The sequence below is a fragment of the Hydra vulgaris genome, chromosome 06, assembly GCF_038396675.1.
Source record: "Hydra vulgaris chromosome 06, alternate assembly HydraT2T_AEP".
In the NCBI taxonomy this organism is placed as follows: Eukaryota; Metazoa; Cnidaria; class Hydrozoa; order Anthoathecata; family Hydridae; genus Hydra; species Hydra vulgaris.
This window is the reverse complement of record NC_088925.1, coordinates 53,006,043-53,078,131: the sequence shown is the minus strand read 5'-3', so window position 1 is coordinate 53,078,131 and position 72,089 is coordinate 53,006,043. Positions and strand designations below refer to the sequence as shown.

At 28.8% G+C, this 72,089-nt stretch overlaps 2 protein-coding genes and 1 long non-coding RNA gene across 3 annotated transcripts; 2 read left to right on the top strand and 1 right to left on the bottom strand.

Moving 5' to 3' along the window:
- Nucleotides 1-2,618: 2,618 nt before the first annotated feature.
- LOC100203948 (conodipine-P1) lies at nucleotides 2,619-3,473 on the top strand. Its single transcript, XM_065800457.1, has 2 exons — nucleotides 2,619-2,860; nucleotides 2,979-3,473. Exons 1-2 carry the CDS (start codon nucleotides 2,681-2,683, stop codon nucleotides 3,387-3,389), a joined length of 591 nt encoding a protein of 196 aa, XP_065656529.1. The 5' UTR covers nucleotides 2,619-2,680; the 3' UTR covers nucleotides 3,390-3,473.
- Nucleotides 3,474-20,369: 16,896 nt separating this feature from the next.
- Nucleotides 20,370-42,694, bottom strand: LOC136081974 (uncharacterized). Its single transcript, XR_010639309.1, has 4 exons — nucleotides 42,624-42,694; nucleotides 42,436-42,518; nucleotides 34,459-34,572; nucleotides 20,370-20,564 (listed from the first exon to the last, which is right to left on the bottom strand). It is a non-coding gene; the product is annotated as an uncharacterized LOC136081974 (long non-coding RNA).
- LOC100208727 (alpha-(1,6)-fucosyltransferase) lies at nucleotides 25,929-38,360 on the top strand. Its single transcript, XM_065800456.1, has 5 exons — nucleotides 25,929-27,128; nucleotides 27,290-27,466; nucleotides 29,623-29,773; nucleotides 35,110-35,296; nucleotides 37,932-38,360. Exons 1-5 carry the CDS (start codon nucleotides 26,038-26,040, stop codon nucleotides 38,051-38,053), a joined length of 1,728 nt encoding a protein of 575 aa, XP_065656528.1. The 5' UTR covers nucleotides 25,929-26,037; the 3' UTR covers nucleotides 38,054-38,360.
- Nucleotides 42,695-72,089: the final 29,395 nt, after the last annotated feature.

The following is a 72,089-nucleotide window of genomic DNA, read 5'->3' as shown; positions in this document are numbered from 1 at the left end:
AGAAAAACGACTTCTTCCATTTATTCACAAGTATTAGGAGACTTTAACTATTTATTTTGGCCAGATTTAGCAAGTTCTCATTATTCTAAAGATTCTTTAAATTGGATGGACCAATATGTCTATTACGTTAATAAAGAATCCAATCCCCCAAATGTGCCTAAAGCACGACCAATTGAAAATTTTTGGGGACATTTGGCACAGAAGGTTTACGAGGAAGATTGGCAAGCTTTAACAGAGCAAGTTTTGATTGATCGCATTAAACTAAAACTACAAGAAATTGATTTAAGTTTTTACAGTCGCTTATGAAAAGCGTCAGAGCAAAATTGAGATCAATTGCAGATGGTGGTGTTTTTTCATATAAAAAATAATACATTTTTATTAAAAGATAAATGCTTTATTTAAAAAATATATAATAGTAGTTTGTTTTTTTATTTATAAATAAGTTATTAACGTTTTTATTTTGTCCGATAACTTTCGCATCACCCGTTACTACTACCGCTTTCATTATTATTATTAGTAGTACTTTTACTCCTTCAACTTTTAATGTTCGATTTGTTACTGCTGTGGACAATTAATATTACTATTAGCATTAACGATATATTTATTGGCTTTTACTTGCAAGGTTTTTACTTAATATTAGTTCATGCATAATTTTTAAACTTTTGTAAATGTAAAAACTATTTCAGAAATATATTAATTGATTGATTGATTGATTTGGTTACTGCACGGTTAGTATTCACATATGACATGTGAATTCTACTATTCTAAAACTATCAGTGGGGTTCAGCAAGTTTAATTTTTTTAATGAAACTTGCGGAATCCTATTGAAAATTTTGGCATAAATAGACATTATTTACCATTATAGTTTGCGATCTGGTAAAATGATAGCTTTTTAACCAATTAAGTTTAATATAATTAATTCCTTTTACAATCAGTTTATCAAAAAAAATATTATGAGAATATAGGGAATGTATGGGAAGTATGCATGTATGAAAAATTATGGAATGCTTTAGTTAAATTACTACAAAAATCTGCCCCAGCATAATATCTTTAAATTGTTGCTTTCTTATTATCATTGTTTATTTTGCCCAAAGATCAGGTATGACAGCAGCAACTTGTTTATTATGTAAATTAGATGCTGGTTGATTCTGATGATTGATTGGTTCTGCCGTATTAATCAATAGCAAAGGAGAAAGTTTATCTAGATCTGTTAATTTTCTAAATTTTAAAAATTTAAGTTGATTTTTTATGAAAATATTTGAGACATAATCAAAATAAAGTTTATTGGCTGTTCTTAGACTTTGAGTTTTGTTTTTTGTTTGCCTTACTAACTTCTTACTTCCAACAGTTTTTCAGTTTCAAAAAAATAGTTGATATTTATAAATATTTAGCCTGTAGATAGATTATGTTTTTTATTAAGTAGTTTTATGGATGATTTTACCCTTGATTTTTGTGTAGAAATATTCGTTAACCTGTCTTTCAAAAACTGTTTGGTATTAATCTATTTTTGCTCAATTTTTTATTATGACAACTCCCTTATAGTCTCTTTAATATAAAATAAATATTTACAAAGTTGAAAAAGCGTTCATATTTAAATAAGTGATTTAAGAGTTTTGAAAGTCTTTACTTATAACCATCTTAACTTTAATTTTGAGACTTTTTTCAGGAGCTAAACAGATAGTTGGTATATGTTGTTGGAAGTTGTTGTTGAAATTTGTTGTTGGAAATTGATTTATACATATCAAAGTTTAATAGGCTGCGGTATGTTTATACTTCAACCCTTCAATAGTTAATGTCATTAAGTAGATTTTCTTCAACACATTTTAACAATCATTGCAAAAAGATCTCGTCATACGTTTGTAGTCAAAAACGTTCTTGTTAATATTGTTATAAACATCACCTTTTTATTATGCCAGTTATGAACGTCTTATTTCAGAAAAAAGAAATGAATTTAAACACTCTAAAAAAGTGCTTCAATCAGAGATAAAAGTAAAATAATATAAATTGTTATTTGGTTGATTTATTTCGATTAACTAGAATATTGAACCAATCAAATTTTAGTATAGAATAGGAAGTTTTTTTGTTTTTTTTTTGAAAATTACATTGATAGTAAAATACTTACGTCATACGTTTTACTGCACTTTTTTAAATCATAAAAAGTTTTATCATTATGTAAATATTAATGAAAAAACTAATAGAATCTAACGAAAACTGCTAAATTTAAAAAGTTTTAACAGAGCTTTCTGTTCAAATAAGCCCCTCCCTTGACTAAAGTCCTTTTTTTCAAAACAAATTTGCACAGCTTTTAAATCTGTTCGTGAATTCATCACAAAAAAGTTTAGAAAATTAAATCCTTTTTTAATCTGCTTTTAGTGTGATATGTGTAAGATTTATTACACATTAGTGTGATATGTGTAATGCTTATCTGTAAATTACTCTAAATGTTTGACACTGTTAGGATTATTATAATAAAAAAGATTTAAACTATTAGAATTAGTTATTATAAAAAAAACGTAATGTCTTAACGCCTGCGCCTTATTTTAAACAAAAGTGTAATCAGCTTACACAGCTGTGTCATTAAAAAAATGTATAAGTTTTTAACATTTGAACTGTTCTGTCCTTACAATTATTAATTTATTAAAGAATTCGATAAATCAGACCCCAACACTGAATCACGGGAATGATCCTTTTTTATTTATTAGCTTCATCATTAATGATGACTGCAGAAACAACCGATGCAGATAAAAAATGCTTGGTTACCGATTTCCTTAATGGCTGTAGCACTCCTTTTCACTTACCATTACCGTATAAAGCCATGTTTACACCAGCATGCATGACGCATGACGTGTGCTACAGATGCGTAAGTAATTACGTTGAAAAAAGCTGACTAGAAAATTTCTCTATACTTTTAATTTTCTTAAATATTTTTCAAAAAACTTACTTACCTATCACTCTTATATAGAACTGATTAATTGTAGGGTATCAAACATGGCTGGAGTCAGATTGAATGCGATTTACGTTTTAAAACCGGAATGATAAATCTATGCAAAAAGAATGTAAAAAATGCAACTCGTAAAAGGAGAAATCTTGTAGGCTTGTGGGAAAGTATGAAAGATAAATATGAAAGAGTTAAAAATGGGTGGGGACAAACAACAGCTAATCAAACAGTTGCAGAAGAAGCTAAGAGATTATGGAGCGCAACCCAAGAGATTTTTAAAATGGTTGTTAAGTGGTTTTCTCTTAGTGACGAGATGGAGAAATGTGTTTACGCTGCCGATATCTATTATTATGGAGTGGCTTCTTATGGAATATACGCTTACCGTACAAGCATAAAAAGTGACTGTAATGAAGATTGCGTAAAAGAACTAGGATCTAATTTACACAATTAATAGCATAACATTTTTTTTTGTATACAATAAACAACTAAAGTCGAAATTTAATTTAAGAATAAATATAAACTTTATACTGTCATAGTTTTAGAGTTTTAAATGATTTTAAAGATTTATTTCCACTAATAAACCCAAAGTAAACAACAAATAACCGGTGAGGATATAATTAACGTTTTTGAAAAAAAAAGTTATTCCTTTACCTTACTGGTACTTTACTAGTTTTCAATTATGTCACAAACCCTAAGTCGTTGAAAAGCTTGATAAAATATAACATAAAACATTTGCTCAAAAATATTATCTTTTTTGTACTAAACAGTAGAAAATAAACTGTTTAATTTAAATTTAATAGTTCAGGAAACTAAAGATTGACAGGTCTGCGCAAGATTTACATAAGAACATACCTGCCAATCATTAGTTTACTGAACTATTAAATTTAAATTAAAAAGTTTTGTTTTTTACTTTTTAGCACAAAAACGATTTTATTTTTGAGCCGATGTTTTTGCTTTATTTTACATTCTACTTTTTAGTCCTTACAAAGAGTTACGATATATTGATATTAAACAAAAAAAAACTTAAAAAAAAAAAGTATTTTTAAAAGATTTAAAAAAATTTACCAACCCACATCGTAGCCAATTTTATAAATGAAAAGATTATTTCGTCGGTTTACAAGTAAAACTCATTAAGTACAGTTTTATGGAAAATTGACTTTTATACACTATGATGCCCAAATATTAACAATATATTGCAAGAAAAAGTCACTAAGTGCGTAAATCAATCCGTAGTAGTATTTCGGATTGATTTACGCGCTTAGTGAATTTTTCTTGCAATATGTTGTTAATATTTGGGCATCATAGTGTAAAAAAGTCCATTTCCCATAAAACTGTACATAATGAGTTTTACTTGTCAACTGACGATTTATGACAAGGAAAAAAGTATACTGTTAAAAAAAAAAGAATAACAAACCCACAAGCAATATTAGCCGAATTTGAAAAAAATTTAAATAAACATTTCACCCCGGGATATTTGCAACACGGCTTTTAACACAAATTTAAATTTTGCTTTTTTGCAGTAAAATCCAAAAATAAATCAAAATATTATGTTATAAACAAATAAAACTTGTTTAAAACAGTTTAGCAATCACTTAACTTAGTTTATAACGAAAAAAATAAAAGGTTTATCATAAAAACTCTAGAAAAAAGAGAGATTCTAAAAATATGAAACTTTTTAAAAATTTATTTTTTAAGATAAATTTTTTTATTATATTTGTAGCATGAAACAAAAAATTGTTAAAAGATTAAGAATATCTATATAAACAAAACAAACTACAATAAATAATTAAGTTTAGTGTACTAAGCTTCAAAACAAATATCTGGATGAAGCTCTGGTTCAGATAGGCAAAATTGACAAACATATGTAGTTTTCAGTGGTTGACATTTAGGTGATAGTTTTCCTCTTGCATAGCACACTATACATCTTTTGGTTGGTCTTTTATCTAATGTAATTGGAAAAGCTACTTTTAGTGAACGGAAGTGTCTGCCAGTAGATCGAGACATAGTATCATCTAGTATTTGGTTGTTTGGTATAGCTGGGTTGAATAGTACTAAAGATGAAATAGTATCATGCAAGAAAACAAGGAATGTTATTTTAGATTTTACAGTTTCATGTTGGAAAACTTTATGTGCATTTAGTATCATCTGTGAAATCATTCTGAATGCTAATTTTTTGTACCACTTATAAGTTTTACGCAACGTGAGTAAACTATGTAACTGTTGATCAACTCTGTCAACCCCTCCCATGTGACTATTACATGATCGTACAACTGTTGGTTTGTATATTGCAGAGTCATTTGCATAGGTTTTACCAGTGTCAATCAACTTTGTTAAATAGCAAGTTGACAGCATATACACAACCTTCTGCTAATTTCCTGACTTATTTTTGACAGCTCGATATTTACGTGCAATAACACGTGAATCAACTGTAGAGCGATAGAATAAACCTTCCCCTTTTTCTAATGCAAACTCAGCAATTTCTCCACAGTAGTTTTTTCAATTCAATTTAACTGTTCCACGAAGATGTGTATTTCTTTCTAAAAGAAAAGTTGATAATGAAGGGCTTTTGTAGTAGTTATCTGTAAACAGTATATGTCCTTTGTCTAAAAATGGTTCCATCAGTGCAGTTGGTACTCGCTTAGTGTTGGGCATATCCTCATTTCCATCATCATAAAACATACCTTTACCACAATATATCAAAAAATCTTTGTATGAATATATTGCTTAAAACGCAGCCGTTCCTTAAAGCATACAAGTGATTTGTCAACAATTAGATATTGTCCGGGGTAGAATACATTTTTACATCGGTCTCTAATTAGTTCTATTAATGGTCATACTTTGTGTAATTAATTACGGTTTTTATTATTTACATCATAATTTGAATAAGTGTTACCGTTCAAGTGTAAAAACTGCAAAATCAGTTGAAAACGAGTGCATGATAATATTTTGGAAAATATTGGAGTGCTAAAAAACTCAGATGTAGAGCAACACATATGAATATCAAATTTTATACAACTCCCATAAGCAAAACAAGAGCCAAATACTTTTTTATTTCTAAAACAGTGACCGGCTCCTAAATTCCTATATATTCGTTACTAACTTTAACCGGGTTCATATTTAGAAAATACGATAATTAGCTTTAACACTCTCTAATCTATATTACCAACTTGAAAAAACACAAAAAAATAAACAGTTCTATTTATGTTAACAAGTTATCCGTTTTTTAATTTTATATGGTGATTGTTTGTAATGGCTAGTTACGCTGGAGTTGTCTCGAACAAAATTCATCGTATGGAGCGTGTTATTGATATTAATGTGTTTATGAATCCTAACAAAATTTTTAACAAGAAATATCAAGAAAATCAAGCCCGGGTATCATTTCTATCACCCAGTTTCCTCTGGTATTGTATGAACCCATACTATACTAGAGGAAACTGGGTGATAGAAATGAATCAAAAAGAAGATAAGATTCTTGTTAATGAAACAAGTATACAATTGTCTGGTAGTAACCAGAACATAAACTCTAAGATACGGAGTGACATTGGCCTTCTAATAACCGTTAAATGTGACCCTCTAATTGAGGACGATGAAATTTTAGCACAAATGTAGCCCTTTATAGGCGAGTTATACTCAGTAACTCACACAACGTACCGCTTTAACAGAAATATGAAAGACGGTCGAAGGCTGATTCGAAGAAAGCCTTCTTTAAGGCTAGAAGAAATTCCACATACGATCGAAATTGATGGAATAAATATTGCTCTACATTTTGCAGGGAAATCATTTCTCTGCAAAGCATGCTGCAACTCACACCCTCCCCAACAATGATGCATTTCACATAAGGAACCCTCAAAATTTATTAAATACTTAACACAAACCCCCCCCCCCCCAAAAAAAAAAAAAAAACAGCCTCTCGAAATAAATAGCGAAAAATTGGCAGAAAAAGAGAAAACGATTGAAAATATTACGCTTGCTAAAAAGCAAACTTACAGTAAAATACCTGACAGTGGTTCTACAGAACCAAGCTTTCAAGTCGTTAATAGCCGCTACCAAAAACGAGAAGAATACTAAAACTAAAAAAAAACAGCGAAAGTCAAAGCGACGTTGAAGAAGGCGAGTTGATCGAAATAAAAAACGACAAAAATATTTGTAGCAGAAATGCACCATCACCGACTCCTCAAAAGTAAGGCTCGAAAAGAGTTGCACGACAAAGGGCGGTATGGATAAATATTTAGTTTATAAAGTTTATATATACAAGTACTTTTTATTTTTTTCGTTTTTTATATTTTTATATTCTAAAACCATCTTAATATATACGGCCTTGGTGACGCAAATAAGCAAAAAATTATCATTAAAGAACTAAAAAAAATGAATTATGATTTTTATCTTCTGCAAGAAACCCATTTAAATACGCAAGACGTAGGAAACTTTATTCGACAACGGAATAATCCAGGTTTTTTCTCGTGTGGTACGTCACACACAGGTGATACTTTAATCTTAACTAACCAAACTAGTTATAACTTCAAAATAATTGAACATTTTGAAGACCTTGATGGTCATTATAATTATATTATAGTGCAAAACGAATACCAAATTATTCTAATAATAAACGTTTACGCAAAATCTGGTTCAAGCTACACTGATCAAATCAAAAGAAAAAAGTTATTCAAAAACATATCTAAAAAAATTAAAAATTAAAAACTCAATTTATCAGTTTAACAATAATCGGGGGTGATTTTAACATGGTTTTAGACGATAAAGATCGCTACCTTCAAATCAACAGGAGAAAATGCCTGTCAACTTGTAATTTAAAAACTTTATTAACTAAACTTGATATTGAAGATACCTGGCGCATTTTTAACCCAAATACCCGAGAATACACATACAAATCAACAAACAATATATTTTTTCTCGCCTTGATAGACTTTATATAAGCAAACACGTGCGCCAACTCATATCAGTCGAACATGAACAAATGATTTTTTCAGACCATTAAAATGCTATATGTGCCACCATTTTGATGCACAACATAGATTTTGAAAAAGAAGACTGAGTTCTAAATAATAAAAACTTAAGCAAATATAATTACACTGACAACGTTTCAAAAATTATTAAAACAAGATGCCAAAAAATATATCATTCTGAAAACAAAATATCTGACTGGGATCTTCTTAAACAAGAAATAAAAAACTTTTCACAAAAATTCAGTAAACCTGAAGCAAAAAAAAACGATTTGAGGAATATAGAATCAGAAAGCAACTGAAAAATTCTCTTAAAAAGTCCCACTTTAACCCCAGAATGAAACACCTCAGCGAAATTCTAAAAGTAAAACTTCAAAGCTTTGAAATAAATAAAATAAACGGCGCAGAAGTTAGAGCAAAAGTAAAATGGCGAACGGATGGTGAAAAATCCAGCAAATTCTTTTTCCAGCTTGATAAAGCAAAAAATCTAAACAAATCATCGCGCTAATAAAAGGCAAAAACGGAAATGAAAACAAAACACCCAAGATATTACTAAAAGTTTGAACAATTTTATAAAAAACTGTAAAAAAACACTAATAATGACGTCACACTGCAAAAGTTTTTACTCGATAACACAGACATAAAAAAAATCACCAAGCAATAACAACACTCATTAGACAAACCGATTATGCTTTGTGAGGTCGAAAAAGCAATGAAAACTATGAAAAATAATAAATCACCCGGAAATGATGGCTTAACCGCCGAATTCTACAAATCCAACTTTGACATTTAAGGTGAAAGTTTACAGTTCTAAATAAAAAAATAAAAAAAACGAAATGTCTATTACACAAAAACAAGCCATTATAACTTGCCTTTTTAAAAAAGGAGATAAAACTGACATTTCAAACTGGCGACCAATATCTCTCTTAAACACGGACTACAAAATTCTTACCAAAATATTATCAAACCGACTCACAAAAATTCTCCCAACCATCATTAGCGAAAACCAAACAGCGAGTATCCCTCATAGAATAATTTACAAAAATCTGGCATAAACAAGAGACATAATATATAGCGCAAATAAAAACAATTTAGATGCCTCCATTATATCGATCAACCAAATCAAAGCCATCGATCGTGTCGATAGAAATTTTTTATATGACTGTTTATCTAAATTTGATTTTAGTGTTTACTTTATTAATCGTATTAAAACTCAATACTATGACATTAGTTCCAATCTTATAATAAGCTTTCTATCTGATAAGATAAATGTATACAAAGGAGTACGGCAAGGATGCCCTCTCTCAATGACACTGTACATAATTCAAGCTGAAGTCTTTGCAGGGTATATTAGAAAAAATCCCGAAATAAAAGGAATTACCCTAGACAACAAAGAAACTTAACTATAACAATACGCAGGTGACACACATTTTTATCTATCATCGGACAACTCCATAAAAGCTCTAGGCAATGCCATAAAAATTTATAAATTAACAACAGGTACTAAATTGAACACTGCCAAATGCCAAGGGTTGTGGTTTTGAAAAAACAGATCAATAATAAAATAAAAAACTTCTTAAATTTTTCGAGGCAAGACACCACACTTCGGAGTTTAGGTATTATTTTCTCAAGTTGTAGTCGATATACCAACCACCAATAGGATGAAGGTATCCCTAAAATCAGCAAAAAAATAGAAAGCTGGAAAAGAATTCAATTATAGATAAAAGGAAAAGCGACTATTATTACCCAAATACTCTTAAACAGCTTATGGCATCTTGCCTTTACGCTTCCTATTCCAGGAGACCGAAAAATTAAACTAATAGAACAAAAAATCGAAAGTTTTCTTTGGAACAATTGCACCATAAAAACTCCAAAACAAATATCTAAACTCCCTGTTGATAAGGGAGGCTTAAATATTATAAACGTTAAGGAAAAACTTCAGTCTATACAACTAAGTTGGATTTCAAAATATTTTAATGAAAATGAAAAAGGAGCTTGGAAAGATTCAGCTTTTTACATATTCCACAATTACAGAAACGCCAATCAGGGAAACCTTATATTTTTTACCACACACTCAACAGAATCGTTAAAAACTCTCCCTCCTTACTATCACCAAACTATAAAAAAATGGAGTTGCTTATACAGAAAAACAAATAACCACACAAATCTTACAATCGAAGAAATACTAAGCAACCTATATTCTATAACCCATACATACTCCGCAAAAATAAAACTCTCAAACCAACTCAAGAATCTACAAAAAACGACGTAATAAGGCTAAGCGATATCGCAAAAGTATTTATCCCTGGATTTCTGGTAAATCAACTAATTGGTATAAAACAACTCCTCCTAACAAAAATTATAAACTCCTTACCTCAATGGAAACAGCTCATAAATACTCAAAATCAAATGTACGATCACAACAAGTCACTGACATCTATTCACCTAAAAAATAGACCTCCCCTTCGTATTATTGACCTCAATCCAAAAACTTTATACATCATCTCAAAGAACTATAAAAACACAAATTTACCTTAAAAATATTTCAGGTGGCAAGATCATTTCAAAAATAGCATGAAAAACACCGCAGCACAAGAATGGTCGCAATTATTCTGCTCAATCCACAAAAACAACACCAACAACAAAACAGATGAAATAAGGTATAAACTCATACACTTTGTTTTACCTACCAACTCAGTATTAAAAAGAGAGGATACATAAAAAATGATCTCTGCCCCCAATGTAAGAATAAAAAAGAAGATCTACCCCACATGATGTATAAATGCGAGAAAGTACCGCCACTAATAAAATATACATTTGCTCTCATCCGAAAAATTTATCCACATCATCCACCTCTAAAAAATACATTTAAATCTTTTCTTTTTGCTTTATCACCTTCTGTAAATAGTTTTTATATTGGTAAAATAATATTTAATGATCTTTTATATAAATTATATTCATATAAAAAAGGTTATTCCACGAAAAGTCCATATTTACGAGAGTGACGCTCTTAGTAGAATTCCAAAACAAAATCAAAAAGATTTTGTTACAAGGATTCGAAATTTCGAAGCTAACAAATAAAAAGGATTTTTTATTTTAGAACTTGCACAAATCTTGAGCAACGAAAATAAAATTAATATAAAAATGAACAACAATCGTTTTTTAAACTGAGGTGCCCAGATTATTTTTCGGATTTTTTTTTTTTTTTTTTTTTGCTTTTTCCTTTTTTTTTGTTTTTGATTCTTTTTTTCTTCTTCGTTTTTTTGATGTAGCCTCTAGAGACTATATCTATATTTTACCTAGTAGTGGAACAGTAGACCAAATTGTAAATATAACTACTGTATTCATTATTAAAACTCTGCACGGCAAATGCCTGAGGAGAATAAGCTTCAATATAATATCTAGAAAATCGGTCTGATAATCGTTTTAATTAAGCTAGGGGACATATCAAAAGTATTTGTCCAGGGCTTTCTGGAAAGCCAAGTTATTGGTATAAAATAAAAGAATGGGCCCACTTGTTTATATCCATACACAAAAACGAAAGCAACACAAAGCCGATAAAATAAAGTATAAGCTAATACATTTTGCACTACCCACCAATACACTTTTTAAAAAAAGAGGCTATATAGCTGACGATCTCTGCCCACAATGTATGAAGAAATCAGAAAACATACAACATATGATATTTAAATGTGAAAAAGTTCAACCTTTAGTAAAATACACTTTAGCCCTCATTCATAAAATATACCTATCCTATATACCTTTTAAAAACTCTTTCAAATCACTTCTTTTCTTTTCATTAACTTTTTTAAATAAATTTTATATTGGAAGACTAATAACTAACGAACTATTATATATAATATATTGCAATAGAATGAGGTCGTTCCACGACAAGAAAATTTATCCCAGAAGGGCGCTCATGCTGGAATTCCAAGGCAAAATTAAAGGAATTTTGTCAGCAGAATTCCAAATTTCTATAACTAATAATAAAAAGATTTCTTTTATACAAGAATGCAGAAATATCTGGAGCGGAGAAAATGATATTAATCTATAAATTAATAACCAAGTTCTTATAAATTGAAATGCCCATATATATTTTATGAAAAGTTCTTTTTTGAAGTTTTCTTTTTCGCTTTTTCGTTTTAAATTCTTCGATTTTTAATTTTTTCGCTTTTTCGTTTTCGTTTTTGATTTTTATATAGTGGCTTTTTTTATTTTTTAAACATGAGCCCCTGGGAGTCTGTCTTTATGTATTTTAATAGTGGAACAGTAGTTTGTAATTTTATTTATTTACTACTGTAACATTATTAATACCTCTGCAGGGCAAACCCCCGAGGAGAATACAATACGATATCTAGAGAATTTTGAGCATGGCGATATGTTTCAACGACTATGAGTTTAATAATATTAGGTGTCAGATATAGTTTAACAAAATCTAAAGGAGAAGGATTTTCTTGCATTATTCTTACTTTAAGTCTTTCTACTTCAAAGAAAGGTATAATTGGATCAGCAGCATAATCAATTTGAACATGTTTCCATATTGATTTTAAATCAATTCCTTGTTGATTAATTTTTGCAACTCCAACATTGGGTTGTCCTTTTTTGCCACGTGGCGTTCCTCTTCAACCTCGATCGTTCTTACATTCTTTTTACTTATTTATATTAGTAACTCGAAATATTTGATTTTTATTATTGACACTGTTTTTTCGAATTCCACCGCGAACTTTTACTCTTTTTCGTTCTGCTACACCGTTATTTCTGGTGGAATCAAATAATTGATCAGGAAAAAGGTTTCCGTTGTTCTCTTTAGGGTCTATTTCATCACTACTATTTTCTTCAATTTCTTTTTTCTCCTCTTTATCGATATCCATTTTGTAAATCTGCGTAATTTGACAAAAAATCTGGTAAGGAAGGACAGTTTTTGTTCTGAAAATCATCAGGTGAAGGTAAATTAAGAGCTACAACAAATTCTATATCTTCCTCTTCATATTCCCAATCTGTTTCGGTTTGCTTTCATCGGCTAATAACTGAACAAGGTCTATATTATCGCTACTATCATCCATAACTATTTTTAAAATTTCTTCCATATTTGAATAAGTTTTTATTCCTATGATGTAATAATTGTTCTATTTTCCATATCTGTAAATAACATTACAGAATATTTATAACATCGTATTTAAATCTCTGACGTAGTCTTGACCCGCACAGTGGATCACAGGGAAAATAGCAAGGTTAGTTATGACCTGCTGTGTGGGTCTCAGGGAGTGAAAGGGTAAATGAATGAAGATTACTTTTAAATAAAAAACAAACCCGCAAGTTATATAGGAGCTAATTCCTATATATAAGATTAGTTTAAGTTTGGAAGATGTTTTCATAAAAACTTAAAAAAAAGTTCACATTAAGGAACGGACGAAAGATCGTATAAAGTATAAGTGATATATACGGAAAAAAACACATACTGAAACTTTTTAGTCCCTGTGTTTTTTCTTTCCGTTTTCCTGCAACGGGTTGCCTGTAAGGCAACTTTAGATTGTAGGGTTTTTTTAAAGTTGCCTGTAAGACAATCGTTGAGTAGTATAGGTTTATGTGTCTTGAGTGTTTAACTATTCCCTTACATCGGGTTGCTGTAAGGCAACTTTAGTTTGTAAGGGTATTAAGTTGTTTCAAAACAACTTTTAAGTAGAGAAGATTGTGTATGTGTGAAATACGAGCGTTGAAGGAAAATTCTTAATCGTCAAGCCCTGACCACGCTATAAATTAATCTTAATATGGAAACATCGAATATTAAATTAGACTTAAACGTCTCTAATAAAAGCTATGCCCAAGCTATAGCAACTAATTTTAACTCAAAATTGTCTAATGAATTTAGCACATTGAAAAGAACCCTTTTGTGTGAAATTACAGAACATATAACTGAACCTAATATTTTAATCGCTCTTGAAAACGCCAATTTAGATCACGATCTGGAAGGCCTACAAATTATTCGTAAAGGGACAATGATTAAACTCGTCATGAAAACTGATAAGTCGAAATCGCTGATCCTTGAAAATGGACTCTTAATTAATGGTGTAACCCACTATTTTTATAATTCTACTCCTACTTGAAACTTATGCAAACGAGTTGCAGTATCGGTAATGAGTTTGCCTTTCGAAAAAAAATATTTTCCTGTCGGTGTGGCTCTTGAGCAACTCGGATATGGGAAACATACACACAAGTATATCGCAAAAAGCTTAAAAACGGAATATTCTACTATACAGGAATTCTAGTTGTAACGATGAATCAATTAATTAAACCAATACCAAGATCTTTAAAACTATGCGGATATAACGTCAGGATAATCTATACCGGACAAAACAAAGAAGATAACCTAAAACCAAAAGAAAATTTTATAGAAGCGACCGAAGAGCCTAGAAAAAAAGTAACAGAAACTAATGAACCAGAAACATCGGAAGAAATACCTGAACCAACAATTAAATTTTCTAAAACACAAGAATCAGAAGCCCCAATGGTGATATGCCAAAACTCTCTCGAAAACCAAATTATAAACAACGATACCAATAACTTGAATAAAACAAAACCAAAGACACCCGAACAAATACCACAACCGCCTGAAATAAATTCTCAAACACAAGAAACAGAAGCTCACACGGAAGAAAGCCAAAGTTTTAACAATAATGATATTGAAAACAAAATCGAACCTCACAACGACAACATCGTAAATGAAGCAAACATAACGCTAAAAGAAAAAGTAGAAGAACTAGAAAAAAAAATCGAACTTCCCTCAGAATATCTTTGCTTAGATTATACTGGGAGGCATATTTACAACTTAAATTTATTCTACGGCTTCGATAAAACAAAATGATCGGAAGATGAACTATTAATATTTAAGGCATACAAAAAAGCAGAATATGATCAGAGAAAATTCGAAATACAAATAAAAAGAAACAAAGCAAATAAGACACCCGTCGGACAATCAAGGGATTATAAGCAATACACAAATCCAAAAAAATTCTTCATACAATCATGATGACTGGACTTTAAACTAATACAAAAAACAAAAGTAATACTTCAGAAATTAAAACTATAAAAATTATATTAGAAAATAAAAAATATTGAAAAAATTAAAAAAAAAAAAAATTTTTAAAATTAATAAAAAATAAATAAATAAAAAAAATACAGTATCCATAACCTTTAAACTAAGATAAAAAAACAAAGGTATAACAAAAAGTAAAACTACAAAAATTAACAAAAAAATTTTTATAAAATTTAAAAAAAACAAAATAATAGGTGAAATAAACCTTTCTTTTACCTTATAAATCTTTCTTTAACCTATTTATAAAATTCTCTTTTTTTTTAACCTAATCTAAACTCTCGATTTCTTTCCGCACAACGGCAAAAAAAAAAAAAAAAATACAAAAAAATATAAAACCAAAAAACACAAAATAATATAAAATCAAAAAAACAAAAAAATAAAAATACAAAAATTATATAATAAAATATACAAAACAGAAAATGTATATATTAACGAACACTTGTAAAAACCATATATTGTAAAAATATAAAACCTTAGTTAATGTTATTATAAAAATTGTAAATATTAATTATTTTGTAATAAAAGATAAAATAAAAAAATAAAAAAAGTATCGGGACAAAACGGATAAGAATATCTGGACAAAACTCACGATTCTAACTACTTTTCAAAGTATTGGGTGGCAAGTTCACTAGTAAAATATACTAAACAAAACCAAAGCTGGAATTTTAAAGACAAAACAATTTTCCAAAACTGTTTTAAGACAAAACAATTTTCCAAAACTGTGTATCTCAGAACCTTTGATATATTTATTCGAAGCAAGTTTAACAAACTTTTCAAAAGACGTTTTTATAAAAAAGAAAAACACTAATTTAAACTTTACAAAAAATGTTATACCCAAAAATCTTTTAACAGAAACAACTTGTGCGCAACGTTTTTTCACAGTGTTGGAAAGAGTATAATTGTGGTAGGATTACTACCTCCTACTTTTATGAAGCACGTTAAAAAATGATAAAAGTTTAATGAACAAAATCCTGCAGTTTAAATCTTTTGGTGGAACAATAGCTAATATAAAGTATGGAACTGAAAATGAAGGTAAAAATATTTTCAAATTATGTCAGAGCAGCATAAACATTTAAAAATAACTTTGACAGGATTATATGTCAATGAAAAATTTCCTGAGATCGATGCAAGTTTTGGTGCATTAGTAGAATGCTATTGTCATGGGAAAGGCCTTGTGGAGATTAAATACCATTACTAATGTGTAAATGGTTTTATGTATATAAAAAGTGATAACAAATTTCCATTAGATTCTGATCATGTAATCAAAATAGAACACCCCTACTCCTACCACATACAAGGTCAAATGTTAATATGTGATTTACCTTAATGTGATTTATTTATAAGGTCCCCTAATGAATTTTACTCCCACTGCTTGTCAAAGAATGAGCCGTTTTGTGAAGACATGCCTGTTTAGTTAAGTAATGTGTTTTTAAAATTATAACCAAGTTATTAATTAGAAATTGTTTGCCATTTTCAGAGTATTTAAGTAAAGTTTACTGTTTATGTCAAAAAGCACAACTTGGTCAAATGGTTCCATGTGTCAATGGTACAAAGTACAAGTAGGGGGAAAGGGGGCTAAATAGTACCCCCTAAGGAAAAAAATTAATAAAAATAAAACTAAATGTAGGTAAAAGTTTATTTTTAGATAGAAACAAGAATTGATGAAACTAAAACAATCATGATTTCAAGATGTAAATATTAAAATAAAGAGCACACTAATAAAAACTAAAAATAAACAAGGTGGTACTAATTACCCACAAGAAGGTTCAAATAGTAGTTCACTAGTGAGGCTAATAAGTACGAAAGGGTATGAAGAAAAAAAAAGCTCAGCACTAATAATAAGTAATAAATAAAACAATAACTGGTTCATTCTACACTTGTAAAATATATTTATTGACATAATTAGAAATTGGCCGAGTCGGGAAAGTACCTAGGGCGAACCTTCCCTAAGTCCGCCTTTGACTAAGGGGCAAAAAATATTGGGGCGGTATTTAGTTACCTATAATTTTTGTTGAGCTTATTGATTTTTCTGCTGATTGGACATGATCCATTCACAAGCACCTGAAACCAATGTGTGATTTTTTTGAATGGTAATTTAGATAATTCTAAGTTCAGTAAAAAACCAACCAAATATGATTTTCACAAAGCTGATTATAACGTAATTTACACAGCTTTACTTGTTCTAAATTTGTATGTGCAGGCAAAACAAAATCAAAATTCTAGGAAATTATTTTTAATTATTCGAACATCTATTTCATATAAAATGTACTTTCATATAAAATGTAATATTACTTGTTCCAGTACTCGGAGGCGATTCTACGAATAAAATGAAGGGGGGGGGGGATGAATCCTCTAAAGGCACCGACAGGCTTCTTTAAAAAAAAAGAAAAGGTCCTAAAATCGAATATTTTACCGACTGAATTGTGTCAAACACCCGACTAGCCAACTAAATTCGTGAAAAAACTGACTATAACTTGAAAATCACTTTCTTCGGGAGGGAGGGGGTGTAAACTTCCCCTTCCGCCACCCCACCCCACCCCCACCCCCACCCCCGTAAAATTGCCACTGCCAGTACTTTGCAATAAAAAAAACAATATACAACCTTAAAAAAAACTCTAAAGCATCTATTGATGTCAAATACAAGACTTGTTCTCGTTTATACAATGCAGAAATAAAGCTTTTATTCTCAATGATTATAATGATTTAGTTGATAAAAGTAACTTTGCTTAGTTTTAATCTTTCGTCAAAGCAAAATCCAAATACTATAGTTCCGTTTTAAAGCGTAGATCCGCATATACACAGATGCTGACAACCTCAAAAAAGTAGACCATTGCTGCCAATAACAATTTTAAAGCGTAAAAATCCCTACCATTTTAAAGATATACGCCGAATAGAAAAGATTCATAAATATTTTACGAAAATTACCTGTAAAAAATGACGTACTCTGTATAAAGATTATTTCTCAAGACTCAACACCTCGTTGAATATTAAATCCTTCGAATACCGTAGAATAAAATTTAATTTTATTATGACATACAAAGTTATACACAACCTTGTCAATCTACCTTTAAGATTTTACATTTACACCTTCTCACTAATATACAAGATGTTATGCCCAAAAACATATTCCACTTACCAAATGTTATAACGACACACAGAAAATTTTCTTTTTTCATGGAAAAGCTATGGTATTCTCCTCTTTATTAGATTGTTTACTCAGCCTACTTGTCTTCGTTCAAATCAAATTTAAAAAAGTGCAATGTTCATTGCCACTGCGAACTGCATTACCTTGTTCTTTTTTAGTGTGTTACATAAAAATAATTTTGATATTACCATCACTCTTCTGTATTTTTTTTTTTTTCTTAAATTCTATAAAATATTTGCACATGGAAGAAAAAATTTTTAATAATATTATTTTTTTGTTGGTTATTTAGGTGCTCCAAGAAGTCCTTACGGTCTTATCACAAAGTACCGCGGAACAGCATTTAACCAGGATGTTTACGCCTTCTTCCTTACCCTTGATACATATATGGCCAAGTCCAGCTTAGGGCCACGGACCTATTGTTCTGAAGCCAGAACTCTAACCACAACACAACTGCTGCGTTTCAAATTATTTTAGAGTCTCCAGTTCCCGTATGAGCTTTAGATGAAGAAGCTCAATAATATTGCAACAAAATCATTAAAAAATATTGTTTACAAAATTAATAATCTAACCATAATGTAAACATGATGTTTGCATTATAGTTAGATTATTAATTTGGTAGATATTTAATGCACTAAAGTTTTCAAGTAAGGGGGTCGGCATGAGTGAATTAATTTTTATTGTAAATCAATCCCAATGCGTGTTTCTGTTGTATATATAGAGAATTTAGTTTAGATTTATTTGTACTTCCCTAGGCAATATTAGCATACTGAGCAGCCGCGGCGCAGTGGTAGCGCATTTGCCTGAAACAAAGGATCTGTGGTTCAAATCCTACCTCTGGGCAAGTTTTGCGACATCGGTTAGGAAAGAGGCGTGAACTTCTAATTAAATACTCATTCGCGGTGCCCTGTGATAAGATTGTAAGGACTTCTCAGGGCGCCTAAAATGAATTTGAATATATATATATATATATATATATATATATATATATATATATATATATATATATATATATATATATATATATATATATATATATATACATATGTTAGATAATTTTGTATATAAGAAAAGAAGAGAACTTTTAGATTTTCTTGAGAAAGTGTAAGTTTGACTTTGTAGAGCATGCCGATACTTTCTGATATTTTTTGTACTTATTGTTTTTATATGGGGTTTCCAAGAAATCAATGGTAAAATCTATATAAAAAATTTTATTTTAATAAAAATGTAAAGTGCAAAATGTAAAGTTATGCACCTTGGTTATAGAAATAGTAATCATGAATATGTAATGAATGATGGAAATACTTAACTTACTCTTGAGGCAACGGATATTAAGAGGGACCTGGGTATCTTCATATCTAATGATCTAAAATGGAATCAACACATACAGGTTGCAACACGTAAAGCGAATATGATACTTGGCCTATTAAAAAAAACATTTAGATCAAGAGATATGAAAGTTTGGAGTAAGTTATACACTACGTATGTTAAGCCGCACCTGGAATTCGCTATTCCGGTATGGTGTCCTTACTTAAAAGGTGACATCAAAGAAATCGAAAAAATTCAGCACAAAGCAACACAAGTACCTCATAATTTAATAGGATTACCTTACGCTGAAAGGTGTCGTCGGCTCAATTTTATTACTTTGGAAACTCGCAGGAGACGTGGCGACTTAATCCAACAGTTTAAGCTAAAAAAACGGTTTTGAGAGTACCAATTGGCATAATCCACCAATTCGCAGATCATCTTCCAACGTCCTAATGCGTGAAAATATAATAATCCTCGTCACAATTTTTTTACAAATCGTATTGTCAATGATTGGAATAACTTGCCGTCAGCATGCAAAATGGTTCCGTCAGTTAATGCATTTAAGAATAGAATTGATAGAATAGACAAGTATTTTTTTTCTCCAGCTGCAAACAGTACATCTTTTACTGAAGATGAGCTGCACGTTTATTAATTAATTCGTGCTTTAGCAGCTATAAATATTGGCTTTTTAGATACTATTTGTCATAGATGTAAACTTTAATTAAATGAAAGCAATCTTTTTTTTCCCTTTTCCCAATTTTGATATCAACATACTTGCTATGAATAATGATTGCTTTTTCTTTTTTTTTACTTAAAGTTTATATTTCACAAACCATAAATTTTTGTATAATTTGTTGGTTTTGTTTGTTTGGTTTTTAATTATTTGCCATTTTATCTACGAGGACATATTTAAATATAATACTATTACTATTACTATAATAACATTTTTTTTTTATTGTTATTACTATTATTATTACAATTTACTATCATTATTCATTATAATTACTATTTATTATCATTATTAATATTTGTTAAAAACAAAGCTTAATATCTTTTAACATTGGGAAGACAATGTGTTTGATGTCGTTACACGTCCAATGAACAATTTCACTTTAGGTATAAGATCTAAAGGTAAAATATATTCTTCCTTAAAAAGTTATTGATCTTTTAGTACAAAAAGAACTTGACATAAATTAAAGTAGTGACAAAATGATGATGACACATCAGATGAGGACAACAATATTTATCAATTTAAATATACATATGTAGAATTTATTTACAATTACTTTAAAAAATTATAACAAAACGTATAATTTTATCTTAAAAATACATAAAACTTCGGAAATTATTAAAAAAACTCTTCCTTAAAGCCGTGCTCCTTAATATGCAATACCAGTTTAGTTCAATATTAATACTATTATTCATTGGTGACTACGCTTGATGTATTCACAAAAGTAGATAAAACTTTATAAATTTATAAAATTTTATAAACTTATTTCATTTACTAAACTTATAAGCTTCTTTTCTTCAAAATTTGTTTCTGTATTACTTGTCTTTCTTGAATTTCTATAATACTTGTCTTTTGGATTTTCTATAATACTTGTCTTTTGGAATTTCTACAATACTTGTCTTTTGGAATTTCTATAATACTTGTCTTTTGGAAATTTTTTAACTTCTCAAAGTTTGCTAATTATCAAGCTATTGATTTTTTACTACGAATAGGCACCTATTTACTATTTGGACCCTGGGCACTAATAATAACCTCGCCGTGCCACTGGAGAATATAATCATTGGTCATCTTATGAGATTTTGAGAATTTCTCTAAATCATCAATCAAATAAATGACAACGCTATATAAAACTTGAATTAACTTTCTAAAAAAATAAATCAAATTTCTCTGAAACTAAAAGCCAAAATTTTATGAAATGTGAGACGTAAATACTTTATCTAATTGTATTTTTTTTAAATAATTATAGCTTTGCGAAAATATGGAGAGAATATGTGTAGCTACCCTTTTGTATGAAACCCTCCCACTGTGAGGAGCAGGCAATAAAGTATTGCAAGCCATCTAAAATCAAGGAGAATAAATTCGAATAAATTTTTACTCATAAATATTTATTTTATTATATGAAAAGATATTTTTAATTCATGTTTAAAAACCCATTAAAGCTGAGTGTATATTATCAAACAATGTGACAAACCATATGAAAGCAGAAATGAGTTAAAAGAAAATTCCAAAATGGGTTAAAAAGAAAATAAGCCATACCATGATGGAAACATTAAAAATCATAAAACATTTTTAACGCAGCCAGCACTACTCTTCCTCCCCCCCATCCTCTCCCGACAGAACGGGCATCCAAACCAAACCACTCAAGTTAGGTGCCCGAGTATCGATTCTTTCCCCTCGTAAATAAGAGTTTTAGGAAGAGTTTTGGGAAGTTAAAATTTAACTTTCAATATTTAATATTGAAAGCAGCGCGATTTAGAAGAGTTCGATATGCATGATTTCATCCTACATTATTCAACATAATTTTTATTTGGCTATGTGGCTTGGTAATGTTAGAGACCTTGATGTTATTATGCTGGAGTTTCCTCGTAGCAATTAATAGTATAACTTAAAATTGACTTATAAAATTACTTTATTTATTGCTTTTATAAAATTTTATGTTTTTTTCAAAAAATTTTATTTTTTGCTTTTATAAAATTGTTTAGTTCTTATATTGCGTATTTGTAGTTGTGACTCGAGTGTCTAAATAATCAATGGTTAAATACATGTCACATTATTTTAATTATACATGTCATATTATCATAAAGTTTATGTGAAAAAGTTAGTTATTTAATTAATCTAAAGTAATTTTTGAAATATGTTTTTTAAAATCCAAATGTATATAAACTCAAAGATAATAAAATAATAAATACTACAATATATATAGTTTAAATATAAATATTTTAATTAATGTATTCTATAATTAATAAAATAGAAAAATAAAAAATAAAATAAATAATATATATAAATATATATATATATATATATATATATATATATATATATATATATATATATATATATATACATACTATATATATATATATATATATATATATATATATATATATATATATATATATATATATATATATATATATATATATATAGCATTTTAAAATGTTTTAATATTTTTACATAATTGTTACAAATTGTTAGTAATATAAATAATGCATTTTAACTCTAGTTAAATTTGCTCTTTATTAAAGAATAATTATACATGACATTGTATATGACTTTAAGTCATTATAATCTGTGTAATGGCAAAAAATGTGTCAATAAAATATAATATGTGAAATAAATAATATAAATTTCTTTAAAAATTAATAAAGTAATATCAGAAGTTTATTTTATTCAAAATATAAGTAAATTTTTATTTCTATTTCAATATCATTAGAAAAAAAGAGATTTTTTCTTTTTAATATTATTCAATATTATATTGGTTCCTGAGTGTATGCTTCATGTGTATCTTATTTTGTAAACGATTTTTTTTTCAATATTAATAATATATTCCTAAGTCTTGATGATGATGAAGTGTACTATGTTATATTTTTCTACCTAAAATAATTTAAAGAAAAAATTTATTTGAAAATCAATTTGGGTTTATTATAAAAAATATATAACACTTGATATAACACATGATAAAACATAATCAAATAAAAAATATGTTTTTGCTTTTTTTTTTATTCTTTTTTTTTTTTATATACCCTTAAAAATTATTATTATTATTTGTTTGGTTTTAGATCATATAAATCAATTATTGAAAAACAGTTAAGAATAGCCAAAACAGTATTTAACAAACATTTTGTCATGAATTTGTCAAAGACTGTAATCTGGGAGCTCAAAATGTGAAGAATGGTGTCATATGTAGGTAAACTAATTTCAAAGAGCATAATAATAAATGCTATTGTAACAATTATGATCAAAAAAAAAATTTCTTTGCTACAGAGTGGTTACAATAAATATGTTCTAAGTATAAACATTTTAGCTTTAGAATTCGAATTTAGAATTTAGAAAAGACTCATTCAATTTAAAATATCATCATTGTCACAATATACTGCGGGTATAATGTGAGCTAAGTATTTGACCATAGTGTGTAGATGACTAGAGTTTAGTACAATGCTTTAAAAAGTACAATTAACTTATCTGGAGCAGTTGTATGGTATAATTATTAGATTATATGGTTTATTGACATTGAATTTCATATCTAATTCAGCTTGCACTAGCATTTAATAAGAATTGTGGAATGGAAGAATTGTTTCATGACATAAAATAATACGAAGTCATTTGTATATAGTAAGATAGAATTAAGCATCTTACCTATATCAATTTACCTTTTTTGGAAAACATGAAATAAAGAACTTTAATTCAAAAATGTTTTCTTTTATTGTAAAAAGTGTTTAAAACAATAAAGCTGCAAAATTGTAAGGATACCAGTGGAGGATCCAGACCATCCCATAAAAGGTGGGGGGGGCTTTTTTTTTTAGTTTAGTGGATCCTGACCATCTAGTAAGGGGCAGATTTTAGATTATAGGATTTGTGGGCAGGTAAAGGTGCAAATTTTTATATGATTTTATATCACTTTTAAACAGTTTGCCTATTAGACCTAATTTACTTCCCTCTTTTTCAAACAACATAGTGAGTTGAGTATATAGAAGGGCTATTCTAAGTTGAATACTGTGATCGTCCCCATTGCCCCCCATTCCTATGAAGCCTCTCTTGAAGGATACAATACAACAATTTATTAGTGCCAATCTAATAAAGGTATATAAAAAGTGAACATACAAAAATACAAAAAATCCTAGTGTTTGCACTAGGATTTTTTGATTTAAATAATAAAATATATCTAATAAGCAAGGTTAGAAAGAAGGTTTTTTAGATTTTTTATTTTGTTTTATATCATATAGGGGTGTGGGCTGGGGAGTATTGTGTTTTAACAATAATAAAGGAGTGTTGGTTGGTTTACTGTGGGTTTTTTTATATTTTTTTCTAAAAGGTTTCCTGCTCAACTGTGATACACTTATTACTGCATCATAGTTAAGCAGTAAACATTTTAGAAATAGGCCTTACTCTTTATTTATGAAAATGAGCTAGTCAACATTCATAGTTTTTTTGCCTTCAAGGTTATGCTTAACATGATAAAACCACTAAGGTGTTCTTGACCCAGAGTTGTAAAGATGTTCAAAAAAAACCTTTTGCCTGTATCTGAAAGTTTTTGACATTCCAGTTTAAATAAATAAGTTAGGCAGACTTGCGTAACAATCTATTTTGTTTTCATACCCAGAAATGGTAACTGCTTTAATGTGTTTTTAAAATAGTTTGCATTTGTTTCTTACTCACCAGTTACAAACAAAGCTAGCTAAGAAAATATGTGCTGCAATATAACTGTCTATAGAGTATTTCATCTATGATCTACAAGATTATTGTTGTTGATTTTTATCAAAAAGTTTGTCATGTGCATTTTTGCTTTTTTTTTTCCAAGGCCTACTTGTAGCTGCAGGCCATTAGTTGTGGGTTTCTACCCTGAGAGATGGCTTGTAGATAATGTGCTTCAAGGAAAGTAGAATGCAGTCAAATCATTTTGATGTAATAGTTTTTATTGTTCATAAGTGTTTTAATTAAATTAATTATGTTAAATTATAAAAATCAACTGTAATAGTTTATGATTTTTAAGTGATCAAAGTTAATGATGCTACAAGTACTTTTCAAAGGAAATGTAGTGCCTAGAAAGAACAGAGAAATATTACATACACTTTTTGAGTGTTTGTTTTTCTTTGACAAAATTTAATATTTGAATATAATTCTTAATTTTTATATCTAAATTAAAAGTGTTAAATAACTTATTTATCACTATATTTTATATATTTCTACGGGGTATCAGGCAGATCAGGGAAAACAGGGAAAAGTTAAAAAATTCAGATATCTGAAAAAATCAGGGAAATAGAATTTTGGAAAAATCTGAGTGAAATAAGGGAAAACTACTCATATCAAACTTATGTATACGATATGCATATACATAAGTATATTAAACAGATAGTTTTATGGACTTCTCTTGATACTTTGAATTTTTATTAATTTTTTGATATTTGTAATTAAAAAGCATTTTTCTAAAAGATTTTTTTCAAAAGTTGAGTTTTCATAACTTGAAGTTAAATCTAGGAAAGCAGGTCAAGAATCAAAGAAATATCAGGGGAAAATCAGGGATTTATTTAGGGATTCCATCTTTAAATATTGGCAGACATCCTATTATAAAAAAAAACAATAGAAAAATAATGCTTCTGTTATTTTAGTTTTATCATTATTATTTATTATTTTTACTTATATGATACTTCATATTAATATATTTTTATTCATATGATACTTCATATTGTCTTAAACACATAACTTTATAAGTTATATGTTTCTAATAATCTAATATTGTTATTGTAATTTTGTTATTATTGTTTTTTATACTTTTTTTATAGTTCAGGTCTTATTTTATAGTGTATAACAAAAATATTTCCATGGTTTGTTTGATAAGTTACAACATAATGAACTAAACTTAACAGGGAGATGGCAGCAAAAATAATGCGTTATATGGGTTTTGTTACAGTTTTATGGTTATGTGTTTTACTTTATATGGGGTTTAATGTCTATCAACTTGTGGAAGAATCACGTAAATCCACTCATGAGTTAAGTATGGTAGTTGAAAAAGTAGCTCATTTAAAGCGTGAAAATGAAAAGTTGCGTTCAGAAAACATTCCAACAACTCTTAAAAAATTTAAAAATAAAGTTGCTAATTCAAAGTTATTGCAGAATGAAGAAAATAATAAAACTTTATTGAATGAGTTAGCAAATGCATATATTCAAGTTAAAGAATTAAAAAAACAGTTGCAGTTGAAGGAATCCATTCCTTTGCATAGTTTAAACTACGAGGTTTTGAGTCGAAGAATATTTAATCAAATACGTGAAATGTGGTTTTTAATATCAAGTCAAGTGAAACGAATGAAAAATATTGTTCCAAAACCAGGTTATGAAGATGTCTTAAATTTTCTAGATACTTATCGTGAATTAAATCAGATTACAGAAAGAGATTTTGAAGAGCTTGTATCTATGGATTCTGTTTCAGAATATAAAGATTCTCTGGCATTAGAGTTATCTAATATTGTTCAAAAACGTATTTTTACTTTACAAAATCCAAAAAGTTGTGACACAGCAAAAAAGTTAGTTTGTTCTCTGAATAAAGGCTGTGGCTATGGATGTCAAATGCACCATGTTCTCTATTGTTTTATTGTTGCCTATTCGACTGGTCGCACTATGATAATAGATTCATCTGGATGGCGATATTCTTCAAAAGGCTGGGATGCCTACTTTGAAAGTGTGACCTCTTGTAAAGATTTTCAAGAGGCAAAAGAATGGGGTTATGATCATGCTAGCCATCAAGTTGTTCATTTACCAATTGTTGATGCACTGTTTCCTCGCCCATCCCAAATGCCTCAAGCTGTCCCAAAAGATTTGTTTGATCAAATTAGAATGTTTCATGGGCATCCTTTTGTATGGTGGATTGGGCAGTTTTGCAAATATTTGTTCAAATACAAGCCTGATTTACAAAGAGAGATAACAGAAAAGAAAAAAGCTTTGGGCTTTAAGAGTCCGATTGTGGGGTACGTTTTATAGAGGTATTGATATTGTTATAGTGCAGCTTTTAGTGCTTTGACATCCCTTTTTTTTTCTTCCAGGTATCTTTTTCTTGTTGTTAATTATTTTAATTTGGTTTAAAGAAAATTTGCTAATAATACAATTGAAAGTTTTTAATTTATTTTAGAGTGCAAATTCGTCGAACTGACAAAATAAATTTAGAAGCTGCTTATCATGATATTGATGAATACATGTACTGGGTAGATTTATATTATAAAAAGTTAGCGATAAGTAAGTCATTTGACAAAAAGAGAGTTTTTATTGCCTCTGACGACACCTCAGTACTAATTGAAGCCAAGAAAAAGTAAGTCTAATAGATTGAGAACCAAAGGTTTAATGAAAATTTATGTCCTTGAATAAAATGTTTATAAATTTATGTAAAAGTAATTAATTCATTAAAAATAATAAAATACCAAAATAATCAAAATAATGATATAAAAATAAAAATTTAGGTTTTAAAAAATGAAGTTTAGAAAAAAAATATAAATATAAATTGTATAATATAAAAAAATATATAAATAAAAGTAATAAAATATTGTTAATTTTCTTAACTAGTTGTAAATTTAATTTATCAAGAAATCTTTTATTTGGGTTGAGATTTATGGTGAATATCAATTTTATGATTATTTTTTAATTCATTGCTGAGGGAAGTACTCTAGTCCAAGAGGCTTCACTCTTTTTTTAATTGTTGTTTTATTTCCAAAATCAGACAAAATCATATCAATAAAAATTTTGAGGTACTCTTTGCAAAGTTATTTTGAAGAAAGTACAAAGACATTAAATTTGATATAAGCTGGAAATAAGTCTCGCTTATATGAGCAGATTCACATTTGTCTCACATAAAGTCATTTTTAATAAATCGAAGAAAAACAAACTTTTGGTTTTTTTAAGAATTTTATAAAAAGATCTTATTTTCTTTAAATTTTTTTATCAATAAAAATCTTTGCTTACTTCTAACTACTTTGCTTAGGTGTTTGATCTGATTTGACCCTAATTCCAACTTATTTACAGGTCAAAACATAGTAAATAATGTTTGTTTTCATACTATATGCTATTTAAGTGATTTTACTTAGCAATTTGGAGCCTTTGTTATATTCAAATAAAGTTTATGTTATGATTTTCAACGGTGATATTACTCGAATAGGAGCTTTGATAAATTAAGAAGCGTATAATATTTAGATATCATTTATCTATATTAATTTTTTTACAGTACAATATTTATCTTTATTCTAAATTGTTTTTGTTTTTTGTCATTTTTATTTTTATTTTATCATTGCTCAGCATTTTGATCACTTTCTAATAATTTACTTTTTTAGTGTCATTTTTTATGTTTCTAAGACATACTTTCAAAATTTATTAGCTTCAATTGTTTCCCAGTCAAGAAATTGTAAAACAATTGAATAATTTTCACTTGAGTTTTCATTATTTTTATGAAAGATAACAAAAACTGAATACTTAAGTTAAAAATTGTATCAGAAGATTTTATTTTATTATTCTCATTTTTTGATTAAAATTTAATGGAGAATTACTAGATAATATGAAACTTCAAGCAAATATTGGTTAACAAATATTGACTAATATAAAACCACAAACAAATAATTCTTGATTAGGTTTATTTATCATTTTTAGTAAGTGTTTTTTAATTTTTTTACTTGAACAATTTCTAAGTTTTTTACCATTCAGATCTTTTGCTCAGTCCTCTACTGCCCAATTCTTTTGTTGCTGAGACTAAGATTTTCTTTACAGGTTGTAATTGGCTGCTATATTGAGATTTGCTCTTTATATACTTTATATATTATACTTATATTTCATTTACTTTATAATTACATTAGTCAGAAAAATTCAGAAACACAAGTTTGCTTGTTTTAACATTGCTAGAACTCTTTAACCAGTCTATAAATATGCCATTTGATGCTATCTGACATATTTTTAACCCAGTTGAATTATAATTTGATTTTCGACTCACTTGAATACAAATTTAAAATGTACCAAGTTAATATTTAGCAATTTTAGCAATTAAAGTATGGCTTTATAATGTTAAAAGTATTTTTTAGTTAACCACTACCATTAAATAAAATATTTAGTAATTAGTTAAGTGTCAATAATGTATAACTAATAAACTCCATCAAACTTTTATGTTATCGGTGAAATGGGTTGTCTAACTTTCGATTAAGTTTAGGAAAGTAGTGTGTTTTCTTTTATCGATACAAATTATTATTAGCAACATATAAATAGCTAAAAATAAAATATAAAAAGAAATCTATTGCCTATAAACTTAACATTAACTTAAGATTAACATTAACTTAAAACTTAACACAATAAACACCAACATTTTGTTGAAATAAAAATGAGAAATTTTTGAAACTTTAGTGCTTGGCTTTATATATGCAAGTATATACATAAGCAGACATAGGCATTGGCTTTAGTTGTACAAGAAGAAAACTTTAAATGTGTTTTTAGGTACCCAGAGTATGAGTTTTTAAGTGATAGTGGTGTGTCAGAAAGTGCCAAAGTAAGTCGTCGTTATTCTGATGAATCTTTGCATGGTGTAATCTCAGATATTGAAATTTTGTCTGACACAGATCTTCTTGTATGTACATTTTCATCACAGGTAAGTTTAAACCATTCTATTTTTATATATTTATATGCAAACACTACAGTATTTTGTATGTAATTTGTATAATTCTTTAAATGTTTATCAAAAAATTATTTATTATATGATAGTTTAGTTTATTGCAAAAGTTTTTTGTTATAAGCAAACATATTTGTGGCATTTTTTTTCTTTTAAAAAATTATTTTTAAAATAGTAAAAAAAAATTCACAGAAATGTTAACAAATGTTTTTATATTTTACCCCCTGTTATTTTTTTAAATATATTAATTTATTGTGTTTTCATACTCACTATTTTGACTCTTCATATCCATTAAAAATCATATTTTATGCAATTAACTTAGTTTTGAGACGATTTTTATAGCAAGTTATATTATTTAATTGTTTATTTATGTATTTCTGCAAAAATTTTATAATTGATAAGTTAAAAATCTCACTTCAAGCATTATTCATAATATAAGCAAATTGCAAATTTTTTGGAACATTTCATTTCAGGATTAATACAGTAAAGAAATGGTAATTAAAAAATTACATAACTCATTCAGAGTTGAAAGATTGTAAAAAATTACTTAACTCATTCAGAGTTGTACCTGGGGTTAAATTAGCTTTATTAAAATAATACACAAATTTTCAATAGATCAATTGCCTACTATTGAGTCCTTTATAAAAGGGGAGGGATTACATTTATAAGTTTTTTGAAAATCAGCCTTAAAAATTAGAAAATAATTATTTCAATCACTGATAAAAATAAAAAATTTCAGTTTAAACAGGCTTTAAAAATCACTGACCAACTAAATCTTGATTTATCGGAAATGATCTTTTAATTTATTTCTCATTAAAGTATAAAACTTATATCAACATATTAAGTCTTATTGAAATGATTATAAAACAGCTGTTAGAATATGCACATTTAACCACAAGCCACGCTAGATTTAAAAAGGTTTATGCGTGTTTTGTGAAAAAAATATTAGTTTAAATCTATGAAATTTTTTGAACTGAAATTTTTTATAAAAAATACTTACATTGTAACAAAAAAACTCTCAACCATCGCCCATTCCCCCCCCCCCCTCAACCCAATTTATTAGATCTGGACTAAAATTCCCACCCACCCACCATTTTATTCCCACCCCCTTGTATTAGGGACTCAGAGTAACAATCCAGTACAATCTGTCGCATGTCATTTTCTCTTGTAGGATTATCTATTTTATGAAAATGCCAGGAGAAGAACTTTGAGATAAATTTGAGAAAAGGCTAGAGTTTTTAGTTTTAAGGAAAAGACCTAAATTTTGTAAAAATGATATAAACTGCATCAGACAATCATTTTTCAGAAGACTATCTAGACAAAAATTTTATTCTAAAAACAGATTCTTTTCTGTTGATTAGATTTGTGTTAGTTCTATTGTAGTGTAGATGCCTATTTGTGTTACAGGGCCTGTTGGCTAGGATGATGAACTATTGATTTTCATGATTTTATTAAGTGATTCTCGTGTGTAAATCTTTAAAAGTAGCTATGTAACAATATCTATTATTTCATAATTAAGTTACAGTACTTAAATTATTCAGTTAAATGTATTTTAGGCTGGTCAGTAATAAGGTAAGTATTAAAAGCTCATTATATCAACAATTCTAAAGTGTCTGAGTTTTTACAGTTTTATGTTGTACATAGCTGGTTTACAAGGGTTGATGGTTTTGACTTGCATCATTAATATCATATTTAAACTACTTTTTCGTGAATTAAGATTTATTTTTAGAGAATTGCATAGTTTATTATTTAAAGTATCAAGTGTCAAATTCACTTCAATACAATAAAAGCAATTAATATAATAAAATAATATACTTAATAAATTTAACTCTTTAAGAACTACATAAAAGCTGTTTAGAGAAATTCAACTAGAAAAATGAAGAATAGTTATTTATTTCTTTTGTTATATCTTATTTGCTATTTTTTCTTATAGTTTGTAGCTTATAGCTTTTTTATTAAAGAAATTTATTTTATTCCTTAAATGTATAATCTTGTGCAGCTTGTTAAAACACAACATCGCTGACACTGCCTACTTTTGCAAACACAGGTCTTGTGGCCAAAACCAAGTTTACTAAGTTATACTAATCGATCCAATAGTCATATTTCTTTCCATATGTATCTTCCTTGCTGTTCAATCTTTTGAACTTATTTTGACTGGATGGATGATTTTGATCCTCTTGCCTAAATACTTTTCACAATTGGCAGAACAGACATTCTTAACAAGGTATTCTCTTATAGGTTTATACAATATGTAACTGTTAAGTATAGCCCTGGCTAAGGTATTATTATATTTAAAAAAATTAAGTATGAAAGTCATCAAAGATGTTTTGCCTTCATCATTTGAAGTTGAAGTAATTAAAAAATAAACCTTTTTTATTTTTATTGATGAATCCACCAGTATTACTTTAGCACCAATTTTACTTTAACATCGATATTACTTTAACACCGATATTACTTTAACATCGATATTACTTTAACATCGATATTACTTTAACATCGATATTACTTTAACACCCATATTACTTTAACATCGATTTTACTTTAACATCGGTATTACTTTAACACCGATATTACTTTAACATCGATATTACTTTAACACCGATATTACTTTAACATCGATTTTACTTTAACATCGGTATTACTTTAACACTGATATTACTTTAACACCAATATTACTTTAATACCGAAATTACTTAAACACTTTAACAATTGTGCTCACTACTATTCAGATCAACAAAAGTCAAAACCTTCCAAATAAAGAAAAAACGAGTTATGTCATATGAGCATAAAGTCAATTTAATTGTGCATCACCTAAATAATCCAAATAAACTCGAATTTGCTGTCCTATACAATTGAATTTGGTGTTTTGATTGTAGAGGACTCAGGGCCATCCCAAAGAGGTCTTGCATGAGGGGGGGGGGGAAGAGAAGTGGCGTATGTGTTTTTTGCTGAATGACCTAAAAAAAAAATCCTCAATACTTAACATTTGTTAACTAAAGTTCAAAATTTGCTAACTTAAATGCTAAATGTACAAATGTGCCAACTTAAATGAAGCTTTAGGGGCAGGGGTGGGTAGTTAGGTGATGTTCCACCATCTCAAAGGAGCAGGAAGTGGGTTAGGTGGTGGAACACCCCAACCACATCCACTTCCCACTTCCTGCTCCTTTGGGATGGCCCAGCTATATTTCACCTTATAACTATATAGCCTCTTTTGTTACACAAATCAGTAAAACCTGCTTAAGCATCTTATTATGCCAAGCATAATAAAAGATTCTTTCTAGTGTGTTTATCTTTGTTGTTTTTTTTAATCAGATTTCTGGCAGGCTCCTGTTAATTCTCACTTTGTATGTGGTTGTAGTCTGATTTGCATATTGATTAAGTAACAGTTGCAAACAGCTATAATAGTAATCTTTTTTTAAATGTTGATCATGATGAAGGAGTTTTTAAAAAAATACATAAAAACCAAGTTATAAGTCCATAATACAATGTGAAATGACTGTTTAATCTAGATCTTTGGTAAACTTCAAACTGTCATAAATAGTTGTTTAGTCAATCTATTGATCAATTTAAAAGTATAATACGTTGTTTCCATTACAATATTCAAAAAATTACAATATTTTAAAAATATTGGCAATAATTACTCAAAAATTGTGCTTACCAAACTCTAAGTGAGATAAGCTCGATATTAAGAACGATTTTGAATTGATGTGCTAGTTTAAATCAAAGCATCAAACATTTCATATGTAATTTAAAGCTAACATTAGTCATTTCATATGTAATTTAAAGCAAAGTATCAAATATTTTGTGTAATTTGAAGCAAGTCTTAAACGGATACAATATGGCTAATCGATAACTTCCATTATTACTATTTATTTTTAAGTTGTTTTTTTTATTTCATTTTAGATTTTTTATTTATTTTTAATTTACTTTTTTATAAGTTTTGTTTTAGTCATACATATACAACAATTGTTTTTTGAAAATATTTTTTTAATTTATTTCATCTCAAGTTTTACTTTATTTATACATTTATAAGTCATTTGTATTTTAATTATTTATATTTTATTTTTGCAGCTTCTTAATGAAAAATAGTAAATCTAACATTGGTTAACATTGGGTATTTTAAGAAAGCTCTTTCATAGATTGTTTAGAGCCAGCATGCCCCTTGTGTCATTACATTATAGCCAATCCTACTCTTATCTACAAAAATATTTTTGAGGGTGGTGAAAACTAAAAATGTCCAGGTAAACTAAAAACTAACCAACTTAATGGATATTGACCATTACTGTCTTTGAAGTGATAAAATTAAAAGAAAACTTAGTAACAGTCATTTCTGAAGTATACAACTGAAGAAACTGAACTTAAGGTAGATGGCTGTTGATACAACTAGGAGTATAAGCACAAGTATGACTGAAATTTTAATAGAGTCTAAGATTTAACACTCTTAATAACACCCATTGATTACACCCAATATTTACAACTCTCCGGAATATTCTTATCTTTAAAAAGTTTATCTTTTTCTGAATCCACAAACCAACATAGTTATTAGTATAGATAAATAAATTTTGCAAAAATTTGTTTTAGTAGTTGGTATTATTAAATGTTTAATATATATTAAATAGTTCTAGTATATATCAATATTGTAAAAGGACTAAAAACAAATCAACCTAGTCTGTAGGATTAGCATCTGATGCAATTGTTTGCTTAGGTCAGCATATAACTGTGAAAAGAACATCATAGCTTTGTCTCCAAGTGCACACAAAAATCTGATCAATCTGAACCTGGGAATAAAAAACTCAAAAAAATAAGTAATGAATATTATTTAACAAATATATAATTTTCAAATAAATGTTATTGTGATGACTGAAATATAAAAATATTGACTGAATCTACTAAATTAATTTTTGGATTATTTTACTAATGGCCTCTTATAAAAAATACATATCAAATCTATTTCAAAGTAATGTTATTTTTAGTATGAATATTGTAATCAGTACTGTAGTGGGTCATAATGGTGTCTTTTTTTTTTAGAAAATTTTCAAAAATGCATTGTAAACATTGTTAGACCTGCTTTACTTGCTTACTTACATTGTAAATGTTGTTAGACCTGCTTTACTTGCTTACTTACATTGTAAACGTTGTTAGACCTGCTTTACTTGCTAAACCTGTCTTATACTATATCTTATTCTATTTTTGTTTACTTTTAATGTTACTCTTTTTAAAGAGTAATAATAAATATATTATTGAATCGTATTTTTTATTTTTTTACATGATCCATTGTTACAAAAAAAAATGATAACTAAAATAAATTTGTTCAGGTTTGTCGGATGGCATATGAGATAATGAATAGCAAGCACACTGACGCCAGTCAGCATTTCAGATCACTAGATGATATTTATTACTTCGGTGGTCAGCAAGAACATAAGACCAGAGTCATTTGGCCGCACACAGCTAAAGGCAGAAGTGAGTTGGATCTTAGAGTTGGAGATGTTATTGGAATAGCAGGTGAGAAATACCCAATTTGTCTTTAAAAATGTGTTTATTTGTTTATTATGTGTTATAATTTTTAAATAAGTTAATTTTATGCAATTTTAATGTTAAGTTTTTATTTTTGAATCTTTTTGTTTCTATGTTTTTAGCACAAAAAGTTTTTATTTATATGTATCATGTTAAGAATAAAGTTGTTACTTCATTAGACAAAAAGGTGTGGATAATATGGAGTGTTGAATGTTTAAGGACTTTTTAATTTTATTCTTAGACGGAATTCAAACTTTAAAATTTATTTTTCTAAAATCTAAACTTTTAGAAAAGCTTCTAAATTTATTAATTACAGAAAAAGAATTTTCTCTTGCAGTAGTTAGAAATATAAGATAATACGTAAAATATGGAAACAGCTGTAGCAATTCCTATGTTTTTACATATTTTTGTTTGAAAAATGTATCCGCTAAAATAATGCATACTTACAAGTTTTTTACTATTTGTTTTGTTGGAAATTTGGTGCTACATGAAATTATGTAACTTTTAATTCAAGTGCAAAGTATTAAACAGAAAATAAAATTTATTGGTTTAAAAATCACAAAGATTTGTAACAACAAATCTTTGTGTTTAGGTTAAACGAAATGAAAAGTTTAAAAGTTATAAATGAATATAATTAAAATTATTGTTGAACATTATTTTAAGTTGGTGTAAACTTTTATGATAAAATTAATAAAGGGAATTTTTTCTTACAAAATTTTTTTTTTTAAATTTTAGTTTATTTTGTTAAATCGAAATTAAGGTAAGTTGGCAAATTTCAAGCAGTTTAGTGAATGTTTGCTGCAAGCATTATGAAATCTGAAGAAACGGCTTCTAGGAGAATATGGATGTTAATTTGAGCAGTCAAATTGCACTATTTCGTGCAAGTTGATGAAGTAAAATTTAGTATCATGCATTTTGTTTATATGTTAAACTTATTAGATTTATTCAACAAAATTAGATAATTCATATATTTGTACACATAATTTTGAATATGCACTAAAAATATTTCTTTCGTTAGTGCTTAAAAGAAAACTAAACAGTAATCTTTTACGAAACAATAAAACAAGTTTAAAAAAAATGCAATTGATTTATTTTAAATTTAATAATTATCAGAGTCACGGTTCCGTGATTTTTCGATTTTGATTTATTTTCATTTTTTTTTTCTTTCTTCCACTGTGCAATGCTAAATTTGTTTTCCTGCTTTTCAATAAAGCTTATCTATAATTATCTATAATTATCTATAATTATCTATAATTATCTATAATTATCTATAATGACTTATATATTAATCTACTTCTTTTTTGATCATCTTCTTGAGTTGAAAAAAATTGATTCCACTGACAGCATGAGGTGTCTTAACAAGCCTCTTTGGGCTTTATCTGTTTATGATATTTTTTGAATTTTTTAGATGGTTACCAATTCTTGTAACATTTGATGAACCGGATGGTTCATCAGGAACGTTGTTTAAAATGGGTTGTGCTGGAGTAGTTGATACAGAATGCACAGAGTTATTATACTCAGTACAAATTGATTCTCTTGGGATTAGATTATCAGTATAACCTAACCCCTAGAGAACCGGTTTGACACTAAAAATGCTCTTTTAGAACATTTTTAGTGTCAAACCATCTTTAGTTTTCTTTTATACATATCCGGAGTATAATTATTGTAGGTTTTTATTTTTGAAGAAGTTTTAGTTTTTATTGTAATTACACGCGGTGTTAAAACATCTGGATCACAATCGAGCATTGGTTTAGTTGTAGATATATTGTTTTTATTCGAATTTGTGTGCAATCAACTATATATATTCCATTCCCGAAATGATGCATTCGCATCACTATCAACGTCATAAGCATCCTATTCTATCTGCGATTGTAATGCAAGTACGTCATATAGGTACGTTATATGCAAGTAAGTTATGTTTTATACTTGCTCCATGAAGAATTAATTTCTCGGACTTCGGCGACAGCGACCATAGTAGCTTCCTAATTGTGTTTTTGGCGATTTTGACTTTTCTTGATTAATTTTTTCATAGTCAAATGAGAGTAACAACTTGATTACAAAATTAGAACATGTTTATTAAACAATCAGTTTTTGCAAGATCAAATTTGATTTCCGATATTTCATTAATTAACATGCTGTTAACCACCTGTTGTTTTCAATTTTTTCGTTTAGTCTTAACGTCATTAGCAATTTTAGCATTGCTTTTTAAATTGTTTATACCTTAAACGCAATCAAAAACGTCGTTAAGTAAAAATAAAATAATGCACAAAATTTAATACTTCATACGAAAAACCGTCGTAAAATCACTTAAAACATCTTTTTTTTAATTATAAATATTTGGACTACCGACGTGAAATTACCAACAAATGGATGGAAAAGGATTTTATTAAATGAAACGTAAAACAAAACTGTTATAAAATTAAAGACAGCGTGATTTTTTTATTGCCAAAGGCTATTTGCACGAAATTCGCCGACTTGCCCTAAATAATTTTGTATATTTTTAGCATTTTACCTATATGGAAAAATTATTTTATAAATTTTTTTTTATAAATTTGCTTTGTGAAGTTGCAAATTTCTTATAAAAATCTTTTTTTAATTTTTAAATAGCCTTCATGTATTATAGGTAACCATTGGAATGGACAAGCTAAAGGTCTTCTCCACAGTTTGCAAAAGACTGGTTTATTTCCTGCTTATAAAATCGAAGATATTCATGATGTTGAGGAATTTCCTGTCCCGAAGGAGTGATTATTTTATTTAACAAAATAGATTTTATTAATTTAGAGGATTTTTGTATGTTACATGCAATAATCACTAATCGATTGTATTATTCTAAAGGATTATTGTATGTAGCAAATTTAGTTTTATTATTTATTATAAATGAAAATATGTTAAAATTAACCATAACCCAAGAATTTGACGATTTGAATTTTAAAATAAAAGATATGAATTTTTAACTCTTGACATGATTATTAAGAAATGAAGATACCAAGATAAATGTTTTGTACCAAGATAAAGATATCAAAATAAATGTCTTGTATTTTTTATGTACAAATGTTTTTGTATTTTTTAAAATGATACAAATGGTAGCATGCATGTCTCGAAATTGCAAAAATGATTAAAATAAATCTCGAAATTAGGGATTTTTCTCGAAATCATTGTAGAGGAAATCTTGAAATTGGTTTAGAAAAATTAACTCGAAATAGCCTTATCGAGATTCGGATATAAAAAAAAACAAAGAATAATAAAAGAAAAGGTTGCTGACCCAGCCCAAACCCTCAGTCGCAGTCTGCGTCACTAAGCGGAAACAGGATTTTACTTACATTTCTTGAAGATTTTTCCAATTTTAACTTCTCGAATATTTTTTTACGGATTTAGAAAAAGTTTATTTAAAATTTTTTCAATGTTTCTTTTTTAAAAGGAGGAAACTTAAGTTTAAAAAAATACGTTTTTGATAAATTTTTGAATAGCTTATAATAATCAAACTGTTACAATATACTTATATATTATCAACTAACTGATATTTTAAATTAAAAACGTAAGAAAAATTTCATATAGTTTTTATTATTTCAGTCCGTAAAAATTATTGGATTAAAACATGTTACTACAGAGCTCTGTAGTAGCTATGCAGAGGTGGCCAGTTTTTTTAATACAACTCTTGTTCAATAAATTGACTTTTTATAAGTAAAAATATATTCTGGCTACCTCTGGTAAGATCTGGTATAAATTAATCCGGAAAAGAAGTAAAAACCGGGTTTTTAAATATTTGAGTTTTTTTCTTTAAATGCACAAACAAATATATATCTTGGGTAAAAATTAATTCAAAATTTTTAATCGTTCTTTTCTTATTAACCTATTTTTAGTAGGAGTGCGATGTGTAGTGAGACAATGTAGCGGCACTCCTTTGCTACAGCAAATGACAATGTAGCGGCACTCCTTTGCTACAGTCGATGTAGGTACCAAAGCCCCTGGCAGCAGGCTATTTCAGTATGACTCATCAACAAAGCAGTTAAACTGTCATTTTTTAAATCATGTTACAATAATAAAAATATTTCAATATCATCATAAAATATGGTGGTGGTGGCATTGCTGAGGTTGGCGTCACCCAAAGCGGTAAACTTGTGTATCACCCCTCCTAGACTAATAGGTGAAAGGTGAAAAAACTGTTGAAAAAAGGTTTTGAAAAATATTTGAAATTGTTTAGCCAAAATTTGTTAGTATGTCTTATCTAGTAAAAAGAGTGTTATAGCCATTGAATCAGCAACAACAAAAAAAAAAATTTTTTTTTTTGAAAATTTTTTTCTTCTTATTTTTATTTTATTAAAATATAACTTTAAAGCATAAATATGATCTTTTTTTTTGCTCCTAACTTTTAATCTTTATTTATTGAAAATTGGGTTAAATCATAATAATAAATAATTTATATTCTATCCATACACCATACAGTTACATTTATACCCTTTCTATTAATAGACAATTAAGAACGTTTTATTTTAAACGAGTTTTTTTATCTTTATTCTTAACAAAACAAGCAAATCTAAAGCAAAACAATCTAAACAAACTTTAATTATGAAATCCAAAAGTAGAGTAAAGGCGCCAGTTGTAGAATAGTAAAGTAATGTGGAATGCTGGTGTTTTTCAGAAATTGTAAGAGGCATCTACAGTCGTGTAACAATTTATTACCCACAGTTTTTACATTCTCAAGTCTATTATTTTAATATTTTTTGTATTTATGCACTCAAAAATTATTTTTTATTTAAGAAATAGGTATTTTTTTGACAAGTAAAAAACATTTAACAAAGTGTTTACAAATTTTATTATTCAAATATTACTACAAATATATTCAAGATTGATATTTGGTAATTCCTCCATTTGCCTCTATAATTGCAAGAATCCTTTTTGATAAACTTTTGATGCATTTTTCAGCTATTTTCTTCAATTCTTTATTATGGTTCCAATGGTGAATAATTCTTTCTATTAAATACACTTTATTTGTAATATTTTTTTTAGGTATTTGCCTCTTTAGGAGCGCCCAAACATTTTCTATAGGATTAAGGTCAGAAGAGTTTCCTGGCCCATCAAGTAATGGAATATTTTGTTCTGATAGATATATTTTAACTGATTTACCCGTGTGACATGGTGCGCCGTCCTGCATGAAGGTTTTTTTTTACCTGGACTAAACTATTCTGCCAATTGTGGCAACAACCTTTGTTCTAGGACTTTTATATACTGTAACTGATTCATTATTCCCTTTATAATATAGAGCCTTACCATTCCCCTTTTTACATACCACTGACCAGATCATCACAGATATGGGGTGTTTAACAATTTGAATGATGCAGTCCAATAAGTATTTTTCCCCTTTTTTTCTTTTACATATTGAGCCTTCTTTGTTAAAACTTGGAAAGTGTTTTCGTTGCTAAAGCATACCTTAAAATATTGATTGATAAGTGAGTTGATTGATAAGTGAATTGATTGATAAGTGAGTATTTAAAGTTTGTTGTAAGAAAGTGGATATTTTAAATACATCTAAATTAATTTTACCAATTTCCAATAATCTTCTGTTAAATTCCTATACTTTTTTGCCCACTCCAGTATTTTTTGCATCATTTTTGGTGTCAGTTTAGGCTTCTTAGCTGGATGTCGTGAAATGTAACCAAGGCTGTGTCGTGTCATTTCCGCGATGCTCTGTGACAAGACCGTTAGGTCTTCTTGGGGCACCGTAATAACAATATATATATATAAAAAAAAGGTAAGTATTCTTTTCCGTGCGGTGTTACGATTCTCTTCTTTCCACATTTACCAACCCTCTTTGTCATCAAGTTCTCCATTTTAGCCATTTTTTTGTGTATATTTTGTAGAGAAACCCGCGAAATACCACATTTTTTGGCAATTTCTCGTTGAGAAAGATTTATTAAAAGTGCCCTGATTTCAGCAATTTTTTGTGGTAACAAGTCCTTTTTTTCCCATAACTAAAATAAGATATCACATTTCAGTACTACAGTTAAGAATTTGCTTTGGTACTCATAACTTTAAAAATATCAAATCAAGTACAATTATTTTTACTTTAAATCAAAAAGAAATATTCAAGAAACAGTATTTTTATTGATTTAAATAAGTACTTTGACAATATACTAATAAGCGAATTCAAAACTCAGTTAATCATACTTAACAATTGTACAGCGAAAAGATTATAATTAAGATGACATCATACAAAATGGCTGTCAAAAGTGACAGTGTTGCCAGTAGCAAAAATAATACACTGATTTTATGAGTTTATTTTAAACAAAAGATTAACTTTCAATAATGAATTTTTACTCTTCATATGAAAAAAATGAGATTAAACTTCAAAATGATCAAAATTCATTGGTGGCCATAATAAATTGTCACACGACTAGCTGAATATCATAGCTGGTGGCGTTTTAAGTTATTCGATCACGTAGCCCTAATCTCGTTTGAAAACATAATCTTAAAATATTGCATAATGTATTATTTGGCGTTTACAGTTTTACATAAATGCAAACAAACTTTATTGTGATTTTTCTTAGTGCAATTGTGAAGTTGAGATAGGTAAGCAGAAATGTTACTTTATTATACTTTTTTTATCTGTTAAAAATTTCGTTTTATTAATTTATATGCGTATAAGTAATAACTAGGCAGTGCCCTAATGTGGAATGCCAAGAAGGGAGCGATGTTCGTCAATGTGGATTATTACACATTGACGAACAACATTAATCTTTCGATATTAATCTTTCTGATTGAAATATGTTCACATATTCCGTTTGATTGTTTCTTCTGTGAAGCTGAATACTTTAGATTAATATAATGATGAAGCTGTCTATTCCACATTAAGTAATTCAAGTATTCCACATTAGGAGACCGAAAATGTAGAAATGGACTAGATAATTTTTTTATAAAATTTTTTTAATAATTTTTATAAAAATTTTTTTCACAGCATTTTTATTACGCTTTAAATTCCTTTTAACAAGAATCTTATAAAGGATACTTTTAATGTTACGTATTAATAATGCCTTATGCTTAATTTTTTTTTCTAACATAATATTTATTATAAAATAAAAATGGCGTACCTCAATCAGCATTTTTGCTCTAAATTTAAATTTCAAGTTTACCTGTTTTTTCAGAAGTTAGGTGATTGTTATGGTTCGGAAAATCTGTTTCATGTCTCTTTGTTTGTTAATTAGATTTTTAGTTACTATAACAAAAAAGTAAAAGAAAAAATGCACAAGAAATCAAACATTAATTTTGCTTGAATTACATCTAAAAATTAAAAAATTATACAAATAATAATGTAACACACCAGTTTTTAAAATAAGATCAGTTTAGCAACATAAAAAAGTTTATGCGGTTAATTTTTTTATAAAAAGTCTGATTAGCATTTTATTAGCAAGATTAGATTTTTATTGTTTAATAAGAATCAAGCAATTAAATTGCGTGCGTGAATAAAATAGCCTAAAAGCCAAAGAAAATAAAAAAATCAATAAAAAAAGTTAAAGAAAAAAAAATTCAAATTTTTTAAACTCTGTTTTTCATTCTATTGTTAAACATAATTTTTTTAAGCTTGTGCTCTTTTTTCAAACCAAATTTGAAATCATTAATCTCTTAAACACAATGAAAGATCAAGGGGGAAACGGGATGGGGGAAATCCAATCCCCACCCCTCCCCTATCGAAAATTCTTGGATCCGTCACTGCTTAAACATCACTTTTATTTATTATATATTTTAACGCTACATTTCTACAATTTTAAGAAAATAATAAAGAAACGCGCTCTTAAAGATGAGAGAAAAAAAATGTTTTTAGTAAAATTTGGTTGTTTGAATTGGTGAATTCTTTTTTACGTTAGTAATTTAATGCAATTAAAATTAAATGTGTAAATAAAAGATTTATTAAATGGTAAGAAAGTATAATTTAATTTAGTTTAACAGAGCCGACGACGCTGAGGGGAAAGGGGGCACTGCCCCTCCCCCTCCCCGCCATCACCATTTCCTTCCCCTCCTTTCCCTCCTCCCCCTCCTCCCCCTCCTTTCCCCACACACACTTTTTTTTTAAAAAACCTTTTTTTTTAAATATTTATCATTTACTTTTTATAGAAATTGACGATTGAGTCCCTCACTTCTAAACCCGAGTCATCTGCCTTGTTTAATTCTTCTAGTTTGAGAAAATTAAATTAAATTTACTAATTAATAAAAACATTTTACCATCTTTTCATTAAGCTAATTGAAATTTTTAATTTGTTTAATTGCATTTAATTTTAAATTGTAGTTTTTCTCCAAACACTTGTGTAGCTAAAGTTGATTATTATGTAACTCCAGAGCCGATTTTTCCCACGTTCACACCGGTCACATTTCGCTTTTTTCTCTCATTTTTAATTTTAGTTACAACGTATTTATATAAACTAGCTGAGATCGGACCCATAAAAATACGGGTTTTTGTAAGTCTATTCCAAACTGAACTTTAATATACTTTTTTCTTATATACCCTAGCTTTACGGAACCGAAAAAAACGGGTCTCTGCCAAACCTACCGCTTCTATGCATATCTATTCCACACCGATTATTTATATACCTATTCTTTATTTACTTCACTATTTTTTAGTAAAATAAATTCTGAAAAAAACATTCAAGAGCAAAAAGCTTTTTTTTTATCTAACATTTTTTGATTAATTTTAATTATGTTGCATACAACTGCATAAAAATATATAAAACTGGTACATCATTTCATGGGTAAGAGATTGTATTTGTTACAATAGTAATAAATAAATAGTTTTTGTCTTTATTAAAATATATCCCATGAAAATATATTCCAAATATCTTTAATAGAAGGAGATTTTTTTTTTAATTTAAATAAATCTTTATTTCTGGTTTGTTTATCTAGCTTTTTGCCACAAAGTGACGTCACATACGCTAAAATATTGTGGATTCAACGATTAACGATAAAGCCTCTTAACGGTCTAAGAAGCAGATGGCTTAATTTTAGCGATCAGAAAATATCAAAAGAGGGGCAAATCTAAGATTGAAGTTTTAAATTTTCCACTTGGATGAGACAATATGTTTCATGTTTTTTCAATCTTGTCAATTTTTTTAAATATAATTGAGCAAAAAAGATTTGTAATTATTAGAAAAGTTTACTTATATTACATACGTCCTGAATAAAACGTTATATAAGTGGATTTTTTACATTTTATAACAATATATATAAACAAATAACATATTTGTTTATATATATAATTTTTATAGGGATAATTAAACGCCAAACCTGCTTATACAACAACGTTTAAAAAAATTAGTTTTATATTAAAAAATGATAATATGTTTCTTTGCAAACACTAATATCCTATACTTAAAATTCTTTAAGTGCACTGAACTGCAATTAATTTTTTTGGTTTAGAGCTTTTAAATTTTGCGTCAAATTATCTCATTTCAACCATGGCCTACTTACATGGCCTAAATTACACGGCCTGATTTGTTGCATTTTCCGTAAAAAATTAGGCGGCCAGTTTTTTTTACGATTTATATAACTTAAGAGCTTGAGCTCTTGTTATGATTAACAGTCGTGTTTGCACTATAAATATTTTATTCCTGTTCTATTAAACTGGTTAAATAACAGTTATATTTTCTATGAGTAATTATTTTGTGTGCTACTGGATTTTTTGCTCACTGATCAGTTTATTCCAATAACACAGAATACTGAAATAGGCTTTCAGATAGCTATATCAACACATACCAACATGCTACTAAAAATAACCTTGCATGTTACTAAAACTAACCACAACTCTCTATTGGAAATAATGTTAAAGGTTTGTAATTTTGTATTTATTATAATTGCAATTATTAGGTATAAAACATGGATTTTTCTTCAGAAAATTTACACTGCAAAACAATGTTTTGCAATGTACTCTATTATGCTGCATATTTGAAACATGCAACAGTTAAAATGCAACAAATCAGGTCATTTATTTACAGTAGGCCAAATAATATTAGCATACCAACTGTTTTAGAAACAATAGCTGTTTATAAAATTCTTAATTTTTCATTGTCTAATAAATGCTATCATATTTCTTTGCCTAAATGATTTCACAGTAATGAAAATTACAAATTAAAAAACAATAATATAATAGAAAAATCATTGAATCTTTATAAAGAAGTTTTTTTTTTGTTTTTAAGATTGTAGAGCTCCAAAAATATATTCTTATGTTTTGAAATCTTCACCTAAAGTTTACATAACAGGTTTATGTTCGAAAAAACAAATTGATGAGTGTATTACCTTAATGCACTAAACTAAATTTAAAATAAGAGCTGTTGTTACCGATAACCATTTTAACAATGTTAATGTATTTTCATAGTTTTATAAAGCATATAATGGAGATAGAAAACTATTTATTTATCACCCAGTTTAGAAAAGGAGTGTTTAAAACATACTTATTATTTGATATACTCCGTTTTATAAAAAATGTAAGAAACAACTTGTTAGACGCAAAAAAATATTGAAGTTACTGCTGGTTACATTACAGGGCATATATATTTCTTCAAGTTTATTAAAAGATCAATTATTAAGCAGGCAAGAAAAAGCAAGAAAAATTAATTATCAAGTCACATATCTTGGAAACAAAAAACATGTTATCAATTTTACATTGGCAATATCGACGAAACAGCTGCAAATAGAGTTATTTTCCTGAATGAAATGATGCAGCACAATTTTTATCATTGTTTTATAAGTTATTTATCATGCTTAATTCAAAGTAGAAACTCAATTTATCCAATCAAACTCAGCAATGATGCTTTTAAAGGTGATAACAAACCCACACTTTTTAGAGAAATTGCAAATTGTACTGAAGTTTGATCAAAATGAAACTTGATAAATTCTTTACATTAACCTTTAATTAAATTTGATAAGTTCTTTACTTTAATCTAACAAACTTCACGTGCTCTAATAAAACACTACAAGTTGTTGTATCTATTATGAATGATTTGTTTGAAGAAGGCTTTACAGTTTTCTTTACTTCTATTTTACAAAGTGATTTTTGGAGCTAGGTTTTAGTAAGTATAGTTAAATGACCAGAGGCAGAATTTTTGTGAGTCTTTTAGAAATATGCATTAGTAAAAAGACTTTGGCAGATTTTCCCAGAAAATATTTATTAAAAATTTGATAATCCTTAAAAAATATTATGCTAGATATTGCTTCATTGTCTACATAAATACTTGTGTCAGACTTTCGAAGATAGCATAGATATATATACTAAAGCAAGTAACATTGGTAAAAAACTAACAAGATTTTGATGTTAAACTTATGATCAAGCGTTATTTTATACAGAGAAGAACCTATGTATCCAATTCAACCTCTGTTTAATTTTATTTTTCATCTTTTTAGTATTTTATATATTATTTCTCTTATTCTAATAAAACATTGCATTCTTTTTCAAATAAAAATTTGCAGAACAAATCTTAAAGATTTGTTATAGCAGTGTCAAAATTACCAGTGAAAAACACCAAAAGTTAAAATCAACTATAGATCTCGAATTGTTAATAATATTTTTTATAATAATTTGCAAAGAGAAATTACAAATAAGTTCACTAAGGAAAGATCAAGTAAAAGAATTCCAAAAAAGACAAAGACAAAAGAAATATTCCTAGTGAAAAGATATTTCTTCCTTTAATTTCAATTATAATAAATACAAAATTACAAACCTTTGATTTTATTTTCAATGGAGAAATTTAAGCAATCGTAGCAACATGTAAGTTTATTTGCAATGGCATGTTGATATATAGTTATCTGAAAACCTATTATATGCGGTAGTGGTGTAGTGGTAGAGCACTCGCTTCATAAGCAAGAGGTCAACTTATTTCTCCGCGCAGCGGCCTTGTTCGTCAAGGTTTGTGTTTCGGAGTTATAGAGTTGGGAGAGGGTTTCAACCACAAGTAGCCTCCTCATCTGTAGTGGCCTTCTTGGCCTTGGGGAGGTAAATAACAAAAATAAAAAAATTAAAAAAATTTCATTATTCTATGTTATTGGAATAAACTAAGGCAGGCAATCAGTTAACAAAAAAAAAATCCATCACAAAATAATGTAAGTACTCAAAGAAAATCTAACTACTATTAAAACTATTTTTATAAAATAAGAATAAAACATTTATAGTACAAACACGACTCTTAACCATAACAGAAATTATTTTTTTTTGCAGGAGCCGTAAAAAAACTAGCCTCTTAATTTTTTACGGAAATGCAACAAATCGGGCCGTGTAATTTAAATCAGGCTGTGTAATTTAAGTAGGCCATGTTTCAACATATTTGTTGTATCATCCATACTGCAGCCGTTTTTCAAAACGCCATAAGGTAAAAAAAATCAATTTTGACTTTTTTACAAAATAAGCCAGTTTAAATGTCTACAAACGTTATTGAATACATATTTTCAAAGAGTTCTGAAAAAAATTCATAAAAATCATTCATTTCAAAAAGCGTTTTACAAACATTTCCTCCCAATAATTTTATTATAATTGCGTTTTTCTCGAAACACGTAATAAGCATATTAAGGCGTTTTAAAAAACGCCTTAATATGCTTATTACGTGTTTTGAGAAATATATATATATATATATATATATATATATATATATATATATATATATATATATATATATATATATAAACCCTGTACATGAAATATTTCTTTCTTTTATTGTTACTATTAAGTAATTTTAATGAAGATACACTAAATTTAAGTTTAATATTTTTTAGCAATAGAGGCCTTTTAAAAAATTATCAGTAGTGCTATTTATGTTATCAAAATAACATTTTCCTATTTTTAAAGAGGAAATGATAATTATCCATTGTCTAATCTTTATAACTATTATAGTCAATTTTTTGATTTTAAACAGGAAATGTCAATTAAAAGTGTCATGTTTTTGTTCGTGGAAATCTTTTTCATAGGAAATTAAATTATTTTCATTTTTGAGTTCCAAAAAAGCAAAAAGTTAGAAGAAAGGTTCAATAATTGTATTATATGCACGTTGGCAATTTTTTTTTTCTGTTTGACATAGTATAATAATTTTTACAATGCTCGTTTAAATATATATAAAATAAATTTAGTTACAAAAGTATACACTAGTATTACAATAAAATAAGGTTAAAGCAGATGGGAACTCAAAGATAAGATAAGAATAGGTAAGATAAGATAAGATAAGATAAGATAAGAAGATAAGATAAGAAGATAAGATAAGATAAGATAGATAAGATAAGAAGATAAGAATAACATTACGTTATCGCAATCTTTTCATAGAATTTTTTAATATTATAAACATGGCTATCAAATCTATCTGTTGATTGTCCGGTTCTACAACTAGAAATATGTCCATTTGTACGAAGTCTTAAATGATTGGTTTTACCAGTGTATGTAGTTTTCAAATTGCAAGATAGACATTTTAAATATAATATTTTATATTTTTATTATTGCAAGTTATATGACTCTTTATGTTCCATATGGAACCATTTGATGTTGTAAATGTTTTAACTTCTTGAAGGTAGAACTTGCATATATTAAAACGATTATCTTTACATTTAAATAAACCTTTTATTATTGCATTTCTTTATTGATTAAATGGAACTTTGCAGGGGTCAGCATTCTTAACAGATTGGGTGGTTGTTTAAATGCAATTACTGGCCGGATATTTGAAAAAACTTCCTTTACTCTTTCATTTAAAGATAGATTAAGTAAAAGATTAGTTTCAATTATGAAAAATTGATAATTCAAGTTGTTATAAAAAGTTGTAATTAAGGGAAAGATTTTTTTAGATTGATTTTGGGGAGCTGGTCCTTGGAGTTTTGCATTATGAAAAGCTTTTTCTATAATATTATCAGGATATTCACATTCTTTTAGCCATATTTTTAGTTCTTAGTTTAGTTAGCCATGTACTTAACTAATCGTTGTTTTTCCTTTTTGTAATCAGATGTGAAATCAATTATTTTTTTAGCCAGATTGAAAGGGATATTATTTTTATGTAATAAGGGTGATGCCTTTTATAAATTAGGTAATCATGAGTATTGATTTCTTTATAATAAATGTCTGTTTTTATCTTATTGCTATTTTCAAGAATAATAGAAATGTCTAAAAAATTAATCACACTGTAAGTGTTACCATCTTTTATAAATTTTTTCCCCTGGTCTGTTGTAAAACTTAAATTATCTATTTCAGTTAAAGAAATTACTAACTTTACTATATCCAATTGTTTTGGCCAGATTACGAAACCGTCATCAATATATCTATAATAAAATTGTTTTATTTCGTTAACATCTTGAAATGTACTTAGGTAAGATTTTAGGAGAAAATCTTATTTCTTCTAAAAACCCAACTGTGAGACATGCGTAGTCTGGAGCAAAATTAGTACCCATTGCTGTTCCTGTAATTTGGTAATACGTTTCGTCATTAAACAGAAAGTCATTATTTTCTAAAATAAAAGATGCTGATTCTAATATAAACTCTTGAGTAAATCTTTTATCTATTTTATCTTTATGCTTTGTAATCCAGAACTTTAAAGCTTCTAATCCTAACTTGTGTGGAATATTAGTATAGAGATTAACAACGTCATATGTCAAAATACTCTTTATACTTTCTCTCTTTAAATCTCTTGGTATCTTTCTTAAAAAATCCCAATCATTTTAATGAAAGTTTTTTGTTTTATAACAATAGGAGATAAAATTATGTGCAAGAACTGACTTAGGTGTGATGTTGGCAAGTTAATTCCTGAAATAATTGGTCCACTTTTAAGGTCTTCTGGTGGTTTCACTTTATACAGAGAGTTTGATTAGTAAACCTTATCAATAATTTCATGGCATTTATGAATTTGTGGAGTAATGTAAAAATTGCTAGACTTCCATTTGTAGTTTTGTGATGTAAATTATTTCATATTTGGTTAGACAATTGTATTTACTAATCATCTTAGTAAGTACTCTAAAGATAATTTTATCTGGTTAAAGATTTGTCTTTTCATAAGTGTTTAAAGAGAGTAGGTGGTCTTGATGAACTAGTTTGTTGTTATAATAAGATAAGTCCATTACAATTAAAGTATTACCTTTGTCTGCCTTTTTGATAACTATATCTTTCATTTCCTTTAGTTCTTTTAAGTCCATCTTTTCTTGTTGAGTAATGTTATCCACTGATTGTACTTTGATTGGTTTAATTTGCTAAATTTTTGAAATCATATCTTTTAAAATGGTCGAGTCATTCTAATATTATAGTTTGACTTTTTTTTAATTCTGCTTGTATCAGTATTATATGTTTCGTGAAATCTTTCTTTTAGTATTAGTTTTTTTGCGAAGTGCTTTATATCGGAGTCAATGAGTAAAAAATTTCCTTTGGTTGTCGGGCAAAACATCGGACTCTTTATAAGGAAGGATATCTGAAATGTTATCAGGTGTTTGGTGAAAAAGTTGATGACCATAGGTTGTATTTTTTTGAGTTGGGTTTATCCAGTTTTTTGAAGCTATCGCATTTGATGTTTGTTTATGTTCAGCACCGATATTAGTTGATCCAATAGAAACTGAGCAATTGTTAATGCCATCTTGATGGTGTTTCATCGAACTTTTTGAATTTAGATTGTTTCTATCATTTTCAAACGCAATTTTAGTGGATGCGTATTTTTTTGTCCATTTTTTGGCTATGCAATCAATATCTCCTTTTTTGCAGTCCTTGTATCAAAATATTAATATTAATGTAAAATTGATGTACTACTGTGATCAAAAAGTAAGGTGAATTTTTTTATAAAATGAAAAATCTTTATTTATTCTTCCAAATCTGTATCGTCCCCCTCAAAATAATCCCCCCGGCCCCAATGCACTTTTGCCAACGTTTTTTCCAGTCTTCGAAGCATGCCGAAAAGTCCTCGGTAGGGATAGCCTTCAATGCGCGTGCCGATTCACGTTGAATCTCTTCAATGGACTCAAAACGATTTCCCCGTAGTGGTCTCTTGAGCTTTGGGAACAGTCAGAAGTCACACGGTGCTAAGTCGGGCGAATACGGTGGTTGTGGAGCAACATGGGTAGAGTTTTTGGCGAAAAACTCACGAAGAACCAGTGCTGTGTGCGAAGGCGCATTATCGTGGTGCAAAATCCAAGAGTTATTGGCCCATAATTCCGGTCTCTTTTTGCGAATAGCTTCACGCAAACGTCGCATAACGCTTAAATAATATTCCTTGTTGACAGTTTGGCCAGTTGGAAGGAATTCGTAGTGCACGACACCACAATAATCAAAAAAAACAGTCAACACGACCTTGATTTTTGAGCGACTTTGACGTGGTTGTTTCGGTCTCGGCTCGCCTTTTTCACGGTATTCACTCGATTGGTCGGTTGTTTCAGGGTCGTATGCGTAGACCCAAATCTCATCGCCAGTAATAATTTGTTTGTAGACGTCTTGATAGTCAGAAAGCATTGCTTCACACGTTTTAACGCGACGCTCTTTTTCAAAGAAATTGAGAAATTTCGGCACCAAACGTGATTTGAGTCTTCTGAGGCCCAAATGATCCTTCAAAATCGCTTGCACCGACCCAAATGATATTCCAACCATGTCAACAAGGTCTCGAATGGTTAACCGACAATTTGCAAGCACCAATTCTTTGATTTTGTTGATGTGGCGATCATCAATCGAAGTCGATGGTCGTCCGGAGCGTTCCAAGTCATCAACACGTTCTCGGCCTTCTTTGAAGTCTTTGTACCACTTGTAAACATTTTTTTGAGACATAGTCTCTTCACCGAAGGCCTTTTGCAACATTCGATACGTTTCAGCAGCAGAAATATCATTCCGCAAACAAAATTTAATAGCACTTCTTTGCTCAACAAAATTAGACATCGTGAAAATCGCCGAATGCACTTTTGGTACTTCAGAAACAAGCGTAAACAAAAAAAAAATAATTATGAGTTTGACATGTAATTTGGCGCAAATGTTAATGACATTCCTACCAACTTAAAAATAAAAAAGATTGGACGATTCGAATAAGGCCGGAAGTTTAAATTAAAAATTCACCTTACTTTTTGATCACAGTAGTATTTTCAATAACTTATAAATTAATTGAACTGAACACTTCAGCAACTCTTTTGCTTCTTTCCTTATGTTGTTGCTGTATTACGAAACTGCAAACCTGTTTATTACACTTTTCATTTTGGAATGGCACGATTCTGATGTCTACTCATTAAACTGCGCAAGGGAAAGACCACTCAAATCCACAAATATTTCCAGATGCGCAGTTACTGCATGTACTTTCCAGGTAACCGTGAGCCTAAAAACTAAAAAGAGTTTACTGTAAATATTTTTATCAATAACTTGGTTTCTAATACAAAGGGTATAGAATACAACGATTACCTCTCTGCAATAGTCTTGCGCATCCTTATAACTTTTTGTAAAACTTTCAACTAAAATTGAATAGTTTGGGTCAAGTTTGTAGCCAAAGACGCCATGAACAACCTTATTAAACTTTCTCATTGTTTCTAAGAGAGGATACAGTCCAATAGGCATTATCACCTTAAGTTTGTCGCAACTTTTAAGTATCTCTCTACACGTGTTTCCTTCAAATGTTCCTTCATGCTAACCTTTTCGAAGGTATCCAATGCTTTTGACCCAATCTATAAATCCAGAACAAAGCTGCATTATAAATTCTGGCACATGGTTAACAAATCCCATCAGAAGGTGAAGTTCTGGTAATGGAACTTCTCTTATTATACTTAGGGATTTGTCTTTTATCATAAGAAGACAGGGATTAATGATATTCTAAATATATGGAAATAATAATTTTTAATCTTTTTTAAAATGATAAATTTGTGATGATACAGTATACTTATTTATTTATACCTTATATTCTTTCATTCTTTTCACAGGAGATCCTGAAGATGAATACAGTTCATAGTAATCATTCAAAAATTGAAATGTTCTTAACTCTCCAGAAAATAGTTCATAAGAACCTTCACACCATACAAAGGCATACTTTCCTCCATGAGCCTACAAATTTATATAATAATTCAATTTATAAATATATTGTTGGGTAAAAAAAAAACTTTTTCCTAACATTACTTTTACCTTATATGTTATCTTAAAAATATTAAAAGAAAACTCACCGAAATTCCTAGCAATATGTTAATTAACTTCATGTCAGAAGCCAATGAGTACTTGCATTCATGCAACTTCAATCTTTCCCCAATCCTTGTCAAGTTCGAATGTTTCTCACTTACCATTTTAAAACAAGCTAAAACAAGTGACGTATTTTCCCCTGAGTATGATCCTATGAAGCTGCTATTTTCTGTCCGGTCCTTGGTTGGATCAAACAGATTTACTATTACTTTCAATGATCTTCCACCCATAAATATATATCTATATACATACACACACATATATTAGTATATAAATATGTAAAAGTAATGTTTTCAAAAATACAATTTCAAAAAGACGATTATTAAAATATAAATACCTGAATCCATCCCAACCTTTACAAATGTGTTTTATGGAACCTGTCCTCGATATTTCATTACAAATTCCAGAAATTTTGTAACATCTTCAATATATACCAAGTCTCTCTTCACTGTAGCATAGTCATCACTATTTTCCTTTTCTTGAAAGTCTAATATTTCAGTGACATAAAAGTTGGAAAGTAGTTTACTTTTTTCATCCAGGGTTTTCTCCAAGTTTGACTCAAACTTTACACCACTTCTCCTCAAAGTTTTTAACATCTCATTAAACTTAAACTGACTAAGCCCTAAGGTATTTACCAAAGCTCCTACCTTTATAAGGAATCTTTCTCTGATCATTTTCCTGAGTACCGAGTGTAATATGAATATTTTTACCTCCTTGATATAATATAAACTGTTATTTTAAGAATATATATCAAAGCTATTTTTCTTTAACAATATTTTACCTGTTCTGAGAATGGTTTGAGCTCCTAGACTTTGCTCTTGATCAGAATTTTTTTACGAAGGGAAGAAGCTACCTGTTCCTTTACTTTTTCAGAAATTAAATTTTTAAGAAATTTTAGAAATACTCTCAGAAAGATATGTGCTAGTCTTAAAAGGTGAGCATTTATGGGGTTTACCTTTAGCAATTTTACAGAAGCATACTTGGCAAAGTTTCAGTGTTGAGCTAGTTCCCTTTTTCATACTTTTATTTAAAAATCTATTTCTTCCTTGACTGCATAATATTGAGCAATCTCTAGAAGTTTTCAAGCTAGACAAATCAGCATTTTTCGATTTTAGATTAACTGTGCCTGCAATAGTTTAACCAGCCTTACAGAGATATAAGTTTTTCTTACAATCTGGACATAATCCTGTAGAGATTATGTCCAGATTGTAAGAGAAACTTATATCTCTGTAAGGCTTACAGAAAACTTGAACAAGATTTTTCAATCTTTTATTAACTGGAATGCACTTGTTATTCTTTTCAAGGCAGCAACAGCAGATTATCTTTTGAAAAATTACATGATCTCTTTTAAAATGGTATTCTGTACTCTCCTTAGAGAGCAGAGGAGTCATAGATTTAATATATTAGGTATCTATAATAAAATTAAAATAAAAATGCATAGTCGAAAACGTACATTTTTATTAAAAAAAATTTTTTTGACCAGCTTTGAGTATTCTAATGATATTTATGTAAAAATATTAAATTAAAGACCTTAAAAAATTAGTATATGGATATTTTTGTATATTCTATGTATATTTAGTTTTTTTAAATGCGAAAATAATGACTTTTTAGCAGATTTTCAATTTTCTAAAAATGTTATACCTCCCAGATTTTTCTAACTATGAAAATAAAGTGTCCAGATGTCTCACTTACTATAACTATTAACATTTTGGGGGTACTCGGATAGTAAACTTAAACCCTAAATTTCTGAGCTGTGATTGGTTACACAGGTCTGCAAAAAAATATTTTTAAAAAGTTGTTTGAAATTTGATAACTGTTTTTTATGTATTTCTCAGCGCTGATTTCCAAAATGCAATCCATTTTTTTCCATCACGTCAGGTTTTCTCACAAAAAAAGGGATTATTTTTATGTAAAATAACAAAATTCGATCAATTTTTCACATTATTCAAACGTTATAGAATTTTATTTTATGTATAAATCATCTTCTAAACTATATTTCAAGAACACTTGCATTTCTCTTTCAGCTTTTAAGTCCTTGTAATAACGTTTTTGCCTTCTGTAGAAGCTTCTTTTATTGTTTTTCTGACTGTGGACTCGTTCAGGATTATCTCTCTTCAACATCCAGCAGTAGTCCGCTATCATGTTAACGTTTCATCTTCCCTGATATCTTCTTTCCATTTCCTTGATGTTTTGGTGAAATCTTTTGCCTTGCTCTTCACTTACAACACAAAGGTTTGCAGGGAAGTAATCAAAATGTGAATGGAGAAAATGAACTTTAATGCTCATGACACACCAAGCTTCTTAAAGTTGTCGAGCATGTCTGTGACAATGGTCTTGTAGTTTGGATCTTTGTTGTTCCCTTGGAAACCGGTAACAACTAATTTAAAGGATGTCCATGCTGCCTTTTCTTTTGTTTCTATTTTGTCCACAAATTTAGGATCTCTCATAAGTTTTCTAATGTCTGTCCGACGAAGATTCCTTCCTTTAGCTTTTCCTCGGATAAACCAGGAAACTGCCCACAAAGATATTTGAAAGTCTCCACTTCTTTTGGCAATGCCTTAACAAATTATTTCATCAGCCCAACTTAATGTGAAGTGGTGGAAGTAACACCTTTTTGGGATCCACAAGGCTTTTTCTTTCAACATTTTTAACCCCTACTTCTAAGGTTTTTCTCAAGGGCCAAACTTTTTTTATGTAGTACTACTTTCTGTCTCGACTGTCCCATTCACAGAGAAAGCATGGGAACTTTGTATAGCCACTTTGGTTGACCAAGCAGCATTGAAATCTCCGCACAGCGTCCATTTGTGGTCTGAGTAGCTGAGTTTGTTTAAAACCAGTTCAAGGTTTTCGTAACATTCTTTTAAGTACACCGAGTGTCCAACTGGCATAGTAGCATACTTATTGTCATTGTGCAGAAGTACTGCTTTAAGGCTTCTTTTTGATGAATCGATAAAAAATCTACACTCATCAGAATCATATTCTATTTTAGAGCATGCCATAAGTCCAGAAACAACACTGCAAAATACCAGGTCATCTTCTTGAGAAAAGAAATGGTTTATACAAATTCCTTTTCCCTTGATCGATACCAAGAAAAGGATGTACCCGGAGCCAACATATTTTTATCTTTCAATCTAGATCCTAAAACTTCTGCCGAGTCTTTAGGAAGACTTAGGTCTCTAATTAAATTGTTTAGTTCAGATTGTGAGAATGGAATGGGATCGGTTGTGCCAGGATCGTAGCAATCACTGTCTTCTTCACTATCATCTTGCTAAGCCAATGTCTCGTAATCATTTAAAATATCATCCAAAGAATCTGGAGGAGAGGGTATTGGTACTCCAGGTCCATGAGGAATAGGGCGAATGGCTGATTGAATGTTAGGATAAGAAATATCCTTTTTGTTTTTCAAATTGAAACCTTGTACTTTGCAAGAACAAAAATAACAGTCACCACTATGATTTTTGGGCTCCCTCCAAACCATTGGTATTCCATAAAGTTAGGACTGCTTTTTACGATGAAACCATTGCCTCAGTTCTTCAACACATATTGAACAAACTTTGTCTGGAGCCCAATACTTATCTTGATTGCCAAACTTTATACCAAAATAGGCAAAACATACCTTTTCAACAAAATTGGAGATGTTTCTTTGTCGCTTTTTAATGATATAGTTACTCCAAATGTAGCAGAAGCAATCTGATGAGTTTATACATCCTCTGGTAGCCATTGTCCATAAAACAACTTATGGACAATGGCTGCCAGAGGAGAGAACTAAAACATACAAACAGCTAAATAACAGTTTGTGGAGATCTTATAAACCAAAATTCAAACTTACTAGAGTACTGAACTATTCATAAAAAATATCGAAAAAGCTATAACTAGACAAGCAGTTTGTGAAATAACTGTACATGATGGAATTTTTTCACTATTTTTCTTTAAATTAGCGTTGAAAATACTAGAAAAATCACTTATTAAATTTGAAACAACTTTTATGTTGCAGACCTGTGTTATTAACACATTTCAAAAATATATATATATATAATATTTTTTATTTACTGCGTTTTACTTTAAAAGTTTTTTTTCAAATATAATACACAAACAATAAAATTCAAACATAATACATAAATGATAATAACTTTTTTTAATTGAGATAATAAATTAAGTAATTATTTTAGTGCTGACCGTACGTTCAATATTTGGTGTTCAAGCTTCTTCTGAAATGTTATTTTTACGCGAAAAGTAGCTTTTTAAAATCCACCAATATTATAGCAGAATACAAGAGGGGAAAAAATCAGCCTTGGTATTATATGGAGTGTCAGGGGTCGGGAAAACACAAATTGTCAGGAAATATTGCGAAGTCTATCATAACTTTTTCGAACATTTTCTTTGGATAGATGCAGCATTTGGAAAGTTACAAAATTCATTGAATAATCTTTATGAATTATTGGGATTTATTACTAAAGATTCCCAAGGTAACTCTTTTAATGTAGAGGTGATTGTTGAAAAAGTTCACAATTTTTATAAAAATGAAAAAACTTTGTATATTTTTGACAATGTCGACTATGAAAGTGTTCGAAATTTTAGAAATTTACATTTCAAAAAAATCGAATTCATTTACTTTAATTACCTCCTTATGGAGAACGTGGTCAACTTCCGTAAATCAAATGTCCAATGATGTTTTTTCTTAAAAATATAAAAAGCCTAATTGTAGAACTTAGCTATCATCCGTTTGCGATTACTCAGACAATAAAATATATATATATACACAAAATTTCCATAAAAAAATATATAGATCAATATCAATAAAAACCTGTAGAAATACTAGAAAATAATAACATTCCAACCGAAGAAGAATCAAAGTCTGCATTACAAGCAATCAATTTAGTTTTATTAAAACTAGAGAAGACTAAAACAATTCCATGGAAAATACTAAACAGTTTATTTCATTGTGACAATCAAAGCATAAGTAAACAACTTATTATCCAAATCTCAAGACACGAAGAATACTTAATAGATAAAGCCATCGGTTTACTTATAAGTTATTCTTTACTAGATCGTTTGGATGATGAAAGATTTTCAATGCACGAACTGACACAGTTGTCGTGTAAATATTTCCAAAATAAAAGCTCAAGTACGTATCTCGATTAAATTGAAATTTTATATTTGAATTAAACAAAGTAAAAAGATTAAGGAAAACATTTTGTTTTTCATTTTCTTAACATGTTTCATAAAAACAGCAAGAGAATGTCAAAAACCCTTTATAATATGACAACTTCAATAGAAAGTTTATTAGTATGTAAAGGTTTATTTCAAGAAGCAATCGAAATATTAAATGCTGTTCAATCTTATAATGCAGAAGTCGATGGAGAAAATCATGAATTCACTCTTAATGCAAAAAATAATATCGCAAGCTGTTTGAACGAAATGGGGAAATATAACGAATCTTTAGAAATTATTATTCAATTAATAAAATAAAAACTGAAATTTTAGGTATCAACCTTATACCTACAATAAATACAAAACATAATATCGCAAACTATTTAAGCAATCTGGGAAAGTATAACGAAGCTCTAGAAATTTATACTTCCGTTAATAGAATAAAAACTGAAATATAAGGTGTCAGCCATCCATGTACAATGCATACAAAAAACAATATCGCAAATTGTTTGACTAAAGTTGGAAAAGATAAGGAAGCTTTAGAAATATATTATTCTGTTGATAAAACAAAAACTAAAATTTTTTCTGTCAACTATCTGTCTACAATGGATACAAAACATAATATGGCAAGCTGTTTGTACAATATGAGAAAATATAACGAACAGTGCTGGGCAAAATACTTTTTAAAAGTATTTGAAATAAAAATAAAATAGTCTACCTAAAAAGTATTTGAAATGAAAATAAAAATAAAATAATAGGAAAGTATTTCAAATAAAAGTTCTTTATAAAACTATTTTAAATACAAACTACAAAATACTGGAATCGTACATCACAACTTTATTAACATAGTTTAACCTTTAAATCAACATTTATTGGCCTTTCTAAGTAACAGTTTTTCGAATGTTGCATCACTAAGACAGTTCCTTCATGGCGTCTGAATTTGTCCATTGGTGCTAAATAACCGTGCAACAGGTGCTGACGAAGGTAAGGTCGTATTGTACCTCACAAATACGTGTTTTATAACTTCATATTTTGCCAAGATTTTAAAATCCGTACCAGAGTCGCTTAAGTACGATAAACATTCGTTGTTGACTGTTGTTTGTTCTGCAACGTTAATTTCGCTAAACGAGAAAAAAAATCACTCATGCCACTGCCACCAGCTGATTGAGTACCTGGAAGTGAGTCAGGGTCTGAAATAGTATTAGCTCTGTCCAAAAACTATTGCTGCTGAGACTTAGCTGCACGAACGAAGAGATCACGACAGAAATCTTTTTTATCATCCGGAACCTATCTTATTTTGAAGTAGGGCTGGCATTATGTTCAGATAATGATAGATGACCCTCAAATCTTGTTTTCAAGCTTGTAAGCATAGATTCTGCAAATTTCTTAGCATGCTTCAATGATTTCTGCTGCAGGTCCTGCAATTTCTGCTGTACGGTGTGCAGCGTCGGAAATACATCGCCAAAGTACACATTGTTGCCTTGTAACCTGTCAATGGCAACAGCAATAGGAGTCATTATCATTACATACTCTTCTAGACATTCCAACTCCTGTTTTTTGAACTTTGGCAACTTCAAAACGTCGCATATTTTGCTAAGCTTATTTTGCAACTGGAGAATGCATTTCAATTCATCATACCGGGAGTTCCATCGTGTAGGGACAGGTATCAGTATTGCCCTTGCGATGATTTTTTTCACAGCATCCGATGTCTTGGAACTTCTACGAAGCAAATTCCAAATGTTGGTACACTTGGCCAGTGCAGTTTGATAAAGACGTTTGAAATTAGCATCAGAATCACATGCCTTGTAATTGTAATTTTTTCCACGTGTAACCCATAATCATTATGAATTTTTAAGATTATTGCAGCCACTGAGTCGTAAGTATGACTTCCAACAAAACGTTGACAGGAAAGAGCAACAGATATGCGTGATACTGAGCATTCAGTACTAATATCAATATGGTGAGCTGTCATTCCTAAGTAGCTCTTTCGGTTCACTGACCAAATGTCAGCTGTTTACAAACAAATGGTACTTTACTGAAGACTTTTCTTTTATCATCTCGCATTTTTTGCAAACGGGCGTTTAATCGCTTGCCTAATGTTTTGCGACAAGATATACTGACATTGCGATTAAGTCCGTGGATCAAATTTTTGAACGCTGGCTTTTCCACTGTGATCAAGGGGCGCATTTCCTGCACAACGTAGTCAGCAATAAGCTTGTCAATTTCATCCTGTGAAATGGATGTTTGATTTTGAGGCATAATGTGCATTTGTTTCAACTTCTTAGAAGCAGGACCAGATTCGGCAGAAGGTCCACCTCCAACTCCAAATCCATCTCAGCCATCGAGCGCTTACGTTGTTTTGCAACTAAAACCTTGTGAACTGAAACCTATTCATCGATTCGCTTTTTGCCATGAGCATTCTGCAACAACAACAACAACGGTCAATCAACCGAGATTATTGCATTTACTTGTGTTATGTTATAGCATTAGTTTTTGTCTGTGTTGCTTTATGTGTTGATCGATTTTACTGTTTAGTGCGTGGTTTAACCGTTTCGTTTGACTTTCAATGCTTTTCTTCTACTAATTGACTGGCTGTAACTACTATGACTTTGAGATAAGAATGACTACATATTATATTCATTATTTGCTTTGTTGGTTAAATTGAATGATTTTATCTAATATTTATATTTATACCATACCACATTAATCAATAAATTGCATTTGGTCTGGTCTCTTTTTTTTTCAGTAAATGTACACGTGTATTATAATATTATATTGAAATTTTTCTATCTAATGACTAATAAGTAATGATTACTGATAATTATACAACAATCATAAAATACACAATATAATATAGTGTTTTTGTAGTTATATACATACCTGAAGATGTTGAGTAAAATTAGAAATTACATTCAGTGAACCACTGTAAGTTTTTTTGCCAACACATAACATACACTGTGCAATAATTTTAACATCCCCTGTAGTTTTACTTTTAGATATAATTTTGTAAAATTTTCCATCAAGTATAGCAGGGACGGCTTGCTCACTCTCAGCATTTTCATTTTCTACAATTTCAGTCGTTTCCCTCTCTTTCGCCATTTTGGGATTTTTGGTAGATTGGTTCTCTCTGATCATAGTAATTAAATAACAAATTAACAGATACCATTACCAAGAGTGGTCCAAGGCAGCAATCCAGCCAAGGAACTTTTGGAAACCAAGTTTTAATTAATTTGCTGTTGGTGGAAAAGTATTTTGTATGTTGTGTTTTAAACAAAATAAAAAATAGCCTTGAAAAGTATTTGAAATAAAATTGAAATTACTAATGAATAAAGGTATTTCAAATAAAATTAAAAATAATACGAAAGAACTTTAAATAGTATTTTAAATACTTTCATTTAAAATACTTTTTATAATACTCAACACTGATAACGAAGCTTTAGAAATTTTTTGTACTGTTGATAAAATAGAAATAGAAATTTGTGCATCAAGTTTCCATTTGAAATCGCAAAATTGAATATTGCGAACTGTTTGAACCAAATGGGAAAATATAACGAAGCTTTGGAAATTTATTATTCGCTTGATAAATTAAAAATTGAGGTTTTAGGTAGCAATCATTCATCTTGGATATAGGAAAATGTAACGATGCTTTAGAAATTTATTATTATATCGATAAAATACGTACTGAAATTTTAGGTGTCAACCATCCGTCTACAATAGAAACAAAGAATAATATCACAAACTGTTTAAAAGAAATGGGAAAATATAACGAAGCTATATAAATTTATTATTTTGTTGATAAAATAAAAACTGAAATATAAGGTACCGATTATTCATCTACAATTGATACAAAAAACAATATTGCAATCTGTTTGAAAAATATGGGAAAATATAACGAAGCTTTAGATTTTTATTTTTCTGTTAATAAAATACAAACTGATATTTAGGTGTCAATCACTCATCTACAATAACAACAAGAAATAGTATTGCCAGCTGTTTGAACGAAATTTAATAATCAAGCTTTAGATGTTTATTATTCTGTTTACTTTTAAAGTAAAAGTTTAGGTATCAACCATCTATTTACAATAGCAACAAGAGTCAGTATTGTATTTAGTTTGAGCACAATGATGAATTTAGTAAAAGAACAGAAATTAAAAGAAAACAATGAAAAGTTGTTTAATTTTTTCTATAAAAATTTGATTCCGATTTATGTGTGTGTGTATATATATATATATATATATATATATATATATATATATATATATATATATATATATATATATATATATATATATATATATAACATTAGGCAACCAAAAATACAAGTAAAAAACACAAGCTGACCCGATATAGTATATAAATCGGAAATGTGTGAGATCCTAGCCGGTTTGAAGCAAATGCCCAGGGTAGTAAAATATTCATTACCATAGTTTGTTGTTAAACATTAATCAACTCGAAGCAACTTTAAGAACAAATTACTGTTACTATGAAATCTCTAAAACAAAAAATTTATTATAGTTGTTAAAAATAACATAAATTAAAAAAAAAATACTGGAGAACTAAAGCAAATATAGCACGGCTTATGTTTGATGTTATAAAGCTTGCAGGGTTGCAAACATTCTTTATAAAACTATTTTAAATACAAACTACAAAATACTGGAATCGTACATCACAACTTTATTAACATAGTTTAACCTTTAAATCAACATTTATTGGCCTTTCTAAGTAACAGTTTTTCGAATGTTGCATCACTAAGACAGTTCCTTCATGGCGTCTGAATTTGTCCATTGGTGCTAAATAACCGTGCAACAGGTGCTGACGAAGGTAAGGTCGTATTGTACCTCACAAATACGTGTTTTATAACTTCATATTTTGCCAAGATTTTAAAATCCGTACCAGAGTCGCTTAAGTACGATAAACATTCGTTGTTGACTGTTGTTTGTTCTGCAACGTTAATTTCGCTAAACGAGAAAAAAAATCACTCATGCCACTGCCACCAGCTGATTGAGTACCTGGAAGTGAGTCAGGGTCTGAAATAGTATTAGCTCTGTCCAAAAACTATTGCTGCTGAGACTTAGCTGCACGAACGAAGAGATCACGACAGAAATCTTTTTTATCATCCGGAACCTATCTTATTTTGAAGTAGGGCTGGCATTATGTTCAGATAATGATAGATGACCCTCAAATCTTGTTTTCAAGCTTGTAAGCATAGATTCTGCAAATTTCTTAGCATGCTTCAATGATTTCTGCTGCAGGTCCTGCAATTTCTGCTGTACGGTGTGCAGCGTCGGAAATACATCGCCAAAGTACACATTGTTGCCTTGTAACCTGTCAATGGCAACAGCAATAGGAGTCATTATCATTACATACTCTTCTAGACATTCCAACTCCTGTTTTTTGAACTTTGGCAACTTCAAAACGTCGCATATTTTGCTAAGCTTATTTTGCAACTGGAGAATGCATTTCAATTCATCATACCGGGAGTTCCATCGTGTAGGGACAGGTATCAGTATTGCCCTTGCGATGATTTTTTTCACAGCATCCGATGTCTTGGAACTTCTACGAAGCAAATTCCAAATGTTGGTACACTTGGCCAGTGCAGTTTGATAAAGACGTTTGAAATTAGCATCAGAATCACATGCCTTGTAATTGTAATTTTTTCCACGTGTAACCCATAATCATTATGAATTTTTAAGATTATTGCAGCCACTGAGTCGTAAGTATGACTTCCAACAAAACGTTGACAGGAAAGAGCAACAGATATGCGTGATACTGAGCATTCAGTACTAATATCAATATGGTGAGCTGTCATTCCTAAGTAGCTCTTTCGGTTCACTGACCAAATGTCAGCTGTTTACAAACAAATGGTACTTTACTGAAGACTTTTCTTTTATCATCTCGCATTTTTTGCAAACGGGCGTTTAATCGCTTGCCTAATGTTTTGCGACAAGATATACTGACATTGCGATTAAGTCCGTGGATCAAATTTTTGAACGCTGGCTTTTCCACTGTGATCAAGGGGCGCATTTCCTGCACAACGTAGTCAGCAATAAGCTTGTCAATTTCATCCTGTGAAATGGATGTTTGATTTTGAGGCATAATGTGCATTTGTTTCAACTTCTTAGAAGCAGGACCAGATTCGGCAGAAGGTCCACCTCCAACTCCAAATCCATCTCAGCCATCGAGCGCTTACGTTGTTTTGCAACTAAAACCTTGTGAACTGAAACCTATTCATCGATTCGCTTTTTGCCATGAGCATTCTGCAACAACAACAACAACGGTCAATCAACCGAGATTATTGCATTTACTTGTGTTATGTTATAGCATTAGTTTTTGTCTGTGTTGCTTTATGTGTTGATCGATTTTACTGTTTAGTGCGTGGTTTAACCGTTTCGTTTGACTTTCAATGCTTTTCTTCTACTAATTGACTGGCTGTAACTACTATGACTTTGAGATAAGAATGACTACATATTATATTCATTATTTGCTTTGTTGGTTAAATTGAATGATTTTATCTAATATTTATATTTATACCATACCACATTAATCAATAAATTGCATTTGGTCTGGTCTCTTTTTTTTTCAGTAAATGTACACGTGTATTATAATATTATATTGAAATTTTTCTATCTAATGACTAATAAGTAATGATTACTGATAATTATACAACAATCATAAAATACACAATATAATATAGTGTTTTTGTAGTTATATACATACCTGAAGATGTTGAGTAAAATTAGAAATTACATTCAGTGAACCACTGTAAGTTTTTTTGCCAACACATAACATACACTGTGCAATAATTTTAACATCCCCTGTAGTTTTACTTTTAGATATAATTTTGTAAAATTTTCCATCAAGTATAGCAGGGACGGCTTGCTCACTCTCAGCATTTTCATTTTCTACAATTTCAGTCGTTTCCCTCTCTTTCGCCATTTTGGGATTTTTGGTAGATTGGTTCTCTCTGATCATAGTAATTAAATAACAAATTAACAGATACCATTACCAAGAGTGGTCCAAGGCAGCAATCCAGCCAAGGAACTTTTGGAAACCAAGTTTTAATTAATTTGCTGTTGGTGGAAAAGTATTTTGTATGTTGTGTTTTAAACAAAATAAAAAATAGCCTTGAAAAGTATTTGAAATAAAATTGAAATTACTAATGAATAAAGGTATTTCAAATAAAATTAAAAATAATACGAAAGAACTTTAAATAGTATTTTAAATACTTTCATTTAAAATACTTTTTATAATACTCAACACTGATAACGAAGCTTTAGAAATTTTTTGTACTGTTGATAAAATAGAAATAGAAATTTGTGCATCAAGTTTCCATTTGAAATCGCAAAATTGAATATTGCGAACTGTTTGAACCAAATGGGAAAATATAACGAAGCTTTGGAAATTTATTATTCGCTTGATAAATTAAAAATTGAGGTTTTAGGTAGCAATCATTCATCTTGGATATAGGAAAATGTAACGATGCTTTAGAAATTTATTATTATATCGATAAAATACGTACTGAAATTTTAGGTGTCAACCATCCGTCTACAATAGAAACAAAGAATAATATCACAAACTGTTTAAAAGAAATGGGAAAATATAACGAAGCTATATAAATTTATTATTTTGTTGATAAAATAAAAACTGAAATATAAGGTACCGATTATTCATCTACAATTGATACAAAAAACAATATTGCAATCTGTTTGAAAAATATGGGAAAATATAACGAAGCTTTAGATTTTTATTTTTCTGTTAATAAAATACAAACTGATATTTAGGTGTCAATCACTCATCTACAATAACAACAAGAAATAGTATTGCCAGCTGTTTGAACGAAATTTAATAATCAAGCTTTAGATGTTTATTATTCTGTTTACTTTTAAAGTAAAAGTTTAGGTATCAACCATCTATTTACAATAGCAACAAGAGTCAGTATTGTATTTAGTTTGAGCACAATGATGAATTTAGTAAAAGAACAGAAATTAAAAGAAAACAATGAAAAGTTGTTTAATTTTTTCTATAAAAATTTGATTCCGATTTATGTGTGTGTGTATATATATATATATATATATATATATATATATATATATATATATATATATATATATATATATATATATATATATATAACATTAGGCAACCAAAAATACAAGTAAAAAACACAAGCTGACCCGATATAGTATATAAATCGGAAATGTGTGAGATCCTAGCCGGTTTGAAGCAAATGCCCAGGGTAGTAAAATATTCATTACCATAGTTTGTTGTTAAACATTAATCAACTCGAAGCAACTTTAAGAACAAATTACTGTTACTATGAAATCTCTAAAACAAAAAATTTATTATAGTTGTTAAAAATAACATAAATTAAAAAAAAAATACTGGAGAACTAAAGCAAATATAGCACGGCTTATGTTTGATGTTATAAAGCTTGCAGGGTTGCAAACATCGATTATACTTAAGTTAGGGGAGACCGGGGCTAGTTGTCTCGGTTTTTACTCTATGAGCTTTGTAGCCCTAACAGAACATTTTTTTGGAAATATTAAAGTGTATTCTCAAAGAGTAAGAATTTAGGTAACTTATAAAACATGCATTCATTTACAAAAAAAAGTTCTTGGGGCCTTCCCGGGCCCTCAACGACAAAAAAAAAGGTTGCGCCAACTTACCCCACCACGGAGTAAGTTGGAGCAAACTATGAAAATAATTATAAATGTACTATTAAGTGCAAAATTTATTTAAAAAAAATTTTTACTATTAATTTTGGCAACAATTTTAAGCCAAAAATTTAATATTACTTTTAGCTGGTACCAAATATTAGTACGTATAACAGCCAAAACAGTTGCCCACATTTTATCCGTGAAAAAAAAACCTAAAAAATTTTTTTTTTAATTTTCTTGTAAGAACAAATTTTTTCAATATTGTTAAGAATTTAAAGAAAAAATAAAAATTAATTTTATGAAAATATTTTTTTTTGCATAGTAAATGCTGAGCCAACTTACCTCGTGAAAATTTTGCTTTTTTTCTGTAAGCAGTCTATAGATCCTGAAAAACGGCCACTTAAAGTCTGACTGGAAATAGTAAACCAATTGTGTCTGAAACTTTTACAATATTTTTTTTTGTTATATGACTAACTATTTTCTTTGTAAAGTAAAAAGAAAGCGTTGTTCCAAAAGTTACGTTTTTGTCCAAAAAACACATAAATCTTAATATCTCCCACGCGCATACGCGATTCTCAAAATGTCATAGTGAATGATGAAATGGTCAATTAGGAAGGTTCTGTATAATTTTTATCACTTTCTGATGAAAGACTCTGTAGATAAACACAGTTCGTCAACTTACCCCTGCTGCCAAATAGCCCCGGTCTCCCCTATAGCCAGACCATCATGTTACCATTTTAATTTTTAAAGTCCTAACTCAAATTAACATGACATCAAATGCTTATTCATCTTGGCTGAGGGTTTTATATCTTTTATATAACTTTAAAATTTCAAAAATAGTCAATACCAATAACACTTTGATTATATCTAATTAAATAATATAATAACTTAAAAATAATTATTTGTTATAAAGTAATCTTATTAAAAAAAATTTAAAATAATTGTAGTTTTGACTTATATTCCAATTAAGAGTTTGTTATTAAACTTATTATCACAATAAAAATCTCTATACAATTTTAGCCAGGTGTAGAATACTTTAGTGATTTTGGTTAAAAATTATTCGGAAAATTTTCCAGTAAATTTACCCGTAAGTTTTAAATCTGAAGCGTTAAATTTTTAAAGAAAAAAAAAATCTTTTTCTTAAGAAAACTTTAGAAAAAAATTTCACTTAATGAGCAGTTTCCACGAATTCAATTTAATCGACAAGGACTACTTGCTTTGAGCACTTCAGCGTTGACTTGCTTGCTTTGAGCATTTTAGCGTTGAAAAGAGGGTATGGAACGAACAGTATTGAGTATTCAACCAACAAGCCATTTTGACTTCTTGACTCCTTCATTTCAGTACATCTTTTCGAAACACGTTTCTCAATACTACAAAAAAAAAATCCAAAAATGTAAACAAAATATTATGCTTACTTCATCTTTTTTCCTGTGAACGTCTAAAATAATAAACTTCCCTTTATTAATTAAAAGATAGTAACCCCCTCTTATCTGTACTGGATTTAAGGTGTGACTTTTACTGTGTATTAAAGTTCCGCAGTTTTGAGGGTCTCAATTCAATATAAAAGATTTTTTAAAAGAAACTCTGAAAATTAAATTTTTGATCATTGATATGGAAAAGAGCCTCCTGCTTTTAAATTGTTCCAAGCCCCAAAAATTTTTAATCTGCTACTGGTCCTAATGCAAGATAAGCGTATAAGACCCTGCTGTATTGACTGGGACTCAGAAAGTTAGAAATAATTCTAGGTAATAAGGTTTTAACTTCTACCAACTTGCTTTAATTTAAGCTAAATGTTCTTTTTAAATTTTGCAGATTTTTTACTACTCAATGACACTCGTCATTTTATGACAATATTATATTTAATAGAGACTATTTTATCCTTCTCTAAATCCAGGTATCTTTTGCCAATGTGGCAAACTTTTATAAGGTTTAAGTTTTAAATGTGTATTCTACGATTTATACGCCATAATCTGGTTTCATTAAAACTTTTTCTTATTACATGTGCATTAGGGGTATGACTGAAATGCTAATTTTCTTTCTCGGAAATGACATTGCAGCAAACGATCAACTAGTATAAAATATTATTACTTTTTTCCAAATACAAAAAAAACTCTCCCACCAGTGAAAATTAAAATTATTCAAAAAACGCAAACCTTGAAGGAATTGCTACTTTGTCGTTTGCAAATAAAACAAGTTGACTTGTGTAAACAAGATTCAAGTTTCAAAACGCATTAACAGCCAAACCAGCTATCTAGTTCTTTTCTTAAATTAATGATATCAACAGTTCAAATATATTTATTATTGAAAATTTTTTTTCGATATGTCTTTATTAGTTATAGCTAATTATTCTTCATTTTACTTATAAATTAATAACAATATTTATCATTTTGTTTATAAGTTAATTTATTACTTTAGATATATCGTAAAGCTTTAAAACCTGCTAATAAAAACAAAACTGTGTGGTCCAAAACACATCTGTGTGGCCCAAAAATTTAATATATTATGAAAAGGCAGTCAATCAAAGGAAAAAAATTCAAATAGTTGAGGAAAATTTAAGCCAGCATAACAAAATACTAAAGGAAGTTACATTACTTGGTAGATATTTATTTCTTGCTACTACAGAAGCAAACGTACTTTGTAAAATGTACGTTTGTTAAATCTATATAATCGTTTGGAAATTGAATTTTTACCATAGTGCTTGTGACTCCTTTGCTACGACTTTACATCGTTCGGTTTTGGACTTCATTTCAGCTGAAATGAAGTCCAAAACCAAACGATGTCGTAGCAAAGGAGTTACAAGCACTATAGGAAAAATTCAATTTCCAAACGATTATATAGATTAAACAAACGCACATTTTACAAAGTACGTTTGTTTAATCTACTGTAATCTACTGTAACAAGCTGTTAAAATTTATTTTAACAGCTTATTACAGTGATAAAATGAAGTTATAACAAGTTTTGAATATTATATACTTTATTCAACAATTAACATCATCTTTCATTTTAATTAAAAATTACCAAACTTACCAGGCGGTAATTTTTCAAAATTTACCGGAATATACACCGGAAAAAATCAGGTAAATTTTACCTTCGCAACGCTACCATACTTACAGTCATACTCATGATTTTTCAAACATAGGAAATTTCAATTGTGAATATACAATCAAAAAAACGTTACATTTTATGATTAAATATTAAACGTATTTCACAGCAAATTCTAAAAAAATATAACACGTGTAAAATTAATAGAAAAACTCATAAAAGATGACTTTTAAACGTATATATTCTTACATAAAAATACATGCTACCATATACTATTTGATAAAATGATTATTGAAATTATATGGAATAACAAACATGCTTTAACATATATGGCTTTTTAATAGATGAATATGCAAATATTAATCTATTGATCAAAAGATAAATGAAAATGTAAATAAAAGTTATAAAAAAATATAATGAAGGTACCAAATAAAGTTTATGTAAAAAAACCCTGCAAGTATTATAGATCACAGGCCATAAACTGTATTGTTAAGTTTCTTAGTGCAACCATGAGTTCTAACCATTTTACAAACTATTAAAAACTAATAAAGCGTTTTAAGGTATATAAAATTGGTTTAAATTTATCAGCAATAAAAATTATCAATCAAAAATGCGCAGTTTTTAAGATAAAGCTATTTAAAACTTTTAATTTTCGATCCTATTGTGTTTCAATTTTTTTACGCCATTTTTTTTCTGTTTCGATTTAGTGTTTATGTATTCGATTTAATGTTTATTTATTTTACAGAGTTCGATTTAATGTTTATATATTTTACAGAATACCACAAATAAAGACATCAGCTATGAAAACTGTTAAAATGTTATTCCACATAAGTTACACATCAACAATAATAAATAACAAATGGCATTCCTCTATAATAAAAATATTTGATAACTAGACTCCACTTAAACAGTATCCTTTTTAAAAAAAAACTAGCCTAAATGGGTGAATAAGAAATTAAAGAATTGATCAACCTTTGTAACAATATGGCAAAAAAATAATAATAGCAACTGTAACAATAAAGACTAAATAAATTGCAAAACTAAAAAAAGATATTAGGAGTATTATCAAGTTAGTAGTAAAAAAACACGGATAAATATATATACACTGTCACACACACACACACACACACACACACACACACACACACACACACACACACACACACACACACACACACATATATATATATATAATTATATATCTATATATATATATATATATATATATATATATATATATATATATATATATATATATATATATATATATATATATATATATATCAATATATATCTATAAATATATATACTAAATTTATGTATGACTTGTTTATAGTATTTTTAAATTTGTTATTTTAGACATGTGCCATGTGGCACATGTCTAAAATAACAAATTTAAAAATAACAAAAATAACAAATATCACACACAGTTTAAAATTTTTGCAAATTGCTCCTCAATTTTTTTGAAGTGCGTATTTATTCTTGTTTTGGTTTACCATTATTTCATCTGAAGCCATGAACAGGTTAAATAAAATAATCTTTGAAAAAAGGTTTTAACAACTTTGTTTCAGATATGCGTTAATGCATGTGAGAAGTATGTAACCTTTCAAGCATTAGATAGATAATTTTTTTTTTGTCGCATTAAAGTTCTATCTTTATCAGTAAAATTAGGTTTTACTTTTAACTTTATATTACGTAAGTAATATTGATCAACCAATAAAAAGGATTTACTTCATTTAATTGAAATAGCAAAAAAATATTATATAAGCACCCAATATATGGAAAAAAACTAATTGAACGAAAGACAGATCAT

Coding starts and splice junctions, on each gene's coding strand:
- LOC100208727 (XM_065800456.1), top strand. CDS start 26,038: ATGGCAGCAAAAATAATGCGTTATATGGGTTTTGTTACAGTTTTATGG. Junction 27,129..27,289: donor TTTAAGAGTCCGATTGTGGG/GTACGTTTTATA, acceptor AATTTATTTTAG/AGTGCAAATTCGTCGAACTG. Junction 35,297..37,931: donor AGATGTTATTGGAATAGCAG/GTGAGAAATACC, acceptor CATGTATTATAG/GTAACCATTGGAATGGACAA.
- LOC100203948 (XM_065800457.1), top strand. CDS start 2,681: ATGATCCTTTTTTATTTATTAGCTTCATCATTAATGATGACTGCAGAA. Junction 2,861..2,978: donor ATGACGTGTGCTACAGATGC/GTAAGTAATTAC, acceptor GATTAATTGTAG/GGTATCAAACATGGCTGGAG.